This window comes from Gopherus evgoodei, chromosome 1 (genome assembly GCF_007399415.2).
Source record: "Gopherus evgoodei ecotype Sinaloan lineage chromosome 1, rGopEvg1_v1.p, whole genome shotgun sequence".
NCBI classification, from domain to species: domain Eukaryota; kingdom Metazoa; phylum Chordata; order Testudines; family Testudinidae; genus Gopherus; species Gopherus evgoodei.
This window is the reverse complement of record NC_044322.1, coordinates 284,118,855-284,185,239: the sequence shown is the minus strand read 5'-3', so window position 1 is coordinate 284,185,239 and position 66,385 is coordinate 284,118,855. Positions and strand designations below refer to the sequence as shown.

The 66,385-nt window shown below is 40.2% G+C and overlaps 1 protein-coding gene across 1 annotated transcript; it reads right to left on the bottom strand.

Annotated features, from left to right (window-relative positions):
- Positions 1-6,362: 6,362 nt before the first annotated feature.
- Positions 6,363-50,204, bottom strand: DCN (decorin). The gene is made up of 8 exons (XM_030548570.1): positions 50,014-50,204; positions 46,215-46,452; positions 27,829-27,941; positions 18,516-18,729; positions 18,167-18,280; positions 16,807-16,900; positions 10,350-10,488; positions 6,363-7,930 (listed from the first exon to the last, which is right to left on the bottom strand). Exons 2-8 carry the CDS (start codon positions 46,414-46,416, stop codon positions 7,736-7,738), a joined length of 1,071 nt encoding a protein of 356 aa, XP_030404430.1. The 5' UTR covers positions 46,417-46,452; positions 50,014-50,204; the 3' UTR covers positions 6,363-7,735.
- Positions 50,205-66,385: the final 16,181 nt, after the last annotated feature.

Sequence of the window (66,385 nt, the reverse complement as noted above, 5' to 3'; positions counted from 1 at the left end):
ACTGAACACAAAAATACCAATTTTCTTGTATGAATACTTTTAGAAAAGCTTCTAGATTTTTTGCATCACACCTGAGCTAAACCCAGTTTCTGAATTATTTGATTTTTACCACAAAAGTATTGGCTGACTTAAAATAATCTAAACCTGTTGTGCAATTCTATTTGTCCTCGGTGTCAACAAAACATGTCAACTTAAAAGTTGAACAAAATCATCCTCTCAGTGTCGTGCTTCAGAGTTCTACAGTGTGAATTCAAGTGGAAAATATTGCCTTTACCAGTAATATATTCCTTTTACTGAAAAAAGATGAAGTCAATGTGTAGAAAGTAATAAGGGCCCTTCCCATTTAATCCCTTACAACCTACTCCATGGTACATATATCCACTGAAGGAGAATTCACATGACCTTAAGCATACTGAACAGGATACACTTTACATCCTAGTATGAATTCTGTGGGTCATTAAAAATGGTTGGCATGATTTAAAAAGTTCTAAGTGTGAGCAGTGAGGGATTGGAGGGAAAGGACACCCAATGGGCTGACACTTTTGCTTAATTTTGGTGAGGCTACGATGTGATGTTAAATTGCCTTGAGATTTGGGTTCTGTGAAACTCTTTCCGTTAGCAGAAAGATCAATGGCACTTCTATGTTTTGAGATCTCATTACACCATACTGACTTCTCCCTATACATTAGAAAGATGTGCACTGACAAACTGAGTGATTAAATATTTTCAGGAGTGAGCCTTCTGAAAGAAGACAGTTCTCTCAAGTTCCCTACCCAGATAAGCAATATTCAACATGATTCCCTTTGCCCTTTTGATGTAGACCCATGCTTGAGTGGTTTTTAAACCCCATCTTTTTCCTTTATGCTCTGGAATTCAGCTTATCCAGGATAATCTTTTGGTTCCTCAAAGAAAGCTTTACTCTAAAATTAAAAGAAGATAAAAGGAATCATCAACAGAACACTATATAATTAGCTTAATTGGTTCTTCTGAGTGTTGTCCTGTTAAAAGTACCTTCACAATACATTATAGCATTTAGTAGCAAACACATATGGTCCCTATTTTCCGTGCTTATATGGATTTGCTGGAATTTGAACCTTTTTTAAAGGACAGAGCATGGAAAGGCACTAGTCTAATTGGTTTGACTAAAACTTTCCATATGGAAGCAATAATCCAACTTATCCAAAGTTGATTTTTGTCAAAATAGTAGCTAAATCCTTAGTTTTCATCTTTAATTCTCTTAAAAATACATTTAGTTGATTTGAAAATGAATATCTATTTGGACTAAATATGAAATAGAAAGATAAGATTTTAATAATGGGAAATCAATAATGCAGGAAGAGCTGAACAAAATCATTAGTATTTAGCTTGGTTTATTGTCATTTGTGAAAGCACACTCTTTGACAATGTGAAAATTAGTACAAAGGAGAAAAAATCATGCTTTCTGCCATTTTCACCAACTTCTCATGACAAAAAAAAAGTATGCTAGACCAATTTTTTTAACCAAATAAGATCTCACCCATTTCACGACAAAACTGGTAACATTTCCTCTCTGCTTTCTTCTCCTACCTTGGCCCTGTCCTGATCCAAAGTAATAAGTCAATGAAAGAACTCCCATTGACTTCAACAGGCTTTTAATCGTGCCTGAGCGAAGATATAGGCTTTTTTTCCCCCTTCAAAAGCTGCATTTAGTTTTTGACAAGGAAAACAATGGGTGGGTTTGTTTCTGCAACTCTGAATGCACAGTAGTAACTTTGAATACACTGAATAGTCTAATTGAAATCAGTGAAGCTAGGCACATGCAGAAGTGTTTGTAGGTTTGAGCCTAAGTAAGGGTTTTTTTTGTAGTTCTGTTAAAATGTTTAATCTGATCACTTGCAATGGTATTTTGTTTTGCTTTGTGTAGCTCTAAATATGGATTTCAGAAACTGAATGTCCCTTTTTCTTGTCTGCATATACTCCTTGGTTTTGTTATTGTAATACTATATTTTTAATATTTATGATACTGTATAACGTCTATTGTTGTATTATATTAGTAAAATTATTTGTAATGACAATACAATAAACAGGGGCAGGAATTGCCTTTGCTAAACCCTCCAAATCCCTCTTCCAGTTCACTTGCATCACTTCTATCTTCTGTTGAATAAACTTCAGACAGCTCAGGTTCATTCATCCAAGTCCTAGTCTTGGCTAGGGACTGAGAAATTGCTAATAGTGCAGTATCTTGGTTTGCTGAATTCTGAGACATAAATGTAAGGAGCATCCACATTTTACTAGCACCACATTCCTATCATCTGAGTATGTCCCCCAGTGGCCTTATATGTTGAATAAAAGAAATGACAAGGCAGCTTTGAATAACCTCATACAAAAGTCCTCCAGAACCACCCTTTGAAACCTCTCGGACACAGAAGAGTGGGGCTTGTGAGGGGAACCAGTGTAGAGCTACAATAAGCAGTTCTACACTGCACCTACCCCAAGATTGCTCCTCAACCCCTTCCTGTGCATTAACAGGCCTTATAAAGTGCTCAAGCCGTGGCGGGGGGGGGGGGGGGGCGGGAAGGAGGATAAGATCTGTCCCATGGCATGAAACCAACTACTTGTTTTCCTTTTTAAAACAGGTTCTAAAACTGTGGTTGGCATTCTCCAGAGCCAGTGGGGTAGCACACGGTCCTCTGACTCTGTTCCATTTGATCCTGTGGGATGATGGGGATGTCTTCCATTCACGATTACACAACTTAATGGCTCATGCTTCTCAACTAGTTTTGCTTCTCCTTCTGTGTAAAAATGTTTGTTCATAAAGAGGGTGCACTTAATGTACACTGTCCTAATGCCACACTTCCCCTGGTTAAATGCTGTGCTGGCCTTTCAGTTATGTGACTACTTTAATTTCTCTTTGCTTATTATTGGATAGCTAGGAGGGAGCAAGTTAGAGCCAGCTAATGCACTTGTTCATCCTTTAAAATGGGAAGGAGAGACTGAAATCATTTCTCATTGACCATTGTATAAATATGGCTGCTAATGTTCAGTGAAATGACGGAGAGCATAATTCATCCCTGCTTTCAGAGCACAGATTGCAGTGCAAATTTCTGTGTGCAAATCACATTATAAAAGAGAAAAATCCTGAGTGACAAAAAAGAACATAGAGCTCAAGGGTCACATTTTGAATATCTGAACATAGGTGTTGAGAAGGTGTTGGGTGTTTCCTAGCTGTGCTTTCTGATTACAGTGTCAACACAGAGTGAACAGAATAAGTATGTTAATTTGTGCCACTGCTGCCTTTTTTTTCCTTTCGCTCAGCCCTTTTTTTTTTATTTATTTGTTTTAATTTTTTAAATTTTTTTCTGGCTTAACAGTAGGTGAAGTAGAGTAAGAAAAAAAAATTGTGCAACACTCACTGTCAGTAGATGGCACATCTGAATAGTTGTGTGTCGTGAGCCCTTTGGGAATCTTTCATGGCTGTTTTAATGATATTACAGTGGTAAAGAGTTAACATTAATCTGAAATAGAGGGTTAGCTCTTTATCCCTCTGTTACTTTGTGTCTAATAAGCACGTCTGAACTAGGTAAAATTATCTGTGAAAAGAAACAAAGCATAAACGCAGGAAGGCTATGACAGAGAAGGTTCACCGGCAGGTCAGAACATGCAGGGTTTGGGACTAGGATCAGCTGCCAGACTCTGAGATTGGAAGATTCTGGACACAGACTAACAATCAAAGGGGAACTAAACAAAGTCTTCAGAAGCTGGAAATTGGAACAGCATGGTCTGTGTAGTATCTTGATTTGACTTCAGGGAATTTGGAGTTGATCCTTTCCTGAGACTCCGAGACTAGAACTGTCGATATTGTTTATATATCAGTCTGGAAGTTTATATCATCTGCAGATGACCTGGTGCACTTTAAGAGAAAATAGTCAGCTCTGCAACTGATCATAATGGCCATTTTTGGCTTTATGATCTACAAACTGTGTATCTTTAACTGGTTATTTTTCTTTTCAGTTACTCTCCACTTACTATGGTAGACATTCAAAGTGCAACACTCTCTGTGGATATTTGGTGTTGATAAGAAAGAATGTGTGTGTATTTTCTGAAAATCCTAAACCTATGAGGCATAGTTAAAAATTACTGGAAGTAAATTACAGAAGCAATGGAACAGATTTACAGTATTGTCACCAGAGACTGAAATAAGCATTTGGGAAGATGCAAGAACATTAGAAACCGATAGCAATTTTCTTATTTCTAGTCTTTCACTGCCGATTCAGTATGAAGAAAAGGGAGAAGGTTTCCCTCTGCAATATCTTACATAGATTTTTTCATTAACTGTTATGCAGGAATTTATGAATGGAGATGAATTCATATATATTTGCACCATGATTGCAAAAGTTAGCAGGAAACATTGGCCTTGATTTTTCAGAGCACTTCAGCATGTGCTCACAATTAGGTGTGTGCCTATGAGCTTTGCTGAATCACTACCATTGTTAGATTCTGATAATACAAAAGGCTTGCTTTATCTCTAACTTATATTATTACAACTTTTTTATTGCAAGATTCTAGGGAGCTTTTCAATATAGCTATTCCTTTAATGAGAGAGAAAGAGAGAGAGAGATTTTTGTGGCCAGATTTTATATAATAAAACTTTTGAACAAACTAAGCAGCTGGTGTAGATTGGTGTAGTTCTTTTGACTTCAGTGGAGCTACACTGATTTCCACCAGCTGAAGATCTGGCTCTAAACTTTTTCCCCTCAGTATTGCTGTTTCTCCCAGCCTGAAGTGGCAAATGAAAGCAATTGTAAGCATATAGTTCCATTGTTGATTCTCTAAAAATGTCCTCCACTGTGCAGGTCTGCCCAAGGAGAAGATCATAGTGTTTCCTTATAATCCACCTCTCCATGGAATACAGTTGCCAGGAAGGGCAGACATGCTTTGTGACTGCATCATGGAGATACGGATTTTCTTCCCTTACTGGTGGGCTTGAATCCCAGAGGTTGTCTATGGGTTACCTTACCTTTTCACAACCCGGGGGGAGGGTGGGGGTGAGAGGAGATTATATTTTCCTACCTAGTCAGAAGGCATTCTGCTCTTGCCCATCTCTCTCACTCATTTCTGCCTGTTTAATATATGTTTTTTCTTCTTTTAATTTCCTCTAATGTGAGGCAACCTGGTTTAGATTTGTATGGAAAAACAGTGCTTCAATAGTGCTGGGCTTCCCAATGGTTTGGGGTCAGGAGAGAATTTTTCCTCATTGCAGACTGACAACCACAATGTGTTGGGGGTTATTTTCAGCTTGTTCTAGGCACTGTAGGGCCATTGACCAGTGAAGTAGAATGGTTTGGGGATGTTCATGTATTTGATGATACACTAGTCAAGTGTTGTCTCTTTTTGGACCAGCTTTAATTTGGCATGAGCCCACTAGAGTGTGGGTGTATTATCATGGCCGTTATATATTCCAACATAAAGAACAGGTCTGAGAGGCAGTGAGGCCACATTATATTAGCAGTGGTTGGATCATACGAGGGATGTAGTCTTTGGGGACAACATTTGCTTTAACATTGATCATACATTCATCTTGTAAGGACCCAGTTCCTTGTATGCAAAGGGGAAGTACGGACTGAATCCCACAGATGCGGTAGATAACAGAATCTCAGCCAAATGAGACATACAATCACAGCATGAAAGAAAGGTACTGGATTGGACTAGTTCTACTGCCAGGTAGGGAGGGATGGAATGTTTTGGTTATATACAGATCTAAATGTTTAGGTAATACATTAACAAAAGTTGTGGCCATTTATTTAAACAATGTTCATATTAGTTATGTGGAGTCTTTATGGCTGTTGACGATCCTTGTATCCTTTTGCTGAAATGCTATTTTTGTAGTTTTCTGCACCACTTCTCCCAGGTGAATTATGTCAAATATCCCAGAAGCTCCTATAGAAAAAAATACACTTTGGTGGCTGACATCCTGCCAAGTAAAGATTCTGATCTTAAACTCCCAGATACCCAGAACTAAATAAGGAGATCATTTGTCTAAAAGCATGGAGAAGACATGAAATAAGTATGCAATTAACTTCTGTCCCCATCTTTTATGAATATTATGGGTCTTTATCATTTCTGCTAGTTACAGTAGTGACAGCTACAAAAAGAACATTTTGTTTCTCAGGAAAAGAAATTTGTAGAAGACTGCTGTAGAGAAAAGTGGGTTTTGTTTTGTTTTATTTTCTAATTTCTTTGGGGAATAAGAGACAATTTGTGCTTATTTTAGCTGTCACTGAGTATAGAAGTTTTTATTTTTGTGGACCTATGCAGGATTATAATTCTGACAATTTGTCTGTTTTGATTATATAAACTACATAATAAAGACGAGGAATTGGGAGTTTGCCTGTATTACAGCATTCTTTAATATAAAAGCCATACAAGTTTTACAAATTGAAAAGATTGACTTGGAGAATTAAGTGGCCTTGGAAGTTTCTTTTAACATGACAATTGGAATGAGTATAAAAAGAACTTTGTAGACAATGGAAGTAGAAATGTGCAGCCTTTCTTTGCCATGTCTATTACCCTTTCATACCAACTGGAGAACCCAAATACATGGATTGCTTTCAAACTACTCTTAGAAGAAGAAGGGATTTCCAAGAATGATGTTCCGGTTCTGGCCAGTGATTTATTCTCATTCCCACAAGTATGAATTAGCTGATATTCCAAGTCCCATGAATACCTCCATTTCTTCAGATAGGCAGGCTGCATATGTCTACTTGACTTTTAAAAAAAATAGTTAAAAACTGAAAACAGTGAAGAGAGTCGACTAGTGTACAATACAGAATCAGTGAAGAATGTTGAAGTTTTTAGTTTTTCTATCTATAAGTGGATTAATATAGAAGGCTAAACCATAATTACCTCACTCTCACAAGTAGGCCCAGTGAAGACAATAAGACTGCTCATGTGATTAAGGTGTGCTGGATTCGCCCCAAATAATGGTAGTCATCATGATCCAAAAGTAGTGAAGAACAGGAATATATGACAAATGTCTTGTACTGCAAATTATTTATTTTTTTTAGGCCAACAAAACTCTTATTTGCTAACCGTGACTAGAATTGCTCAGGTAGATTTGTAAACACTTAGAAAAGGAAATATGTATACAATATGAGTTTGTTTTATTTTTTTTTGTTTAACCAAAATAATGACATTAGCAACAATTTATATTGCCTTTGCTAAATAGATACATTCAGAATTAGGCTTTAAACATGTTATAGCAGATATTTTTAAACCACCAGGGCTTGATTTAAGTTTAAAGGGGCTAACTGTGCCCAAGAATAAAAAATAGAGTCTCATCTCTTTTTTACTCTACCAATTTCCATGAGTGGCTATAAAAACAAAAAACCAAAAAAACCCAACAACCCTCAATCATTATCATTTGTTTTTAATATCAAAAGATTTGACAAATATTTACCCCGAATCTCATATACAATGGAATGTGAAAGCCTGTAGTGTTCAGCTAACTGAAAGATACCACAAAAAGCTTTATGACAAAATGATGGCTGAAATAAATCTAAATAGAGTACAGCTGGCAATTCTTTTGATGGTGTGTTTTGTCTTATACACTTTTAAAGAATCACTTATTTTACATCAATGGCTGATATCCACTCAGTGAAGTTTCCAGTATTTGGCTTTAATTGTTAACAATTTTTAAACAGGCTTATGACAACAGGTATTTGTAGCTGAAATACAACCGAGCCCCATCTCTATGGTTCTATTTGTAATTTCCAAGCTGTATTGCCGAACGTTCATAGACACATCGGAAAGTAGATGGCTGGATTTCCCAGTATTGTACAGGGTTGCTGAAAAGACTCACACCTGAATAGGAAGCCTTTTTGGTGTTGTATCCAGGAGGGCAAAAGTCGCTGGGGCCAACAGAAGCAATTTTATTGTTATGAAGATAGACTACCTGAAATATATACAATTGTATACGTGAGAAATCAGACTAATCTGCCAAAGTATGGAACTAATCTGGATATCTCAGAACACCAGTAAACATTGTACAGTACATCACAGCATAGTAATCTATCTGCTCCTCTAAATACATTTGCATTTGATACTTTATGCTCATTGTCTTGAGCTACTAAAAATGTAACTGAACTTTGCCATAGCTAATAACCAAGGATCCTAGTTTTCTGTGATTAAAGAAAAAATCTCTGATTAAAAAAAACATAAAAAGACACCTTTTTCCAAACTTGAAATGAAATACTGAACTTTAATTTCCCTAGGTACAATATATATTGAATGCAATGTTTTATTGATAGAGTGGAACCCTGTTTATCTGAACTAATTGGGACCAGGAGCGGGACCAGGGTTTTTGGCGCCCTAGGCAGGGGTCCTTCCACACTCCTGGTCGTTGGTGGCAATTCTGCAGCAGGGGGGGTCTTTCCGCACTCCCGGTCTTCGGGGCACTTCAGCGGCAGGTCCCAGAGCCAGTGAAGGACCCACCGCAGAATTGTCACCGAAGACCCAGAGCGCGGAAGGACCCCCCGCCATCGAATTGCCTCCAAGGGTGGCAAAATGCCGCCCTTCAAAATCCTAGTGCCCTAGGTGACCGCCTAGGGCGCCTAAATGGAAGCACTGGCCCTGATTGGGACTGGGGCCAGATCAGGTCATCAAAAATTTGGATAATCTGGAGAGCTTCAGCCCTGCTACACGGGGCTGACAGCCTGATCCCTGCCGCCCAGGGTTGACAGCCCCTCTTCAGTTAATAAAGAGAGCTGCATAATAGAGGCTCGGATAAATGAGTTTCTACTATATATGTTTTTTTTCAAAAATTGTAAAAACTAAAGATTCTCTGTAAAAATGCAAAGTCTGTGCTTTTTCCACATTTTTCCGTGGCAAATGGATTTGTAGGATCCCTGCTAATAACTTTTCAAGACTGGTCAAATAAAGCTGTGTCACTTCTAGTCGAAGGGCCCAATTAGAAAGGTACTTAAGCACATGTCATACTTCAAGCAAGTATTTGGGACTGCTCATGTGCTTAAAGTTAGGCGTGTGCTTAAGTAGCTAGCTGAATAAGAGACTACAACCCAAAAACTAAAGCAAAACTATGTCACTGTGATATAATCATTATTGATTGTAAAAATTTTTTAATCATAATAATTCCTTTGGCCAACATATTTGTTACACAAGTGGATAGGCACAGATGGGGAGAGGGAGTGTGTGTTTGTTGTTTTTTCAAAGTGAACAGAGACTGTTTTCTATTTGGTCTTTTGCTTCAGTATAGGGAATATCATCAATATTGTGATAATTTTAACTCCTTGCCAAGAGCAACTACAAAGATTTTAAGGCTGACTACAGCATGGGCACTATTTTTCCACCAATGATTGCAATGTATAATTCCATTATTTGTGACAGATTAGGGTTATCAGATAACTGTGAAAAAAATGGGAAAAAGTCCCAAAAACCAGGACTGTCCCTTTTAAAAAGGGACCTCTAGTCACCCTATGACAGATGTTATATGCTTTAGTCAAGCTTGATGATATTTTTCTCTTGTACAAGATATACAGAGCTGGGGTTCAAAATGATAACTCACTTGGATATGGAGGGACAAAATACCTGAGGGTGTTAGTTTGGTATCTGTATTTTTGTTAGCATTATTTTCAGAATTGAGTTATTTATTTATAAAGCAACTATTATATAGGTCATCCCAAAAAAGTGTGCAAAGAGCAGCAAAATGTGCATGATACATTTATCAAATGTATTATCTCCATTGTGCACACATTTATGGGTTTATGGACCTCCGCACTAAGGGGACTATGTACCTCCACGTCCATATACTCAAAATTAGAATTGAAATGTCAACCCTCTAATATGCTATACTTTCTTTTACATATCAACATATATTCAATGGTGTAGTCCAATGGTTCTGAAACTCTTGGAGTCACCAGGGCTGTCTTAGACTTGCTGGGGTCCAGGGCTTCAGCCCTGGGCGGTGGGTCTCAGGTTACAGGCTTCCTGCCTGAGGCTCAAGCTCTTGGAATTTGGTTTTGGCCTGCGGACCTGGGGCACTGAGACTTGGGCTTTGGCCCCCGCACCCAAGGCAGTGGAGCTGTCGGGTTCAGGCTTCAGTCCCCCCTCCTGGGGTTGTGTGGTATTTTTTGTTGTCAGAAGGGGGTTGTGGTGCAATGAAGTTTGAGAACCCCTGGTGTAGTCAATTACTAACAGACAGTGGATATGAGGTTTGCCTCAAGTCACAGTTTGGGGGCACAAATGAAAAAGATAGGATGGCCAGTACTCTGTATTGTTCAAAGATCAATAGTAGTGGACCTGTTTTTCAGTCCCTTTCAATTATTGCACATCTGAGTCCATAAGATATACTTTACCTGGATGTATTTGTGTTCAGCCAGCCCACCAGGCACCTTGACAAGTTCATTGTTATCCAAGTGGAGTTCTTTCAGATGAGGTATATTGGCAAGAGAGCCATTATCAACAGCACTGATACTGTTGAAACTGAGACCCAATCTGCAAGAGGAAATGACACTAGGTAAACATTAGCAAAATAACACATTTTCACAGGTGGTTGCCATTTCAGTTCTTGACAAAGTACGTGTTTTTTCACATTTACCACACAATGGGGCAGGATGGCCCTGTGGATTGCTAATGGGATACAGAATCACAAAGCCACAATACATTTGGATAAGCAGAAAATTCCATGACTTGAGGTACCAGAATTATCATTGCATAATTCAATTTGTTTCCACTTCACCTTGTATTTCTGAATTACTTGCTTACTATTGCTACAGCATGTATTTGTGTATACACTCACATCTACAGTAGGCACCAGGCTATTAAAACTGACTTCTTAAAATTCACCTTACGATCTTCTTGCAATACAGGTGGAATATTGAGGCTCCAGACTATAAATTTCTCTTTCTATTTATGTAACCTATTAATGTGTATCTGAGCATCTCACAAACATGCATCAGTTTATCTTGACAGCATCCCTGGGAGATGAGGATGCATTTGTATCTATTTTACATATGGGGAACTAAAGGATAGAAAGATTTAATGACCTGCCCAGCAAAACACAGGAATTGTGTGAGAGCTAGGGTATGAACCCAGAGCTCCTGAGTTGCAGCCAAGGGCTCTAATCACATAACCATCCTTCCTTTTAATAGTATGTACATTCTGGATTTATTAGCACAATTTGTGTCCAGCCTGGAAAATCTGGTCCTATGTGTATTTGCATATTGTTGACCTTCAGGTCTGAAATCACTAAAATTCATGAGTTTCTTTCTTTAAAGGATCTGGTAATCCAAGTTAAAATAGTCTGTTCTTTACAGGAATGCGATCCTGTAAAATAATCTGTTGTACTATACCTAGTAGGGAGGAGACGGCTTTATCCTTTAACCTAAAGCATTGCTTTTTAATTTTCAGGAAACTATATTTTTTGTGGGACTTCTTAACTATACAACTCCAAAAAACAGCCCAAGAATTGTATAGATGTAAATCAGAACCTCTAGCAACAGTACAACTTACTATAGATGAAGACTACAGAGAAAGGCGGTTTCACGACAATCTGCTATGGCAATGCTGTATAGTTTATACCAGGTACAGAAGTCAGATTCTGGAATTAACATGTAACCACACAACACAACTGAACACATCTGATTAGTCTTCACAGCCAATAAAGAAGTTCCCAGAATTGATGCCAGTCAAGAGTAGAACCCTTTGTGCAGAGTGTCTTTAATAAAATAAACATGCAAAGAAAGAGTAATTCTAACAACTAGTACAACTCACTATATTTAAACTACAAACAAAACTATTATAACTCTACAAAACTATTAAAGATCTACAAAGGTCTATTGAAGCCTCCCACTGACATCAGTGGGCTTTGGATTAAGCCCTAAATAACTGATATGACAGTAACATTACTCCTATAAGAATCAACCTTAATGTAGTTCAAAAGATCCCTTACCTTTACTAGAAATTTGGAATGTGTCAAATCCTAAAGACTTCACTTAAGTTCTTACTTAAACAAAGTTCCCAAAGATTACAGTGCATAAAAACTAAGTAAAGATTTCAGGATTTCATTTCATGTAATTAGCTTGGCCTGAAGAGCAAATAATGTATTGGAATTGTTTAGAAAAGTTTGGCAATGTGTATCACACAGGATGTTTGGGGACGTGTCAAAAATACGGTCATTTTGGCAAAACATTGTACAAAATCTTAATGAACACATATCTAAAACATAATTTGGATACAAATACAAGTTTCTAAGCAGACGTGTCTAAGATAAAGAGCATTCCATGGGAACAGCAGAATTGGCTTTTATTTTTGTATACTGACAGAGATGAAAAAGTGGCATACAATAGTTTTAGAGTGTTAGAACAGAGTATGGTTTTCATCTTCTTTCTTTTTTTTCTGTAGTGATAGAAGAGGAAGAAGTTGGGTGATGGTTTTTAATATAATAGCTTTTTATATTTGTAAATGTTTTACAGATGTTTTAGCTGTATTAGTCTCATCACTGAATAACTTGTGAAAACTAAGAAAGAAACAATATATAAAAATAGAAATGAACATTTATATTGTAATTCAAAAGGATGTATTCAGCTTCTTTAGTCTCTAACCCAGGGGTGGCCAACTTGAGCCTGAGAAGGAGCCAGAATTTGTCAATGTACATTATCAAAGAGCCACAATAATACATTAGCAGCCATCCATCAGCTACACTCCTCCCCGCTCCCAGCCCCTCCGGCCCACCGGCAGCCCCGCTGATCAGCACCTCCCCACACCTCCTGATCAGCTGTTTCGTGGCATGCAGGAGGCTCTGAGGGGAAGGGAGGGAGAGCAAGGACACAGAAGGCTCAGGGGACAGGGATGGAAAGGTGTGGAGTAGGGGCAGGGCCTGTTGAGCAGTGAACTCCCCCCCTGGCACATTGGGAAGTTGGCACCTGTAGCTCCAGCCCTGGAGTCGGTGCCTATACAAGGAGCCGCATATTAACTTCTGAAGAGCTGCATGTGGCTCTGGAGCCACAGGTTGGCCCTCCCTGCTCTAACCCCTCTGCTGGGTCTTTCCTATGTCGCTGTCATATGGTCTACACAAACACCACAAATCTGAAAATTAGCATTTAGGCCCAGATACAACTTCCACTGTATGCAATGGGAGACTTCTCATTGACTTTTAATGGGAGATGCATTAGGTACATGACTGTACTAAAGGCTATGCACTCTCCTGTGGAACTCCATACTATATACAATCTACAGAATCATTTGTCAAGTTGGGGGGGGGGTTTGCTGTAGCTTTGTGTGAACTGTGTTTTAGGACACCTAAAAGTAAACTTTAAAAAAATATTGCTTGTCTGCTAGTAGTCAAAGATTCACCGTAGCGTAAACAGTAGAACTAAGAAGAGTCATCATGCTGAACAGTTGCCATACCAAAATGTCCTAACACAGACATACACTAAACTGGCCTGTGTCTGAAATGTTAATTGCAACTTAAGGAAGCTATTAAACTGTTTAACCATGACACGTTCCAGCAGATGTGAAATCAAATACTAGCCTAACTGGGTGGCTACAATAAAGTACCTACAGTTTTATTTAGGCACTTAAATAAAAGTAGCTCAATTTTTTTTCTGATTTTTTTTTGGCTCTTGTATTTTATTCAACATACCCGTGGGGATGCTTTCCCAATGGCCCTAGCTTTCCCTCCTCTTTCTTCAGCCTTCCTCTCTCTGCCCAATCCCCACTAATCTAATCCATGATTAATCTAAATTTAAAACCAGATTGATTGAGCTTCATGGTTTGATAATCCTGCAGCATGCTGTAATATGAATCTGGCACCACCCTCTTCCCAAGCCAGTAGCTTTAATCTAGAGCCCCAGAAAAAACTGATTGTCTTTCTGAAGACCTCTACCTTCTACAAGAGCTCCGGCTGTCTGATTAAAGAAGTGGTGGTGGACTCTTCTTCACTTCTTTCATTGGCCAAAACCATAACCATACCCATCAGAAGCAAATGGGTGAAATAGAGGTAAAATGGTAGTTCTTCAGAATGAGAAATTTGGAACATGTAGTTCCTCTTCTGGACTAGATTTGGTTGGAAATATTTGGACAGTTCAATGGTGGTGGGGAAGAAAGCAGAATGCCAGGACCCACACTTCAAAGTAAAATATTAGGATTTTTGTTTTGGTGGTTTTGGAAGGGTTTTTTTCCTTAATTTCTATGAAGGTTGTTACACAAACCACTAACTTTAGACTAAATGGTTGCAGTTAAAAGTATTGCTTTCTGGTCCTTAATTTATAAGTAGTTGTATTTTTCTCATACGCTTACAAAAAATTCAGGAGTCTTCCAATAAGTGTATGGCTCTCTGGGTGAAGATGTTTCTGTGATAACACTTGGTGACAAAATGAGACATACAGCAGAGGACTGAACATTTTCATTACTGAAATGTTCTGTTTGGATTTTACAAGCTCCCAAAAGATTTCCAAGAGACTGATTCCAAGAAAGAATAAAGGAACTATCCACATTTAAAATATCCAAGAACCTTCATTTCAACCAGTTATATTTACTTCAGTGCATTTAATTCCAAGCCAAATTAATGTAAATAGAGGGACAAATTCAGCTCCTCTTAGCTTCTAGTACGTTTTCCAACTGTCTCTCCTCTCTGCCTTCATTCGGTCAATCAGATGAATGATAGACATATAAGTTATCTCGATGACAAAAAAGGCCTTGATAAATTAAATATTTGTCTTTGTAAAGCAATATAAAGTATCATAATCTTATAACTACTAAAGCCCCTGTTTGATAAGTAACACATTACTGGGTCCATATTACTCTCTGATGGGATGGTTACTGAGAGGTAACCCATGAATAATTCTACTGGTTTATTAGCATCCTCGACTGAAGTACTAGATATCACCCTACATTTTCCTGCATCTAAAGGAACCCCAAAATACCATTATTCAGAAGAAGAAAACACACCTTCCTGAACAGAGTATGATTCTTTTGCATTGTGCTGTTGATCCAGAGTAGTGTAAGATTTACCTCACAAACCCCGTAGTCTGCATCAGTATGAGAGTCACAGGGCCTGATGCTCATGGCTTTGTATAGTCATTTACACCAGTGAAGTGAGTGAAGAGTTGATGTAAAGTGTTACTAAACCATAAGTGCAGTATTTTACACATACTTTGCATGCAGTCTGTACTGATGTATATGAGTACACAGTGCAGTGAGAATCATATGCACAATGCTTATTCAAAATCTTGCACATGATATTTTCAAACAGTTCACTGAGTCATTGTCCTGACATGCATTTTGCCACATCTACCTACTGTCAGATTCTTCTTACACCTCCCTCTGAAGCATCTGCTGCTGGCCACTGTTAGAGACAGGATACTGGCCTTGATAGACAATGAGTTTGATCCAGAACGGTAATTCCTATGTGTCCCTGTCTATTTCTCTCATCCTACATTGATGTACAGGTGTAAGTGCTTTGCTGAATCATAGCAATAGTCCCTACTGGACAGCTTTGCACAGCATATCATAAACATTGGCGTTCCTAAATTTCTAAAGTTTCCTTTTTTTTAATCCTCAAAATTTGACAGCATTTTCCAAAACAGGTTTTTGCTAGGTCTGTTCAACATTCATTCCAGGGTAACAATATTTTTGCCTGGTAAATTCCTTAGATTTGAAAAAAGTTGTTTGAGTTGCTCAGTGGCAAAGTCCCTGTGTTCTCACTAAGTCTTGTCTACATGGTGGGTAATATACATCATGGCAGTGTGATTTCTAAAGTTCACTAACGTGTTCCATATTAATTCGCCCATGTAGACCTTGCTGGTGCATACTAATGGTTCCCGATTGCGCTCTGACTTGGTACTCTTTCAAACAGCACTAAGTTAAAGTATACTAGGGAACTTTGAGTGCGCACCAACAGGGTCCATATGAGCCAATTAACACACAACACATTATTGTGCTCAGGGCCGGTGCAAGGATGTTTCATGCCCTATGCGAAACGTCCACCTTGCGCCCTCCTCCGTCCCCGAGCCCCCACCCTAAGGTGCCCCTCCCCCGCAGCAGGTCTCCTCCTCTACCCTGAGGCGTCTCCCCTGCAGCAACTCCCCACTCTCCACCCCCCACCCCAGCTCACCCCTGCTCCACCTCCCCCCTGAGCACACTGTCGCTTTTTCACTTCTCCTGCCTCCGAGGCTTACAGCACTTAAGCTGATTGGTGCCACAAGCCTGGGAAGTGGGAGAAGTGAAGCAGCTCATCCCTGCTCTGCCTCCTCCCCAAGCAGAGCGTGGCTGCTTCACTTCTCCTGCCTCCCAGGCTTGCGGCGCCAATCAGCTTAGGCACCGCAAGCCTGGGACATGGGAGAAGTGAAGCAGCCATGGCGTGCTCTTGGAGGAGATGAGGCAGGGGTGAGCTGGGGCGGAGAGATCCTCTGCTTGCCATCCCCCCCTTACTTGCTGCAGGCGGCCCTCCCCGCACTTCCCTGCCCCAGCTCCCTCCACCTAAATGCCAGCGACGACCGGGACGGCCGAAGATCCGGCCGCCGCAGTCGCTGATGAAGAAAATGCCACCCCCTAAATCTTAGCACTGTAGGCAACCACCTCGGTCACCTAAATGGTTGTACTGGCCCTGACTGTGCTTTAGAAATCTCACTCCCTTAATGGGCATTGCCATACCATGAACACAAGCTCTAACTTTTCCTGCTAAATGGTTTGGCACATCTCAGGCTAAAAGATTATCACCTTTCTTAACTTACAGAGTGATTTCTTCCTATTGTGTGTATTGCAGCTATTGTTTTTACATAATACTTGTAAGTTATGTGAAAATGTTATTACTTAGCCAAGTTGGCGAGTCCAAATAGACTTTCAGAATCAATTTTGGTGATCTTGTTGCCGTCAAGATGAAGCTCCGTAAGTGATGGAGGAAGGCCTGAAATAGAAGGTGTCCCAAAAAAGTTTTCAGTATAACTCGAACATAAAAAATGGGCCTGATTCTCGATTCTATTACATGTCTTTTATATTGCTAGAGTGATGTGAAAGGGCATTAGCATAACTGAGATCAGGCCCATTGACTTTGGAGCATGAACACATCAGAGAAGAATCAGGAATCTTGCAACTTGCACTTTGAAAAGTATTTGTTTTAAACATTAAAGAAGAACTTTTACAATGAGGAGAACTTGAAAACAGAGGATTTTCAAATACACTTCACTCAAAGTGAACTGCTAACCCTGTCCTGGGGGCCTGCATTCACCAACTAAAACCTACATCAATCTTCAAAATGGCTTAAAGGGGACTCTGCACAGAGGCGAATTTCAGCCTGCACACATTTACACATGCAGGTGTTAAATCTGGACTCAGATGTCTATGATAGTTAACAACAGTGGCAAAAGAATTAATTTGAAAATGAAAAATACTGTTTTTCTTTTTACTTTTGTATAGAGCATATTGCAATATGAATCTTAGTCTGCAAATCCCATTTATTACAGAAAAACACCCAGGACACAATACTTTGACTATTTTAGGCACTCTGTACACAAGAACAGCCATAACGAAAGTGAGAGGGAGAACAATAAAAAACTTCTGGTATTAACTTTCTGAAATTGTGTGCATTTTTGCAACAGTTTACTGGACAAAACATTAATATAGCTACCATCATTTCCTGCAGTTTGGAACCGTTCTGTATATTTTTAATCCTTTTTGCATAGGTTACATTAGAGATCTTTTATTATAATATACAATGAATTATTCAAAAAATTGCAAATGTTTTCATTTTGTAGATGAATGTTTCTTTGACCCTGAAGATTACACTCACTCACATGGGGGCTGATCCTCATTTCATTTATATTGGTTTTACACCAATCTAATGCCACTGAGTTCAACGGGGTTACTTCTGATTTACACAAGTGCAATTTCAATCAGAATCAGGCCCACAAACAGTTTTCCCATTTTCTCTCTGAACTGGAAGAAAGCCAAAATAAACTGGTTTACCTTTGTAACTGAATCTCATGCAGAGTTCCATTAATGGAATATCAAATTGAACAACTCTTGTACTAGCCCAGTCAAGATTTGGAAGTGCCCAGATTTAACTCAAAAGGCTCTGATTGTCTTCCGGTGGAATTTGACCATGGCCTTGAAGTCTTACTGATCAGTGTATTTCACATGCCTGAATCTTTTAAAATCTCATAGCTGTTCTTACCTCTAGGGATACTAGTAATATTGGTATCTGAAATACGGATATAGGAGAGCTTCTTCATCCCTTGAAAGGCTCCATTTTCAACTCCTGAGCTCTTGAGTGGGTTGGTGCCCAGTTCTGCAAACAAAACATGTTTGTGAACTGTCCGGTAGTTTACATTTATAAGTATTAAACAAAAGAGCAGTTTTTCCTTCAGTGAATCATGGATAATTTGGCCAATTGCTGTAGACTATCAAGACACTTCTTGGCTTACCCAAGTCAAAATTATTTCAAGTACAGTGGGTTAAGAGTAATATCTAGAAAATATATACTGCATCAAGTTACTTTAGCAAAAATCTCTTATGATGCATACCTACGACAATCATACTATTCAGTCCATTAAAGACAGCTTTCCTCAGCTTGGTGATCTCGTTCTCATGGGCACGGAGCTCCTGAAGGCTTTTAGGCATGTTTTCTGGAAGTTCCTTCAGGTTATTCTTGGAAAGGTAAAGTCTCTCCAGTTTCTTCAGTGGAGCAAAGGCTGCAGGGCTGATCTTGCTTATCTTGTTGTTCACAAGGATCAATGCCTGTAAAATAATAAAGCAGGAGATTTTGTTACATCCACTGTGGGCATAAATTTAGGGTGAAGTTGCATTAAGACTGAAGAGTTAAAAAAAACCCACTGATTCACTGTGTTAGCTGTGTTGAAATGCAATGCAGAATTTCAAAAAATGAGACAACACATATTAGTAAAAGATAAATAACTACAAAAATACCTATACAACTACTTATGGCCAAATCTTGGTGCATGTGCATCTCCCATTGGTGTCCATAAGAATCATGTCTACCTCCAAGGACAAAATATAATCCTTTCATTTGACACCAGTGGAGAAGAGGCAACTCACATAAACATAACTGCATCACTTATGGTCAAATCTTGGTGCATGTGCAGCTCCCATTGGTGTCCATAAGAATCATGTCTACCTCCAAGGACAAAATATAATCCTTTCATTTGACACCAGTGGAGAAGAGGCAACTCACATAAACATAACTGCATCACCACCTCAGTCTCTATAGTAATAATAACAATAGGCCAAATTGTGTCATTTAGAGCTCCCTGGGTGTGATGGGGATGGGAATAGGAGAGGGGAGTAATTTGCAATACCTATTTTGGCTTGCAGTATTTTGCTCCTACCACCATGCAGCCAGCCAATTCTCCTCACATTCTACCCAGTCTCTCCAAGGAAGAAAATCTGTGATGACTGCATAAGGAAAGGGCACAATCTAGCCGACTAATATATATGACTTTATAACTATCCTTTGGGTCTTCCAGTCTGTACTTGTTAGTTTTTTGTCTAACTCAAATCACATAGGGTGGCCCTTAAAGTCAATGGGATTACTCACATAAGTAAGGACAGCTCACTTTAGTAACAATTGCAAGATCAGCATTTTGGTTTGTAAATCCAATAGTTCAGGGATCATGTTCTAATTTGTAACCCTTACAGCACTGGTCGCACTGTTATTGTTTAACAAACAGTAATGTAATAAATAGACAAGAAGATCCTATGCCAATCATTAATATGAGGACTGTAATAAATTTAAGATAAGAAGTGTTATATGTTACAGTGAATCCACATGAGGTTCCTTCCATCTTTCCACCCATTTTTTTATGCACTTCACAGAGTGTTATGAAGCTAAGTGAATTTATGGTTGTACAATGCCTTGAGAGTACTGGATAGAAAGTGCTATGTACATGTAAAGTATCATTATTTTTATATTTATTAGCAGAGCACAGTTCTAGGGCATTCTTGTTCACTTACTGCACCATATTATTTGTAGGAATGGAAGAAAAAACAGATGCCTTCACTCCACATGTTTTGATAGCCCACATATTTTGGTCCCATTCCAATATATTTCTCACCAATTCTTAATCCTCCCATAATTAAACTTCTGTCAGTTACCAGTATATCTAATGGGGAAAAGCTGAATGTTTGAATCTTTCATCAATCAGTTAAGCAATAAATAAGTGCCCGAAAGGATATAAGTGTCTGTGGCAGTAACTTCTTTTGAGTAAAAATTGAAAAGTGAGAGGAGAAAAGTGGAATGATAGTTTTGAACAGTGTGTATATGTATGTGTACTGTATATTTTTCCCTAATGCATTCCCCTTTCAATTCACCCTAAATAAATCGAGTAGTCTATTTTACAGATGGCTCCACAACATACACACATAGCTGTTTATATCTGCTTTTAATTTTGTGTACTAGCCAGCAGCAACCAGATTGTTGGGAGGAGGTCACTCATAGTTCAACAGACTAGTTCACTGACAATAATCCTTTCCCAAAATAATTTTAATGGTCATATCGAAGATATGGTCATAATTCTTACTTACTCTCTTGACACTGATAAGTCATAAGAACTGCAAGTAGAACAGGCCAATGTTCTGTCTAATGCAAAGAATTTCCTCTGAAAATAACCAATGTCACAATTTTTGGAGGACGCTGTAAATCCCATCCCCAGCATAATACAGCTAATCACACAATATTAGCACAAAGGGGAACAACACTTCTTGACATCAGCTAGTGGTGAGTGTTATGCCCTGAATCATGATGATTTAATGCCCTTTATCATTTTTAATATAACCACAAACAAAGAGTCCTGTGGCACCTTATAGACTAACAGACATATTGGAGCATAAGCTTTTATGGGTGAATATCCACTTCGTCAGATGCATGCCATCATGCCATGTAACCAGAGTAACCACAAGGGTTATTGCGAGTAATGTATATTTTTGTTGATTTTTACCAGTGGTGATATTTGTATAAGTACCTAAGTGACATAGGTACCTAAGTCCCATTGACATTCAGTAGAAATTAGGCTCCGAAGGCATACTAAGACTACATTTACACTACACACCCACTGGTACGTGTGGCTACATACTGCAGTGAAGAGCAGGCTGAGTACATGCTGTGGTGTGTAGTACATGCCAGTGAAAGACTTCAGCAGCGAGGAGGAAGCGGGGAATGGCTTCAGCAGTTCCCCACTGATGAATCTTTTCCCAGCTGACATCCTACTGCCAGATCATTTCCCTGTGGCGGGGAAAGGCGCCAGCTGCGGAGAGCTGTTAGAATCCTTTCCAGTTGCCTCCCCTCTGGCAGAGCCTTTCCCTATTGGGGGAATCTTTTCCTGAGGAGGGGAAAGGCTCCAGCAGTGAGGAGGCAGCAGGAGACTACACTGCTAAAAATAGTGTAGACTAGGAGGCAGAGCTTGGGCAAGTAGAGAGCCACGTAGGGTATGTATTTGAGTATATACCCAATCCAGTCAGGCATGTCTTTGCTGTACTTATTGAAACTGTGCCTCACAGTCAACATTGCTGTTTAAATCCATGCAAGGGGGGCTATGCGGTGATGTACACCAGTGGTCTTCAAAGTAGGGTGCGCGCTCCCCAGGGTGTGCGCATGAGGATCCTTCAGGGTGCACAGCAGGAGGAGTGCCGCCGGAGCAGCGCCACTTCGGCAGTTCAGGGGCCTTTTTTTTGTTTTTGCTTCAGCAGTTCAGGCGGGAGTCCGAGCAGCTTTTTTTAAAATTATTTTTGCTTGGGGCAGCAAAAATGGTAGAGCTGGCCCTGCGTGCATGCTCAAAAATTTTTTACTGAGAGGGGTGCGTGATCAAAAAAGTTTGGAGACCACTGATGTACACTACCTGAAGGCACGGTGGAGATGTATCCCTAGGTGCTTTTTGAAAAGTTTATCCAAAGTCCTACCTTACATTAGTGAGTAACATGCATTAACTAAAAAATTCAAATATTTCTTTTAATTTGTTTTACATTTGCTGCCCTTTATTGAAATTATATCCTTATCAGCTTCTTTAAAATTCCCTGTTAGTGTGTTGGAGGTAGTTTTGGCCAGAATTAGACAGGCACAGGTTTTACTATAATATTGAGTAACTCTATCCCAGATCTTATCCATCTAGTTGATATTAGCATAATCTATAGAGCCCCTAAGAGCAGAACTGTTAGTAATGGCTCTAGTCAAAATTGCTTCGGCCGAACTGTGTTCTGCTTACGAAAATTATGTGCTGAGTATGGCAATGTTCTATTTGGGAAATTTCTGCAAACTTTCACAAAATCTTCTCAGTTTTCAAATCAGGCTAGTTATAAAAAGGCCCTTTTTACAAAGATTTACTTTGTGGGAAAGAAGATGGGTGTTGTGGAAGGTATATTCCATATGCCAGTAGTTCTTAACCTTTTCTCTACCATGACTCTGCCCCTCATCTCATAGACTCATATACTGTAAGGCCAGAAGAGACCATTAGGATCAGATAGACTGATCTCCTTCACATTGCAGGCCACAGAACCTCACTCACCTACTCCTGTAATAGACTCATAACGCCTGGCTGTTTTACTGGAGTCCTCAAATCATGATTTAAAGACTAGCTAGTACTCCCCATTTAACAATAAGGGAAGGGAAAAGTTGGGTGGTCACCTCCCCCTGACAGCCGGGTCAGCACCCCAGTTGAAGACCCCTGCCTTTGGCATTTAACATACATTATATTTTACTATGTAGTGCAGCACAGAATCTGCAACAGAAGCTTTGGCATGCCTCAGAGCAACAATGTCTGAGATTAAGATACCTGTATAGCACCTGGCAATGCCATAATCACATGTTCTTCTCCATGTCACAATAACTCTATTATATATGGTACTCAGAGAAAAAGAAGTAATTAGCCTTGGAGTGGTAATGTTGACTTTTCTCTGAATGTGGCTCATATGGTTTACTTGTAACAAAAGTTCAGAAAAACAACCTAGTGAGAGTTTAGGGGTCAGTGAAAACATGAACTGAAGGAGAAAAGCCGAGGGAAAACATCTGTAGGCAGCGCTAATGGGGAGGGAGATGATGTCCAAACACACACCACATGGGCCAACTAGCCTGAAAAAGAATCAACCTCACGATGGGGGATTATATTCATTTAGCTCAAAAACAATCACAAATGCACTCTGCTGTTTTGTGGAGAATCAAAAATGCTAGAAGGGAGATGGGTACACTTCAGGTGTCGTGACAAGGTGCTGAAAATTTCTGACCCTGTCTACTCTAGCCTAGCATGGAGCCACTTGGAAGGAAAAAGAAAGGTAACAGATTAGTGCAATGCTCGAACAGGTTTGAGGTATTGATGGTTATGTGAGATCTCTGTGAGACCCACTTTCTATTACTGGTCTGAAAGAAAGATAAATATTAAACATACACACACAAGTTAGAGAAAAAGTTGGTGCATACCATTACTTTCCCATAATGCGCAGTTTGAACAGTGGCTTGGCATGGACATTGGGATACCTAAGCACAGACCATCAATAGTGCAGAAACGAGTCAGGAGGAGAGGAAAAAATAAAGAGGAACAACTAAACCTTGGTATCGTAGACACTTCCAAGATAGAATTATCTTTCCTCAAAGGCTACTTAACTCTGGCTGACAATTTATAACAGTTCTTTATATAAGTCATAGAAAGTGTGCTTCCATCACCATCTTCCTTGTAGAAGTCTCTTTTCCCTTTTAGTGGGCCATGGTATGTGCAGGAGATAGTTGTCTTTCACTGCAGGCACAGATTACTAACTAGGAAAGGAGGTAACATTACTTCAGGAGCAGATAACAAACAGGCACCTTTTTGAGTGCATTATTATCTTAGGGCCAAATTCTTATCCTGCCTTCACTTTATGTATGGGGATTTTCAGGTGCAAATAAGATAATAAGGTCTGTGTTATTTGCAAATTTTACATGAAAACAAAATGGAAGGCTGGATGGTGACAATCCAGCTTTACTTATAATATGTAAAGTTCCTCATTGTTTCTTCTTTCTAATGCTCAGCTACAAACAGATTGATTTCTTGTCCAACAGCAGACTTCAATAGGAAGCAATGCTATTATCAATGGTGATATGGATGTTGTGAGTTGTAATGTCTGATACTGGATCAAAAAAAACACAATATTTTCAACATCTGTATGATGTTTCTCTAAATGTAGTTGCAGCTAAATGAATCATTCATAATGACCCTTTCCACTGAAACAAGAAAAAGAAAGCAAACCTAAAATGAGTCAAAACCGAGTATGTGCTTTCAATTGAACTGACATGTAAACCTCTAGCAACTCCCATGACCTCATTAGAGTTTTGCTGGATTCTCACTTCAACCATTGAGAACAAGCAATCCCATAAAGTTTTTGTATTTTAAACTTCCATTTTCTTTGTTTTATGGGTGATAGTGTAAATTACATTTCTGCTCACTTTAGGGTCCCTGGACACTGCCACAGTGGGGTAACAACAACGAGGAGTCCAGTGGCACCTGAAAGATTAAGATTTACTTGGGCATAAGCTTCAGATGCATCTGCAGAAGTGGGTTTTTTACCCATGAAAGCGTATGCCCAAATAAATCTGGTAGTCTTTAAGGTGCCACCGGACTCCTCGTTATTTCTGTGGATACAGACTAACATGGTTACCATTCCGGAACATGGCACCATGCAAAGTGATGTAAAGGAGCTTAAGTGTAAATGAGAATCAGTCCCTCCAACTTTTATAGCAAAGTTAATTTTTTCTGACTAAGCACAGAAGTAGAACAAAGAGAATAACTCAGCTGTCCTATCTATTAGCAATGTTATGGAAAGATGAATTTATTATTATTATTTTATTTTATTATTATTTATTGGCATTACCATTGTGCTAGGTGGGTACAAAAACAGAACAAAAAGAGCATTATTCTCATTTTTAAATATATCTTAGGTCAGCCCATTGAGCTAAAATCACCATCTGAATGGGATAGATACAGGATGAAATGTTGGCCCCATAGAAATCAATAGGAGTTTTGCCACTGATGTCAACAGGGCTAGGATTTTTATTTTAAGAGTTTGCAGCTCCAGAGCAAGAAGGCAGTGGTTAAGAATTCAAAATATGGACCAGCAAACTGCACACATATGACGCAACAACAATGTAGAAACTAGCACCTCAGAGACTTTCGTTGTTATTCATTAAAATTAGGAGTGAATTGTAAAAAGTTCTTCAAATTATAATCAGCCATAATAAATGATAATATAATATTATTCAGGGCTGTTTTTGCCAGCCGATGATGGTATCCTTAACTGATGTTAAATCTCTAACACATTCTTAGGGGACTTAAAAGTAAAAGTAGTTTTTTTTAATTGATGAAAGATCTTTAATTTCATAAGCAATTTATTAGATTATTGAATTATGGTAGTGCCTAGCTGCAATGTTGTCAACTCCAAGCATACTAAACTCATGATTTAGGCACCAAAAAAATCATGAGATATGGCTTCAACATCATGAGGTTTTTAAAAAATTAATAATATTGGAGTTGTATTTATCTAACTTCTGTGTTTTAAGTCTTTGGGTCACACTCGGGTCACATTTTCAGACTTTTCTTCACAACCTTTTTTTGAATGAATGCTGAGATTCTCACCTAATCCCATCTCTCCAGGAGCTGAGGCTTTAAGAAAAACAACAAATATTCCTAGACTTGTGATAAAATTGCAAGAGTTGGCACCTCTGGAGCAGCCAACTGAGAACAGTGCCCCATTGTTTTAGGAACTGTACAATCAGAAAAGGAGACAGCCCAGCCGCAAACAACTTGCAATCTAAATAGAGGTGGTTGCCTCATGCAGTAGTCTGCATGGGATTGTGGCTTTGCTTAGGCCTTGGAAGAATGTAGTTTGTGACTGTAGTGTATATGGGTCCTTACTATATAGTAAATGAAGTGTACCAACACCATTTGAATGCCACATTATAAAGTGTAAGACAAGAGCCAGTCAAATATCAGTATTTCCCAGGCATCACAGTTAGAGAAATAACTGTGCTATATAACTTATTGATGATCCACAAGCTGTACAGTGGTATGTCATCACCATAATCTCTGAGATACACTTCACCAGGTAGATAAGTTTGTTTTTTAATAAGACCTTTAGAAATATTTAATTGTAGCAGGTGAAAATCTATAACTAGAAAATCTAAATGGCCCAGCAAAGGTGAGGAGCAATGCCTGCTGGGCGTAATGATGCTGACTACTCAAGAGGGAACAGTATATAACTAGCATGGTTTTTTTTTTCCAGCAAGGATAACAAAGTTCTCTCCCTTTTATATTAATAAGCTAATTGTGAACATAAAAATAACTCAATTTAAGGTAATTTTTAGTATTAGTTTTATGCATTTCTTTTCTTTTGGTGCCCAAATGTGTTTTGGGGGCTCTCAGAATTAAAGGGAAGACATAACCTTTCCTTGAAGAGTTTACAAATTAAATTAGACATGCAGGAACAAGGGGGAAACAAGAAATAAAGATGGTTTTACAAAAAAACATGGGACATCAATAAGATGATAGAAACAACGAGGAGTCCCTGCGTCACCTTAGAGACTAATAAATTTATTTGGGCATAAGTGTTCGTGGGCTAGAACCCACTTCATCAGATGCATGGAATGAAAAATTCAGTAGGCAGGTATAAATAGACAGCACATGAAAAGATGGGAGTTGCCTTACCGAGTGAGGGGTCAGTGCTAATGAGGCCAATTCAAGCAGGGTGGATGTAGCCCATTCCCAACAGTTGACAAGAAGATGTGAGTATCAACAGAGGGAAAATTACTTTTTGTAGTGATCCAGAACTGCAGAGCTGGAATTAATTTGAAACCATCAAATTAAGCCTGAATAAAGACTGGGAATGGCTGGGTCACTACAAAAAGTAATTTTATCTCGGTTGATATTCCTCATTGTTTTTGCTGATACAGATTAACATGACTACCCCTCTGAAATAAGATGGCAGAATTATTCACCGGGGATTAATGCACAGCATAATATTTAACAAAGATGGTCGGTGAAATCCTGACCCTATTGATGTCATTGGGGCCAAGATTTTATCGAGTGATTTTTTTCTCTTTATTAAATGGATATCTTCATTAGTTTATTTATGTAGGCATCATGGCAGAAGTGTAATAAAGAAGCAGTAAGAAAGAACTTTAATGACAAGACAGAGGGGGTCTTGTAGAGCACTTCACTAAGGCCCTGATCCAGCAAAGCACATAAGCACATGTTTTGTGAGGAATATAAGCAGTCCCATAGATGGTGATGTGGACAAATGGAGATGGCATAGATGGGGAAGTGGACAAATAAGGCATCATGGCTGGCATTCTTAGCAAAGCAGAAGAGATGAAGAACAACAGGTGGAGAAAGAGTTACAAAGGTTCTTGAAGCTGATGACAAGAAACTCGAGCTTCATAGAATATCAGGGTTGGAAGGGAACTCAGGAGGTCATCTAGTCCAACCCCCTGCTCAAAGCAGGGCCAATCCCCAGATGGATTTTTGCCCCAGATTATCTCCTCAGGTATTGAATTTACAACCTTGGATTTAACAGGCCAATGCTCAAACAACTGAGCTACCCCTCCTGTAGTGGGAAGGAGGAGTCAGTCCAGTTATTCAAAGACGGGCAATGACATGATCAGGCACAGAATATGATCTCAGCAGCAGCATTTCCTAACTTATTGAATGGGAAGCAAAGTGGGTATTGCTGCTTGATTACACAGTATAAGTGTGAAGTATATAAGATACAGCATTAACATGTCTCAAGTTTCTTTCTCTAAATTACAGCTCTAAAATGTATCATCTCCTCCTCCCATTTTCACCAACCATCAATTCATTATTCACTTACATGGAGATCCTTTAAGTTCTTGAAATCCCCATCCTTTATTTCAGTGATTTTGTTGTTCTGTAAATCGAGCAGAGTTGTGTCTGAGGGAAGATCCCTTGGCACTTTATCCAGGCCTGTGGAGGGAGAAGAGGAGAAGCAATCAGCTCTAAAAGCATTAACCAGCTTTGAAGAAGGGCCAAGATTTTTCTTGGCAACATTTAATTTTTCAGTAAACCAACCCTCTCTAGGATTCATTTTCATAGGCAGCTTTAAGCAGATTTTTTCCTAGAGTTTTTCTGTCCCCATCCAGTCAAAAGGGGCCATGCTTTTAATTTTGTCATGTAATGTCAAAATACATTTATTCGCATTCCCACTCCACCTTTTTAAAAGAATTTTTCAAAGCTATAATTCTATACAGTGTAAGGGACTCAAATTTCACAAACTCTTTCTAATCCAATGAATTGCCCTGGCTTTAGTAAACTGCTTGAAGAATCAGGTTAGCTGGATCAGGCCCTAGATTTCTGTTTGTTATTTTCACTGTATACATGGCTTCTGTGAACAGAAACCATTCCTAACACTGAGATTACGCTAGATTTTTAGAGGTAAAACTATGCTTAATTGCAGTTACTTCAAGCAAATGAAATCTCCAATAAATGTTAGATGGGCCCAATCCTGCTCCCTTTCAAGTAAAAGGCAAACACTACCCTAGATTTTAATGGGTGAAAAAATAAGAACTTAATTTCAGAAGCTGCTAGTTTGCATTTTTACCTCTATCACTCCTATATACAAACAAAATATCGAGGCTATTGAAGCTGAGAATGACTAAACAAACTTGCAGTAAAGTTGACAATATCTCAACTCCACCTTAAAAAAACAAAACAAAAAAGGAAAATTTTCTTTAAATTGAAGCTACATCCAAATTTTGTGGAGAACATATCTCTTGGTTTCAGTATGCCAAAATGTCAGAATGCAGGAATGCCAAAAGAACATCAGACAATTTAAATTAAAGACTCTCTTTGGGACCATTTTCTGAATAGATGATTTGTAGCTCCAATGAAGTAATGGAAATAAAATTACTTAGTGTTAAATATTATAAGATTTACCCAATTTTCCTTTTATACTATGACTTAGTCTGATGAAAACCTCACAACAGATATAAAAGTTACCTATTTTCTTTCCTAACTATTATCTGGTTTTAACAAAATGCAAAATATTGTACAAGAGAGGGCAGAGATAATTTATAAATACTAATAATGTCTATGTATGCACAACTAACAAGTAGAACTGTGGACTTGTTTAGAACAAACATTCTATTAGTAATACTGTAAACTAATATAAAATATATGTGAAATCTCCTCAATAAGGATTTGAACTTCTTAAATGGCTGTTTTTAGTTTGACCCAGTCCTGAGCTGTCTCTGAAAGGTCACTCTGTTGATATGTCTCTGATATGGTGATAAATTCTGGTTATTATGTTGTTTGAAAGCTGATTTTCATGTTTTTTCTTTTAACATAAAAAGAATACTGTGCAACATTAAGCCCTGATCCTGTAAACACATCAGAACACGCTTAAAGTTAGTCATATGCATAAATGTTTGCAGGTTTGGAGCCTGTGTTTCTATTCTGAAATCCAGTTTCACGTGAAAAGTCTTGGTTTTTTTATGTATGGAGGAATGCCTCTTTTGAGAGAGAGAGAGAGATTACTTTGATGTGGCAAACTATCAGAAGAGGCATCCCTTTGGTAATATATTTAATTGAGCTTTATAACAATCACTGTTATTTTAAAATGTTTCTGTTTGCTAATTGCATGCATTTCCAGCACCACCTGCCAAACTTTGGATAATGAGTGGCCATGCCTGAAACCAAGGAGAGAGAGATAATTTATGTAACCATTGTGGAGACTTTATTCCGATACAGGGTAAATCTACACTTGTGTTGATGTGTAGAGTACACACATTGCACGCCCAGCTAGCATGGGCATAAATAGCAGTATAGATGGTGGTGCAGGGCATATGTGGGTAGAGTAGACTAGAGTGCCCTGCACACCTGAATCCTACAATGTACAACCTCATAGAATCATAGCACTGTAAGGGACTTGCACTCATATCTAGACCAGCTCTGACAGGGGGTTGTCTAACCTGCTTTTAAAAATCTCCACTGATGGAGATTCCTCAATTTCCCTGGTCAATTTATTCCAGTGCTTAATAACTTTGACAGTTACAAAGTTTTTCCTAATGTCCAACCTCAACCATCCTTGCTGTAATTTTAAGCATAATTCTTCTTTCTCAGAGGTTAAGGCAAATATTTTTTCTCCCTCTTTGTAACAATCTTATATACTTGAAAACTGCTATCATGTCCCCTCTCAGTCTTCTCTTCTCCAGACTAAACAAGCCCATTTTTTTCAATCTTCCCTCCAGGTCATGTTTTAGACCGGGGTGAGCAAACTTTTTGGCCTGAGGGCCACATTGGGGTTGCCAAACTATATGGAGGGTTGGATAAGGAAGGCTATGCCTCCCCAGACAGCCTCGCCCCCTGCCCCCATCTGCCCCCTCCCACTTCCTGCCCCCCTAAGAAACCCCAAACCATCCAACCCCCCGCTGCTCCTTGTCCCCTGACCACCCCCTTCCGGAACCCCCTCCCCAACCCTCCCAGAACCCCACCCCCTATCTAACCCCCCCGCTCCCTGTCCCCTGATTGCCCCGATCCCTATCCACACCCTCGTCCCCTGATGGGCCCCCCGGGGCTCCCATGCCCTATCCAACCCCTCTGTTCCCCATCACCTGACCCCCCCAACCCTAAACCATCCCACCCCCGCTGCTCCTTGTCCCCTGACCACCCCCTCCCAGAACTCCCATCCCAACCCCCCCGGGACTCCACCCCCTATCCAACCACGCCCTGCTCTCTGCTCCTGACTGCCCCGACCTCTATCCACACCCCCACTCCTAACTACCCCTGAGCATCCACCCCCTATCCAACCCTGCTACCTGACTACCCCCGGGACCACTTCCCCTTATCCAACCTCCAGCCTTACCACACTGCTCAGAGCAGCAGGAACCCACTGCCTGGCCAGAGCCAGCCATGCCGCCCATGCTGAGGCTGTGGGGGAGGGGCCAGGCACAGCCTACCTATCTGGGAGCACAGGGGCTGGGTAGGATGATCCAACAGGCCAGATGTGGCCTGAGGACCATAGTTTGCCTACCACTGTTTTAGACCTTTAATCATGTATGTTGCTTTTCTCTGGACTTTCCCCAATTTGTCCACGTCTTTCCTGAAATGTGGCACCCAGAACTGGACACAGTACTCCAGTTGAGGACTTATCAGCGTGGAGTAAAGCAGAAGAATTACTTCTTATGTCTTGCTTACAACACTCCTGTTTGTTTGCTGTTTTTGCAACAGTGTCAAACTGTTGACTCGTATTTTGCTTGTGATCCACTATGACCCCCAGATCCCTTTCTGCAGTACTCCTTCTTGGGAAGTCATTTCCCATTTTTTATGTGTGCAACTGATTGTTTCTTCCTAAGTGGAGTACTTTGAATTTGTCCTATTGAATTTCATCCTGTTTTCTTCAGACCTTTTCTCCAGTTTGTCCAGATCATTTTGCATTTTAATCCTATCCTCCAAAGCACTTGCAACCCCTCCAAGTTTGCTATTGTCTGCAATCATTATAAGTGTACTCTCTATGCCATTATCTAAATCATTGATGAAGATAGTGAATAGAACCAGAACAAGAACAGATCCCCGTGGGACCTCACTCAATATGCCCTTCCAGCTTGATTGTGAACCACTGATAACTACTTTCTGGGAACTAATATGCACCCACCTTATAGTAGCTCCTTCTAGGTTGTATTTCCCTAGTTTGTTTATGAGAAGGTTATTAGGGTGACCAGACAGCAAGTGTGAAAAATCGGAAAGGGATGGGGGATAATATCTAATGTATATTTAGAATGTGTTCTTGTTACCCTTTGTGTCTCTAGCTAGTTTAATCTCATTTTGCGCCTTGGCCTTTCTTATTTTGTCCCTTCATACTTGTATTCTTTATTTATAGACATCCTTTGTAATTTGACTTAGTTTCCACTTTTTGTAGGACTCTTTTTTGAGTTTCAGATAATTGAAAAGCTCATGTGTTCTATGTTCCTCTTTTAACTCTTGAATTAAGGCTGAGCAGAATTTCCACATCAGCACTGGTGTGGGTTTGATGTATTCACAAATCTCAGTCCCAATGTGCATGGACCATGAGCTATGGATATTCAAATAGAGTGACCACCATTGTAAAGACAATAGGTACCACAAATGGTGGTATCTGAGGTAGCACAGTTATTTCATTCAACTTAAAACAAGAAGTTTTCCCTATTTTTAGCCTAGGAAAATAAACTGTGGTTATGCCATTCTTATGTAATTGTGGATAAATATGCACTGTTAATGGTGACCATTGTAACCAACAAGAAGTGGGAATCCCTGATCCTGTGGATGTTCCAGTTAAAAGTAACTTTTTGTGTAACTTTTACTTCTTAACGAACAGGGTAGGGGTGTTTCACTTTCAGCCCCTATGAACCAAAATGTCACTTACTCTCACAAATCCAGCATGCCCCAGACCACGGGGGGCGGGGGTCACAAAGCTGTATATCATCCTTGTACTATCATGAATGTTCCACACAGGACTAATTACAAACTTCAGGCAAGATTTTCAAAAATAGATGCCTGACCTATATGAATATGGGTTCCCAAACCCATATTTAGGGACATGAGTGGCCTGATTCTCAAAACTGTTGAGCACCTAGCAAGTCCCACTAACCTCCATGGCAGCTATTGGGTGCTCAGCAACTGTGGAAATCAGGCTAGTTATTTAGGTATCTAATATGGATTTAGGGGCCTAATTTTGGGCACCTATTTTTGTTTAGCCTGGGCTTCTTTTAAGCATACTATTTATAGAGATCCTGTGTTATATATCAAGACATTGTTTGATCATTGCCAACCTGAAACATAAAACATCTGATCCAAAGTTTTCAGATTTGGGGGTTTTACCTTTAGGCCCTTAAATCCATCTGAAAGTTGCCTAATATTAGGCAACCAAGTTTAAATATTTGACTCTGATATTTATCAACACTAAGCATAAAAAACATGTAATCAATGGATTTTTAATTACATTAATATCCAAAAGCTTTTGTACAACAGAACCATCCTGCTTGAGATGAGTTATGAGTGCTAAGTCCTGAGAACAAGATGACTGGCTATGATAGGGTGTAACTGGCTCTTTGAGGGCCCTTTCCACGCACCACCCCAGGAAAAGAGCAGTGAAGTTGAGCCCTCCAGGCTTGTCTAGAGAGACTGCACAGAAGCAGCCAATCATAGCCCAATAGACTCAGATAAAAGGAGTTGTAGGGGCTGTGCATGTCTGGCTGGGAGCAGAGAAGCAAGGAAGGGTGCCTGGCCCTGAAGTGTGTGATGGGCTGATTTACTGGCCCTGGGAATGAGAGAACCTAAGACCTGTAACCTTAAATTAGTGGGTGAAAGGGATGGGGCTCTGTGCGAAAAGGCCCAGGAAATAGCAGCAATGGTATGTGGCTGTTGTAGTAGAGGCAGTACTATGTGGCTGCTGTATCTAGGGTCTGTGGGTTGGGACTTGGAGTAGTGGATGGGCCTGGGTTCCCCCACTGGAAGTAGTGAAGTAGCCTAAGTGGCTCCTTTAGAAGTCTGATCAGAGAGCTGGATTTAAAGGCGCTGAGGAGGGGTTGAAGAGAGAAGGCACGTTCAGAAAGGAGGGGCTGAGTCTAGCTTGAGCTAGGGTTTGAAAGATTTTTGTTCTGGACTTCAATAACCTACAAGGGGTTCATCCGTTTGACTGTGTGATGTAGCCAGAGGGCCGAGCCACTGAAGATGTGCCTAGCAAGGTCAGCAACCTACAGAGGATGCCAGAAGCAAGTGAAAGAAGATTGCAGCATCACACCCCAGCAACAAGAGGCACTGAGGAGGGGAGCACTCCCTGTCACACTGGCAAGAATCAAATTGGCCTCATATACTCTTCCATCTGTGTTCAGGGCATGGAACTGCCCAATACAGCATAAGCTTCTCCACGTTTCACTGCTAAAAACATTACCCTTAACATAGAGCTGGATCCCACTCCCATTAAAGTCAATGGCAAAAGTCCTATTGATTTTGAGGGTGCAGGATGAGGGTTTCAGTGCATTAACCATGTTATCTGGTTCAGATACAAATTTGCCTTCAGACAGAGGCATGGTAGTGACAATTCTGATGACTATGAACATATGCTAAAATAGCACTTTTCAGTTGAAACAATTTTGTCATAAGGGGGTTTACTATAAAGCAAAGAGCTTATCAGGTTTTTACACAAATATGAAAATGGTTAAATCATTTTGTATTCCTACTAATATTGGTACCTTATAGTTGCCAATAAAGGACTTCTATATATTTTTAAATAAAATTGTGTGTGATTTAAGCAGTTAATGTAGGGAAGTATGGCACACTAGAAACCATACAACTGTAATATTATCCAATGCCAGGGAACGTGCCCAGTAGGTATGCTTGTATTACCACTGAATGGGTTATTTGCTAGAGACTAGACCTCAAGGTGTATTTACAGACTGAATACTTCAAGTTTCAAATATCGGTGATCTACATCTTCAAGCTTCATGTATGAATGAGAAATGGGAAATCTTTTTGGATTAATTAAAATGAATCATAAGTGACACGTGTGATGCAAACCTTGGTACAATCATCAAACATCTGTTTGTAATTTTGGCACTAGCAATATAAACATGAATTTGTAAATGTTTCCTATGCTTTTCTTTCAAACAGAGAAATTTACAGTAACATCAAAAGTCTGTTTCATATATGTTATAGCATGGGGGAGATATCTCAGTGGTTTGAGCACTGGTCTGCTAAACCCAGGATTGCAAGTTCAATCCTTGAGGTGGCCACTTAGGGATCTGGGCAAAAATCAGTACTTGGTCCTGTTAGCAAAGGCAGGGTTTTTTGGATTCAGTCCTTTCCAGTTCTATGAGATAGGTATCTCTCCACATATTATTGTCCTGGCATCATCATGAATTAAAGATTGTCATGTGATGAAATCTCCAAGAATATATCCAATCAAAATTGGCAACCCTAAGCAGTAAAAATCATTAAGTTCTATTACAACTGTAACTGAGCAATATGGTACATGATGTGTTTTATATTGTATATATGCACTATAGCAAACAGAGATGAACCTGAACCAAATCCCTGAATAAACTCTCTACCGCAAACTCTAGCAGAGGCCAAAATCCAAATACAGAGATGAATGTTGTGGCGCAGGTGTCAGTGTCACAATACTGTCACAACAGTCATCATTTAAGGTTCTTTTAAATGTTGCTCTAGATTGTAGACAGCTGAGGTATTTGGGCTGAGCCACTTGTGATTCCTAGCTGTGGTCATCAGAGGCTGCTCTCCAGATTGAGTAGGTCTCTGCAGCAGCTGCTTGTATTTCCTGTGCAGGCAACTCTGTGCTTTGAGAACATGCAGAGCCAGGAAAAGCCCTGGCAACAACAGGGAGAGAATATGGAAGACTGCACCACTGAGCTAACCAGCACCTCACCTCCTCTTAATGATGCAGTAAATGGAGTCTGGAGGACCTAAGCGTTTGAGATGGGGAATGGAGCAAGGAGAAGGGGAATGGAATGCCTAACTTGGGGGAAATAGTTGGACTTGGGGATTGCTTTTTTGGGGGTGGAAGTCTGCTTCATGATTTTTGAATTCTCAAATTATGCATTTCAAAGTGTACTGAAAATATGTTCTGTACTGTATGGCAATTTATTATTTGCTTCCTGTGATACATGAAATTATTGCATCCAACGGAGTGGGTATTCACCCACGAAAGCTGATGATCCAATACGTCTGTTAGTCTATAAGGTGCCACAGGACTCTTTGCTGCTTGTACAGATCCAGACTAACACAGCTACCCCTCTAATATATGAAATGAGAAATCATTCTGAGGAATATCCAAAACTGCCCTCCCATACTTTTCCTCTTTAAAAATGTCACTTTCTGCTACTAAGTCACTTGTGCTATTGGGTAATATCTGCAGAGGTGCTGAAGTGACTTCAGAGTCTAATTGTGCGTGGAAGGGTTATTTATTTTATTTTAAAGATTATCCATTGGCTTTGTTTTGTTTTACATGCAAAAAACTGACGTGCCCTTGAGAATATTAGAGTATTACCAGCAACTTCTTTGTAAAGGTGACCTGCAAATCTTTTTCAAGTGTGTTCATTTTTCAGCTTGTGAGACTTTTGGTCCATGAAGATCCACTTTGGCTTTATTTTTGCCCAAACCATTGTTTTCTGATTTGTTTTTTAAGATAAGAATAGAGGCTCTGAGCCTCCCCATGGAAAAAACATGTGCAACAGACTAAATGTCACCTTCTGCTAAAGCAGTTGTAAATAGCATTCTCTTCTTTTTTGTCATACTGCATTTACTTCTACATTGCTACTTCCCAGCACAGACAATGACAAAGGTGAAACTGCATATGGCACAGTCAAATATAAAGTTCTCAGATACTGCAGTGATAAAAATTGATACAGGTGCTTGCACAGGCTCTGAATGAAGGGATCTCTCCTGGAGTGCTCTTTCTCACCTTCATGCACCTGTATGAGGGCATGACACATTCTGACCTTTTTCTCTGATAGTTAACTAACCAACATGGTATGCATTTCAGAATGTATATTTAATTGTAATTAGAGTAGTCACACTTCCAGTATTGCCAGCTGCAGTATTCAAAAGACATGAGTCAGGATCATGAAATTTGCTTAAAATTAAAAATCATAAGACTGCCAAAAAAAATGAGGTATTTTTCTTGTCTTTTGATCCTGTAGGGTCTCACTTAGGTCATGTTTTTCAAGTTTTCTCCAGAGCCAAGAAAGCTAGAAATTTACTTTACATGAGAATCTTAGATTTCATTAAATCATGTGTTTCCAGAAGCTAGGGATTTAAGTGAAAAGTCAAATATTGTAAGACATATTAAATGTGCAAAAGCTGATGATACTTACATAAAAAAATGGAGATATCCTATCTCCTAGAACTGGAAGGGACCTTGAAAGGTCATCAAGTCCAGCCCCCTGCCTTCACTAGCAGGACCAAGTACTGATTTTGCCCCAGATCCCTAAGTGGGCCCCCTCAAGGATTAAATTCACAACCCTGGGTTTAGCAGGCCCAATGTTCAAACCACTGAGCTATCCCTTCCCCTCCCCTCTTCATTGTAGTTGGTGGTAGCTAGTGATCTAAATCATCCACTCAGGAAAAAATATCCCAGGATACCTGTAACTAAGTAGGACAGTGTGCCTTTGAGTTTGACAACTCAAGTTTATACAGTTGATGTCATTTCTGAGAATATTCATTTGTCAAAGGTAAAAATACCTTTCTCACAAGTGTTTACATTTAGTAAAGCATGAGCACTCCAGTGTTTGGGATGTGAGCACTGCCAAACTGAAATTAAAATTTGAATGAATAGCTGGGACAATATTTCCCAATCTTTTCTTAGCTCTTGTTTTAAGCCTCTGGAAACAGATTGCTGTAAACTGTTTTGCAACTTTTACTACAGGCTCTGCCAGAGCTAGCAGGCATGAATTAACATTTTTAAGTTCTTCTCTGCTTCTCTGCTATGATCATGCTCCTCTGCACAGGACCAGTTTTATGATGGGGTAGGGGGGTGTTGTAGAATGTCATTGGTAAGGTTTTTAGGGGCTCCCAAACTTAACTTGGCCATTGTTCATAAAATAGGACGGATCCCTTGGGTATCACTAGCCCATTCTAATGCAAGAAAAATGGAAGCAAACTGCTGTGCTGGAATATTGGCATATTTACCAACACTTTCCTAAATGTCAAAAGACAGTTTTCCAAATAAAGTGAGGGTGTAAGTGGCCACTAGGAACCTCTCATTTTCTGCTGAAGGGTTTTGTGCATGTTGTTGTGCTTTTTTTTTTTAAAGCTATTTTTAATGATAGATCTCCAGATTAGCTGTTGTTGTTTTCTCTGATATATAATATATATATCAGAGAAAATGTGCAAAATATCCATTGATGAGTCATTTCCCTAAGATATGGTGTTCTCTGCTGCTGGAGGATCATCCTTACATTGGCATGATCCTCTTGGGACTCTGTAGCTACAGAGGTAGCTACAGAGGTTCTGGGAAATGTAACTCAGTAACCAGAAAATTGTTTCTTGGTTATTCCTATTTTCCATTTCCTTATCCTCTCTCCCTTCTTATCTCTGTCCTGTTTCATACATCTCCAGACCTTTCTTTCTTTCTGTCTGTTGGGTTTCTTTTTTTATTCTCCTCTCTGTCATCATCTTCCTTTGAAAAGCAGCATCTCCTCACCTTTCCTTTCCTAGTCACACCATTTTATATTACCCACCCCTTTCTCTCTCTTATGTGCTGTGATCAGTTTCTGTTTGCTGCCTTTCTGTTGGCTTTGTCTCTTTTGCTGGCAACATTCTCATCTTTCTTTCTTTTATTGTCCCTCTGTGGTGCTACATCTTACCGCTTCACAAACATTAACTGATTATGAATAATCATCACAACCCCCCTAGGAGATGAGTAAATCTGATTATCCCCATTTTAGGGTGGGGGGGAACTAAGGCAGAAAAAGCTAGATGACTTGATTGAGCTAATAAAGTTGGCATCATAGCTAACAAAGCTCAGTCCTCTGCTTAGTCCACTATCATGCTGCCTGTTATACCCCTCCTTTTAGCCAGAGCTAATCCTCAAAGGACCTAGTTTATCTACAGGCAGCTGGGAGGAACTTGGGGTGGCACAAATCCATGTAACACTCCTCCATGGCACCTCTGTGAACTCTCCAGAAGTTGTTCCAGAAATTGAGGGACTGAAAGTTATTAATTTCCAAGGCCTTGAAGTTCAGTCCCAGAATAGTGGGGACCATGAATAAAATTTAACTCTTAGGAGAAAAATACTTTGCTAAGCTTTCTGCTCCAGTGTTTAATGTCTATATTATCGGCTATCATTACAATGACAACAGTCAAACACATTTAATGTGAAAAGTGAGGTTATTCTTGACTCCCACAACTCAGGGAGTTGCAAAAGTTGGCTCTCAGATTGTCTAGTGGTAAGTGCTATAATACATACCAGGACTGGCTTCAAGGTTTTTGCTGCCCCAAGCAGCACACACACAAAAAAGCCGCAATCTCAATCAGCTCTACCGCCACGTTTCAGTCTTTGGCAGCAATTTAGCGGTTGGTCCTTCGCTCTAAGAGGGAGTGAGGGACCTGCTGTCTAATTGCCACCGAAGAGCTGGACATGCTGCCCCTCTCCGTTGTCTGCCCCAAGCATCTGCTTGCTAGGCTGGTGCCTGAAGCCGGCCCTGACACACACACACACACACACACACACACACACACACACACACACACACACACACACACACACACACACACACACACAGAGAGATTATATGGAAGCAGCCTATAGCTATATAGCATGTAAATGCCAATGGTTCTCTTTCTGTTAAGAGCTTTCAGTTTTCACACTCCGTGTCTTTTGGTTAATTTCCCATTTTACTTATAGGCCATGAGGCTCTGCTTCTTATTGGAATGAAACTGACAGCATCCACTCATTTGAGTTCATTAGCAAATCAAAGCAACCCAAACTGATCCAATTTAACAGTAAACAGTCAGCTACACAGTTTTCTCCCAGGTGCCTTCTCCATTCAGTGCATGCATGTAGGATTCTGCCTCAGTCTCTAAAAGACTCAGGATTGGGCCTCTGTGATGTAGTCTCCATGATTTGTCTTGAAATGAGACAATGATTTCCTTGTACTCCAGATTCTGTGTTTTAATTTCTCTCCTCCCTGTCTAGCCAATCAAGGCAGAACAACTCCGTCTAATCTGGTCTCATGTTCTGTTACATACAGTGCACTGAATGGACAAACCTTTAAATATGATGCAATTGGAGAGAGCTGCAATTTTGTCATTTCTTGACACTGTTTGCAAGGCCAAGTTCATCAAGCACAGAAAATGCTAAATTAAAAAAAAATGGAGTGTACAGTAAAGTATTTATTGGTAAAACTGCCTAATCAGATATTGTACTATTGGAGAACTTTGTTACAGAAAAAGGCAAAACCAGATGTAATGAAACACAGACAGCTGTTCTCTAGTACCTGCTTACCCTCTTTTGAGCCACTTCCCTGGGAACACTTGGTGGGCATGAACATATCAGACCTCTGAATAAAGTAACTGACATATAGAGCAACAGCGGGTCTAGAGAACTTTATTGCAGCCCAACCCACTTCTGACAACAAACATTACTACCTGACTCCAGAGTACATTAGCAAACGGAACATTAACAAATCAAGTATGTATGATATATGAGACCTACTTTGTAACTACATTGACATTGCTGATAATAATGTTTACTGCAACGTGGACATAATTTACTTTTGCCCAGTACTAGCAATTTTTCTTGACAATTTTCAAGGAAGTTTTAGAATTTCATGGATTCTAGACTTTAGAAACTTTTTGAATGTTCTGAGTTTTATGTTCTGTTTATTCAACACCAAGACATGCATAAAAACTGTTAGATCATAGAGATCTACAATAAGTACCACCACAAATAATATAATCCATGGTATATTTACTGCAAGATATGTGCTGATAAGTTGGTGGTGCCACAGTCATGCTGTACAAATATCATGAAATGATCACATTTTTCCAGTGAATTCTCATCATCCACTGAATCTCTCTGCAATTGTTCAACAGATCTCTGCAAGCCCATATTCATAGATCCATAGAGTTTAAAGTTGCAGGTGGAGAGGAAGGAAACTGGACCATTAGTTCATCTAGTCTGAACTCCAATATGTTACAGGCCATTAAATTTCATCCATTTATTCCTGTATTGAGCCCCAATAACTTTTGTTTGACAAAAACATATCTTCCAAAAGGGCTTCTAGTCTTGATAGGAAGACCTCAGGAGATGAGGAATCCACCACTACCATTAGTGGTCTGTTCCAAAGACCTATTTAGATAGCAATTAAATCACTACTTGGGAGTGCTGTATATCTTATTGTGAGTCTCTCCATATTTGTTATTTTTCTTAAAACCCTGGCTTCTGGAATCAGTGGATTGCACGAGAATTTCAGCTTTTATTTTAAAATAGGAATAAGTTTCTAGCTCTTATTGTTGCCAGAAGAAATCTTGAAAACAGGAAGGAAGCATATGCTAAAGATTCAAAAGCTAGAAAACAAATAAAATGGCTATAATTTTTTTAAAAATCTCATTATCTGAATATGTATGCATATACTTTTGTGTGCATGCCATTTAAAAGCCCAGTGAAAAATTCAGGTTATGTATTTGTCTTGAAATAGTCCTTTACTGATATGAAGGTCAAAATTCAAGCACAGAGGTAGAGATTTTCAATCTAAATATACATGGCAGAAAATGAACCTATTTATTTTCTCCTAAACTAGTCAAACTAAATCTGGACTTTGGAAACGACTTTTTTCAAGTTAGAAATATTCTGTAAATGTGGCAGTTGTTTGATTTGAGGCACCTAAAGAGTATTTGAATATTTCTCCCATTACAGCAGATTCCGGCTCAACACCGAGGAAGGTGATATCATTCCTCATGACAGACTGCATAGTGAAAACAGACGCCTGAGTCAAGATCCATGCCAATGCAGCTGGAAGCCTTTGTAGCAGAGTAAATATTCCCACATTGAGACATGAGTATAGAATGGACTTTTAGGTGTTGCTGGAAGACTTGAAACAAGCAGACAAATTAATTTGTGTCAGAGTTCCATGGTATAGAATGGAAGGTCAAAGAGTTAATACATTTCTATGAGAGAAACTGGATCAAGTTGTGTGTGTGTGTGTGTGTGTGTGTGTGTGTGTGTGTGTGTGTGTGTGTGTGTGTGTGTGTGTTTAAATACAACACTAATTATACTTTTGTGAGCTTTTCATCCAGTGATCTCAGAGAATCTTTGACACACTGAGGAATTAAGCCTTACAACATAAACCTTTTTGAGGCAGGTATTATCTCCACTTTACAAATGGGGAAACTGAGGCCCAGGAAGGTTAAGTGATGCATACAAGGAAACACTACAACCTGAGCTGGAAGTAGAATGCAGATCTGAGTTGCAGGCGTTCCTGTGTTTAACCACTGACTATGCATTCATTCCTTGTACATCTTATTCATTTCAGGGCCAGATTTTCTCCATTGGTGTGCCTGAGAGAGGGCTCAAGGAGCAACTTTGTGCCCTGTGCAGCAGCTGGGAACAAGTGTATTTCCTGTACTTCTCAGGATGCAAGAACTGCTCTGTCCATGTATCACCTGGGCACAAGACATGGGCAGAGATGATGCAGGGCCATGGCCCTGTCCTCCTATGAAAGGGCTAGTGGACCATACTGTACCTGCTGAGAGGGCAATATAAGCATGTGCACCACTTTGCCTACTAGAGAGCACTAGGAGGAACTCCTCTTGCAGCAGCTTCTGGGGAGTGAGACTCTAAATGGCCCCCTTGCCAGATCTTGTATTAGTCAGTGGCCAGATGGGGAGAAGAATAGATGAAGGCATGTCTTCCCTATACCTATAGCGACATACACACACACACACTGATACCTAAAGAGCAGGCCCTGGTCAAGAGCAGGCCCTATTGTAATCCTCTCTCACTGATTAAATGCTAATTGCAAAGGTGACTCCATTCTCTGGGAAAAGGCTGACTAGGTTTTATAGAATGCAACACATTGAGACAAAGATGATTATAACATGCAACGCTATGGTTGCTTTTTGACAAGAGAAGGCAGGTTCTGGAGGTATAGAGCCTGTATAATGAGATACCAAAATGGTCTTGTCTGCTCAAAGCCCTGGGGCATGTTGTATTTGGGTAATTGATAATTGGGCTGCACTCTTGATGTGCCATTTGTCACAAATGGATGTCCATTTCTCATCTCCATTTTTGAGTTTGGAAAGTTAGCTACTTCCTTACAGCTTACAGTTCATCTTTTGTCTCTGAGGCAGAACAAATCAGTTCCTGGGGATCTCTTTAGGAGGGCATGACTGGGTTTTTTTAAAAAAAAAAAATACAACAATACAGCTGACATGACTGTTATTGGAACACCATGCCTGTTTTTGTTGTATTTATTTATTTAATTTGGATGTTTTTCTTTTAAATGTGCCCAGCTGTAGACACAAAGTGTACTGGGAAAAAGGACAGAGTTGGTCTCTGGATGCCATATGGTATAAATCAAGCTCAGATAGTTCCCCTATAAATGCTCCTTAGGTGTAAAACAATATTCTAATCCAGATGGTGGGATTGTTTAACCCCTGTTGTGGCAGAGGTTTGCAAGTTGTAAGGCTTATCCCAGCAGGTGCAGATTCATCCTCTGCAGGAGTATTTACTTTGCTAATCCTCAGAAGTTCTGTCAGTGAGGAGGGAGGGGGAAGAGTTAAATTCTGCCCAAGGTTCCACAGGAGCCTTCCAATGGAGGCTGTCCAGCAAATCAGTTCGACTAGTTCATCCCCAAGCACTTACTGCTGCTCTCCCCACAGCAAATTTTGGACCTCCTGGTGGAGCAAGAATTGTGAGTGCTTTGTCCCTCTGTGACTCCCATACTGGGCAGACATTCCTCAGCAGGGCTGCTTATGCACTGGTCTGCACCAGCTCTGGATGAATCAAGTCTGGAGCTCTCCAATGGCTCTCCTTTCATGACAAATATTTAGTTGTATATGTGATCCAGACATTCTCTTTCCCTGTGGGCACGGGTGGAACTGGTTAATTCTTAATATATTCTTCCAAAGATCCTATTACTGTTTGTGGCCATTCTGCATAAACTCCCTTTGGAGAAGATGATTAAATGTGATGATAATGTAATTTATTTGACTAGGTAAAAAGCCTAGAGTTATATAAGCTCTTTGACAGTGATTAGGGTGGAGGTGGATTTTTCATTGCTGGGTTTTATTGTTTCAGTGTGGATTTTTCAATGTGTTATTTCTCTGACCTCAATTCCATTCAATGTTTGCATGAACCCAATTCATCTGGCAGCTGCTGATTGGCTTGGTTGACTGAGAACAGATTAGAAGCCAGATAAATGAGCAGTTGAGGGCAGATTCCCAGTATGGGCGACTCCAGTTGTATGCTAACTAAGGCTTCCCAGATACTGTGGCACCTTACTCTTTCCCGCAGCATAGGGAGCAGGAGAGGATATGGCCAGTGCACATGAAGCTCAGTGATTCCCCTACCCTAAATGGCTGTTATAAGATGAGGCTGAGAGCCTGCTGTAAAATACACTTGGGACAGAGATGGAGGAAATCTAATAATAGGATTGGAGAGCTGCATACAGCTCCTTTGCAGCTACCCATCAGCTGTGCCAGCACTTACTGGACACTGGTATGTTTCCAGCCCTGGATGTGGATGTGCTTCTGTTATTTGAGATGTGTATCCTTAAATGTCTAAACTCTAAAATGGGACAGATTTTGTCTCCATATTCTGCACACAGAAGGATCCCTCTGTGAGCATATCTCCTCCCTCTCAGCTAAGTTGCTGTGTATTTTGGGTCAGCCACCTCAAAAGCACAGTCTCACCCTTCCCAGGATCTACACTGTGGGCTGCAAGCTGGGATGGGATGCACATCTTCTGCCATCAGTCCTGCTGAGATTATCTGGGAAAAGAAATGTGTCCAGAGACTATATTGCCTTTCCCACTGAGACGCCTTAATAGCATGGAATCTGCTAGGATTGAGTGGGAGAAAAACAGGATGCAGGAGCAGCTGTGTTTCAGGGGAGTCCTGGTGCCACTGGTCTGTTGAAGCTGCATCACCAGGGAATAAGCTGAGGGGACAGTAAGAAATCAGAACAAGTGCGGACATGGTCCTATGAGTGAATGACTCCAATCTCCTGCAGATCCCTGGGCTCCTTGTAAGATGGAGCAGGAAGAGGTGGAGGGAGATCACAGCTCCCAAAATTCCCTAAATTCAAACTTCATATTAACCAGTTTTACAACAGTAGAGAAACCTTAGGTCTTCATGGCACGTGAAACATCCAAATTAGCAAGTGCTTCTTATACTATTGTCTTGGTGCTAGGACTTTTCTGCTGGGATCAGTACTCTGAGAGGTGCACATGCTGATGATTGTTAGTCTATGCTCACATCTACAACTTAGGCTGGAGAATTTTTCTCTTTACTGTTTTTTTGCCAAACTGTCACTGTTTCATAATTATGTGACATGGTCAATAATTCACAAACCTCTCCAGGGAAGGGACTGTCTTTTCTTTGACCTTTGTGCAATGCCCAACACAATGAGGCCCCAATCCTGAGTGGTGACTTTGTGCACCGCCATACTACAAATGATTGATAATTATAAAGAACAAAGCTGCACTATAGAAAAGCAATAAAAACATATCAATACATTGAAATAGCTGAGTTGTTGGTTGTTTTGAAAGTGTTTCTTATTACTTTATTGAGTTTGATGAAATCATTATCAACTCAATAGACTAATCAATTGTCTTGGAGAAAACAACTTTTCATTTCCTTTGAGGACCAAATTGTGATACTGTTACTCACATTGAATAATAAGCTATGTGTAGTCCCATTGAAGTTACTCCATAAATAGTGCCATTAAAGGTGCCACTTATTGTAAGTAAGGTATCACAATCTGGACCTGAATAATTTTGAATGTTTTATAAATGGCTCTAAATTTTTTTTCATATTTTGAAATGTTTGAACTTTTTTGTCCAAGTAACTACCTCCAGTCTAATTAAGGGTCTGGTTTCAGACATATTGAGTAAAACCTTTACTACACAAATGTTCCCATTGAAATCATTGAATTATCATAGAATCATTAAGTATAAGGCCAGAACACACAATCAGATCATCTAGTCTGACCTCCTGTATGTCACAAGCCACCAACATCACCCAGCCATCCACACAATAAAGCCAACAGACAAAAGTATTCTAATATACCTACACCTATTGCATATAAACATAAATAGGATGGTTTCTCTGTGTGAGTAAGGATAGCAAAATCTGGCCTATAAAATTTAGAGCCTTTTAAGATGTTCCCATCTCTACCATCTAACCCCATTGGATTCATGTGAGATACATAAATTATAGAGCCTTGAAAAGTGATTTTGCTTGCAGAGGTTGTGGTTTTGCAAGAAAATATATATACAACACAAACCTTTCACTGGTAATCACCACAAATCCCCAGCTTGCCTAGACTTTATAGATCTCTTCATACAGTTCATTCTAGTTAACAAAAACCTTAGCAAGGCTTTTTTGTATAAAGCAAATCTTCAACAACAACCAAATTATAGTGTGGCAGGACTCACTAGTTATGCCATCCATCTAAAGTAACTGCAAACAGTTAGCTATAAAACAAGCATAGACAGATTCTCTGTGAAGCTACTTCACAGCTTACCTAAATCTGAACACTGAACAACCCGAAGATGGCACTGACAGCGGAATGGACATACTGCTCCGGGTAGGTATATGTCAGGACTGACTGTCGGAAGATCAGCAGATCCTTCATCTTCTAGCATAAACTCAAATAAGCCTTTTTGGTGGAATGGTTTGGCCCAGCATACTGGCAGAAGCAGGAGGAAGAAGACAGCCACCTTCATGGTTTACTTCATCTACTCAGAACAGAACCAGTGAACCTAGGAGTCAAATCAAAGGTTTAAAGAATGGTAGCATTCTGTCATTTCTGCAAAGCTCCTTTCCTAAGGAGAAACACAGCATGTCTACCAATTACATAAATGTGTGACTGTTCATTACAGATAGGCCTCTTATATTACATGGGTTGGAGAACGTTAAATACTTGTCAAAAACACTTTTTACAGAGGAGGTTTAGGGTAACTGTAACTACATCTGTTTGTATTTATTAGGAACAGGAAGCATTGTCAACATTATTAAACAAAACAGTCAACACAATAAGCCACGTTTTCCATTTGTCAGTACTTAGCCACCATAGCAGTTTGCGTGTATGCTTTCACTACCAGTTGTTAGCTATGAGTTTGTTCCTTTGGGGATGAACCTGAGATTCTCAAATCCACCATAATGCATATTTCATGTCTCGTAATTTTTTTTTAAGAGCCAGCCTGTTGTACGTGTTTTAAATTATAGCCCACCGAGGCTGATTGGGAAATGAAACAAGATCTAGAGATTGGGCAAAAAACTTTTAGCTGCTTAAATTGTACTTATTTCCCAGTTTAAAGAATATTCTGAAGCTTCATTTCATGTTGGTTTCTTCTTGGCCTCCTCTCCAATTATTTGGCTTAGGGTATGTTATTTTATAACTATATAGTGTAAAAAAAATCTTTTGCTTTTCACTGTGTAAGCATTTGAACCCATGCTTATTTTTTGTCAGTACATTTTCTAATGAGACTTAGAGGCCTGATTCTGCAAACGTTTTTTTCCATAGGAGCAACTTTGTTCATGTGAGTAGTCCCATTGGAGTCAATGAGGAAGGCTACATAAGTATGTGTTTTAGGACTGGGCCCTAAGTTAATTTCTGCAAGTTCTAGACTATATGGCATGCATTGTTCAGCATTGAGGGAAATATATTAAGAGTAATTTTCATATTTTATGGTAGGTGATTACAAATTAGTTAACCCCAGAATAGTTTCTCTTTTCATCATATGCAATATACAGAGAAAGTTATCTTGAAAAATCCCTCATGGGACCTAGGGATCTAAGAACTCAACTGTTACTAGTAATAGCCTTCTAATGAGGAAGAAGGGAATTTTTGTTGACACATTAGGAGCCTTTTCTTACATTAGTAAATGTAGTCCCAGGTACAGTTATAACTATATACAAAAATAAGTGTTCATTTAATTGTTTAAATCAGCAACTCAGCAATACAAAAATTCATTTCTGAAATCAATTAACTAGAAACCAGGCCCTGTACATTGAGGCCTCTCTTCAGAATATTAGAACTTCAAAATTACGGTACTATTAGAAAGCTGATGATAGTCTAAGGCTAGATGGATTTGAATGTATCTAGCTCTATGCCTCTGTTACATAATTTGCATAGAGTAACTCCCAGAATGCAACAACACAAAACATTTTACCCTTTTTCTTAAGCAGATGACAAGTCTGCCATACAAAATATGCTAATATGTTAAAAATATAATTAAGGCCTCTCTAATTTAGCCATTCTATGACCAGATTGTGATACTATCAAATATGAGTGAGGACATTTTACTCTGTAAATAATCCCTTTGTCTTCAGTGGGACTTAGGGTTCACCTGGAGAAAGGTATTATTCAGTGTGATTATGTATATTGCAATACGTCTTTTAATTAGAAGCATTTTCCTTTCCTATAGATTCTGTAGCATGCCATCACTAGTAATCCAATTTATCGCCATAGCGGGTATTCCAGTAATAAGGAGTACTATGTGTGGTGAGCCTGCACAATTATAAGTATGAGAGAAGTAAGAAAAATATAACAAAATGGCATTAATCCATGACCATTTTCTGAGTACTACTTCATCTAATTCAGCACATTTATAATTTTGCAGTGGAGGGTAGTAAAATAACAATACAGTTTCCAAAAATATTCTATACCTTGGCATAAGGAATTAAAGTCCTAATTTATTGCCATTTATCATAGAATGTTGTATTGTAAAAAAGAGAAATATTAGCAGAGCAAAAACAAATTTTCTGCATTTCCATTAACTTTGATATGCCATGCGAATCAGATACACAAGAGAAATGCCATGATACTGGCATTCTATGGCTGTTTTAAAGAGGTTCTCCTGGGTATAAAGTAAACTGTTTTTGACTCATTAATATTTTGATCCTGTTCCCATTGATCCCAGAGATAAAACATCCATTAGTTTCAAAGAAAGCAGAGTCAGGATCCTCTACTGGAAATAAATTGTGAGACAAACAACACAGAGGCATGTTTCATATTTTACTCATGCACACTAATACGTACTGATGACCTATATATCAGCTAAATACTGTCATAGGGCCTTATCCTGTAATCACTACACAGCCAAGACTCCTAATGAGTTCAATGGGAGTCTTGCGTGAGTGAGAACTGCAGGGTTAGGTCATGATGGATGTTATGGGGCTTAGATAATAAATATTGCATTAAGGATTCAGTGGGGGAAAATCGTATTAATGAAAAATAATCGGAAGATAGGAACATATATATAAAAACAAAACAACCACCATTTAAAAATCATATAAAATAAAATTGTCCTGTTAATAAATGTTCACACTTTGTTAGAAAGGAAGATTGAAAGATAGATTGAATTGAATTCATAATGGTTTGTGATGTGGTATTTGGGGTTAGAGCACAAACTGTTTACATTTGCATTAATTATATGTACACAATGAGGAAGACTTTTCCACAAAAGCTACATCATTTCACGTCACCAGAAACCACTGTATTAGTAGCTGTCTTGTTACCCTGCATTAAAACTAATGGAAAAATGACCACTTTCTGTCAGAAGAGTTCCTTATAATATCACAAAATTTTACTTGAATGAAATGTACAATCAAAAAAAAATCCCTGGACCACGTGTCTTACATATTCTGTATACTAAACAATAGGTGTGAAAACACAGTAGTTGGGATTTTAAAGAGAGCCTGAATGTCCACTAACAGGAGTTCCAGCTCTGTAGGAATTTTGTTTTTGAACTCATTCTTTCAGAGCAACCTTCTCTAAAAGGTGTAGTCCCTTGTTTATATATGTTAACATATCACTTTCTATTTTTATAAGGACATTCATCAAGTCTGTATAACTGTACATCACATTGTTTTGAAGCTGAAAATATTCTGACTAAAATTTAAAATGCATGGAAAGAGACTGCAAAATTTCACTCTGTCTTTTTAACCAGAAATGTAACTACTCATACCCTTGCCCCCACACACACTATATCATATACTCTAAATATATGACTACACACACGGAATATACTGCTGCCAAAGTTCACAGTAAGAAAAAAGGAATATAGCATTACTTCTACACATCAAAACAAAAGACAGCAACAATCAAATGAACAGTAGGAAATGTAATCCGTCCTTGAGAACATATTCTGCTTCTCATGTTCTAAACAACACAAGTTCAGGGTACAACATTAACATTGCTAAACATTTAGGAGGATTTTTCTTGCTTCTCCCAGTAAAATGCAACCATTTTTGCCCTAGACTTGACTGAAGTTTTATAAGTCTGAAGCATAGTTCAGGACAATGATTGAAAACCATACCTTTTTAATCCAGGGATTTGCAGGAGGAGCTCTCAAAGCTGAGATGTAATTAAACTAAATATTCAGCCCCGGCAAAGGACTTGCAGGTGTGGAAAGGAGGAGGGGGTAGGTTACCGCTCAGTGACTGTCACTTGGTGGAAAAACCCTCCTGCTTCTATTCCACAGCACAGTTAAAAAATAAGGTTTCCCTCAATGAACACAATCCAGGCTGACACCCACATTAGATCATATGGTAATGATATGTCTCCTGTATTGTAGCCAAAATCTTTATCAACCCCCTTTTTTTTCTCATTTGCTTTATTTCTTTTTCATCTGTTTAGGATCCCAAACTGCTTGTACAGTACAACACAGAAACTCAATTGTAATTCATCTTACTTATTTTCTTAACTTCCCTAAAACATATATTTACCAGAGTTTTGGGTTTTTTTCTTCTGTTTTAACCATGCTTATCTGAATCATTGACTTTACTGGAAAAAATAGTTTGGCTATTTTTCTTGTTTATAGTCTGTATAACTCAAGGAAAAATTAATCTTGGAGTTAGTCAAAATGTAGATTAGCAACAGAGAAAAAATTTGAATAGCCTTAAGTTAAACTAGTTATACAAATGTTAACCTGCCTCTGCAAATGTTAAAACCATTGCATGAACCAAGTAGTTTAGCTAAAGAATATAATTCCATACATTTTTAAAAAATTGCAGTGTACTCCTGATTGTATATGAAAAGCCCTTTGCTTATTGTTTTAATTAGTGGAATGATTTTAACATTTGTGGTCAGAAATGTTTCATATAAACAGATTTAAAAGTACATTTTCACCAGAAAGGAAATTAGCTTAAACTCATTTTTGGTACTACAGTGGAGCTTTAATAGAACGCAAATGTGACTAATGATGTGTCTAGCTCTCTATTTAGATTTATAAATTGATTTAGTAATCTGCAGCTTTATTTGATGTAAATATCATCAGTTGCTGAAATCCAGTTCTGCGCTGTTTTTAAAACTCCATATACTAAAGAGAGCCCAAATATAATAACTGATATTTATTTAATAACCTAAAAGCAACATAAGCATGTGTAAATTTACTATACTGTTGGCTGTCCTGTCTAAATACTGCAGGTTTATGTCTGTGTTTTGACTTGTACCCTCTCTGTTTTCCCTTAGGCTGTGACCAGGTGCAAATCTAAAATCAAAGTCTGTGAAATGTGAAAAGATGTTGAAAAGAAGTTTGAATTTGTAAAATCACAATAAACACTTGAAGATCGGTCTCTTGGCCTGATTGAAAAAGAAGATGTTAAAATCTTCTCATTGCATTCTCTTGGTAGAAAAAAACACAGGGGAACAATTCACCTTTATAGATTTTTTTTGCTGCAGTCAGTAGCAGTAATCAGATATTTTGATGTTAAAATATTCTACTTTTACATATTTCACTCGCAAAGCATGGATCATTTATCCCCTTTCTGAATCTGAGTCAGTGAAGGAATTTTAGGGAGTCAAATTCTTTCTTTGTATTAACCACAGGGCACAATAACTGGTAATGATTTAGTTGTAACATTTTGATAAGCATGATTAGTTTTGCTCTCAACTTTTTATGTTTATAAAGTAGCCCTATCCTGTTCAGAGGTGTCACTGTTAGATTCACCAAAATCTTGGCTGCATTTTAATAATTTCAACTAGTCAAATCTCTGTCCACCTGCATCAGCTGGTTACAACATTTCAAAGCAGAATTTTGACGGACAGCAGGTCAACAGTGGGGCAACTGAACTTGTCATCTTGAAATTTTGCCCCAGGGTGAACTTAAATCCTCCCCCACTAAAACTATTGTGCTGATAACTATAAGAGGGGTGAACAGTACTAAATTAGTTATAGCTTTTTCTCCTTGTTATTGGAAAGTGGGGGATGTGAAGGAGCAGTGTCCCATCCTTTCTTTTCCTCTCCAGGCTTTGGGGGAACTGAGATCACTGCAACATGCTGCCTCCTCCTGTGTGGCTGGAGAAATGGAGATTAGAGTTGAAGTAGCAGGACCAGTTGTTATCTGGCTGGAGAGTTTGTAGGGTTCCAAGCCTCCTTAGATGGAGTAATACTGGCACAGTTAGAGAAACAATTATGCAAGGTGGGAGTACCCTATCAGCCTCCTTTCTTCTGCAGAAAGATCTGACCCAGCTGGTTCCCTCCAGGAAGCACAAAGAGGAAAAGATGGGAGAGTTTACCACTTCCAGTTTTTCCTTCCATCCAGGAATAAATGGAAATCCTGATGCTGGCATCCTCTTTCCTAGTCAATCATTCAATTTTCTCTGGACTCTATGCCAGTTTCCTCTCCCCTCCTAGAACTCCATAGTGGGGAGGATAGTTGGGAACGCAACAGTCACTCCATTATACAGCTCCACACTAAGAGTACATCTACTCGGCATGCTCCTTATGGCTTCGTATAGATTACATACACCTCCCACAGCAGGGATATAAACTGCAGTGTAGATGGTGTGACATGGCATATGCAAGTAGAGAAAGACACATGTGAACCATTAGGGTAGGAACCTACACGGCTCTCTATCTCCAAGCAGAGTGATATTTTTAGCTGGATAGTGTCCCGGTTCCTCCCTGCTGCCAGAGCCTTTCACCATGATAGGGAAAGACTGCAGTAGTAAGGAAAGGTTCTGGCGGGGGAGAGGCAGTAGGAGAAGTGTCCAGGAGCTCCCTACTTCTGGAGCCTTTACCTGCTGCCTTCCTCCAACTGGAACCTTTCACTTGTGTGTGGACACAGCCTGATTTTCACAGCAATATGTAGATACTCATGCCCTGCACACACCTCACTAATGTGTTGTGTAGACGTACCCTGATGTGCAACCACACACTTTTCCTTGGCTTGCTGTGGGCCTACTTGGGGACATGGACTCCTTTCTGATATCTGTTTTTCCATATCACTGTTCTCTTCCCCGTGTCATGTCCTATCACACAAATCGATACAATGTCAAGTCACTGCCTTACATCAATACACATGGTGACCTACAGCCACCAGAATTTGTGAGCTCCCCCAATCTGTTAATCACTGTTTAGCATTTTTGTCATGATTGGAATAAATGTTTTTTATAAGAGTCAGTGCTCCAAACAAAGACCTAGATGGCTAAGTTTGTTCTGCTGTGAGGCTAGACTTTCAGATATTAAGTACTGACTTCCAAAAGGTTCTAGCCAAATATTCCTTAGTGTTATTTTTCTTATAACAAAATTATTTCACATCATCTAAAAAGACAAAGAAATGGTTATGAGTAATAGAGAAGGGTTCAGAATGAATAGGCAATAGAAAGGAAATATTTTTAATATATCTATTGCAGGAACAACAGGGCATTATGTCTTTTGGTGCTTATTTCATATTCTCTCCCATTATCAGGTAGTTCCAGCGGGATGCCCCATGGTTTTCAAGGTACGTAGTCAAACCTCTGAACAGATCTTCACTTCCCTTCTGCCTCTCGGTTTAGCTATGTGCCTATTCCTCTTGTCTGTTCTACAACTTTTTATAAACATTTCTTACAAACAGTGTGAAAAGCACTTAACTCTTAACTACGGTCAATGAAGCATCTATGGAATAAATGTGGTTCTGTATTTGTCCAGGCATGGCATGACAAGGTAGTTGAAGACAGAGAATTGCAATTGTTAGATATTCTGGATGTAAAGGGTTCCTTCTTCATCTGTTCTGTCATCTCAGAGTTGTATTTCTGAAGTCTGTGATAGTTGTACAAGTCACATATGGCTGAGGTCTCCCATTTTGTCATTAGCCAACACTAGGGTTATGTATTGTCTGCAGCCATGGAGAGCACTTTGAATAAAGTTGAATGAAATTAATGCCTTGTTCCTCCCAAACTATGACCGAGACTTCCTCCTCCTCTGAGGAACAGGGACTCTGCCTTCTCTGTGGTATTTCCCTGTAACTCCAGGCATGTCCCCATACCCTGCAACATGTGCTCCCGTACGCTGACGATGTGCTTCTCGTGGTCCAGGACCCGGGCGACTTGGTGCGGGTGGAGGCTTGCCAGGCCATCTACTCGGCAGCCTCCTCTGCCCAGATCAATTGGGTCAAGAGCTCTGGCCTGGTGGTCGGGCACAGGTGGCAAGTGAGCTCCCTCCCACCTGCGCTTCAGGCCATCCGGTGGAGCACAGGTCCACTGCTCTATCTCAGCATTTACCTTTCTGCCACACATCCGTCTCCGCTGGATAACTGGCACAGTTTAGAGGGCAGGGTGACGGAGTGGCTCTGGAAATGGATAGGACTACTTCAGTGCCTCTCCCTTCGAGGGAGGGCACTGGTGCTCCATCAAATAGTTCTGTCCATGCTCTGGTACCAGCTCAAAACCTTGGTCCCGGCCCTGGGTTTCCTGGCCAACCTCCGGATGGCGATTCTGGAGTTCTTTTGGCCAGGAATGCACTCGGTCTCTGCAGGGGTCCTTCACCTGCCCCTGGAGGAGGGGGGGGCAGGGCCTGAAGTGCCTACACACTCAGGTCTGTGTCTTCTGCCTCCGGGCCCTGCAGAGGCTCCTGTATGGTGCATGTAGTCCGGCGTGGAGCGTATTGGTGTACGCCTTCCTCCACCACTTCCGAGGGCTCCGATATGACCAGCAACTCTTTTACCTCCATCCGAGAGGTCTTCTGCGAGACCTCTCTGGGCTACCGGTCTTCTACCAAGACCTCCTCCAGACCTGGAAGGTCTTTTCAATGACCAGGTCCGTGGCGGCCACCGTGGGGGCTGATCTCCTCGCAGAGCCCCTGCTACACAACCCCAGCTTCGTGTGAGGTGGCGAAGTCCCTCGCGGTGCACCAGAGGCTGGTCTTGGCGGGAGTCACCAGGGTCGGAGACCTCTTGGACTACGACCGGGTAGACTGGCTGGATCCCCTGATGCTCACTCAGCGTATGGGGCTCTCTAGACCTCGTACTTCCTGGTGCGTACTTCAGGAGATGAAGGCCGCTTTACTGGCTGCTGCTTGGGACCGGTCCAGCAAGAGGGCACGCCCCGCCCACCCTCCACCCCAGGTCCCATGGACCTCTTTATTGGGCCCCTGCCCCATGGACCCAATCGGCCCCCTCGCCATTTCACTGCGAGCCGGCTGCATGATCTGCAGCTGGTTCTGTTCCAGATCGAGCCAAGGAAACATCTGTACATGCTCATGTTCCACACTCTTCACTACCCCACCCTCGCATCCCGCCCCGATACAAAGTGACGGGATCTCCTGCCACCTCTCGAGGGTGAGAAGCCCCGGTGGGCCAGCTTATACTCTGCCCTGGTCCCAAGGCCAGCCGGGAATGTCAGTTGGCGGCTCCTGCACGGGGCCCTGAGCACGGGTGTCTGCTTGGGGCGGTTTACCCCTGTTCTCAACACCTGCCCCTTTTGCGGCGTGAAGGAGACCCTGGATCACATTTATTTAGAGTGCACCAGATTGCAGCCCCTGTTCTGGCTCCTCTTGGATCTCTTCTTGCGTTTTTGGTTGCACTTTTCCCCTCCCTGTTCATCTATGCACTCCCCATCTGTGGCCCCACAAAGTTGCGGGATCTCCTTGTCAACCTCCTCTTGGCTCTGGCCAAACTAGCCATCTACAAAACCAGGGAGAGGAGGTTGTCCAAAGGGATTTCCTGCGACTGTGGGGTCTATTTCCACTCCTCCGTCCGTTCACGCATCCGGGCAGAGTTCCTCTGGGCGGCGTCCGTTGGCTCCGTTGGCACCTTCGAGGAGCAGTAGGTGCTGTCCGGGGTTCTCTGCTCGGTATCCCCATCAGGTTCCCTTTGTTTAGCCCTATGACCTCACCCCCGATCAAAAAAACAAACAAAAAAAATGTGCTCCCTAAGTCTGGGATCTGTGTGGATGGAGCATGTGGAGACTGGATGGGCCAGAGGGGTAGAAAAATCATCTCTGGCCTTCTCAGGGAGGAGCCTCTTTTGGAATTGATCCTGACAGAAGATGGAGCTCTTTCTCATGAGAGGGCATGATCTGGTCCTGGAGTATTTGGCACATACATCCCTCTCCAATGTGGTCTGAGCCAGATTGTTTTTCAGCCATCATTGATTGAGGAGAAGCTGTTACAGTTTCACCACTCATTGTTATTGCTAATTCCCTGATTTTAGTATTGGGCCCATAGGAGAGAACTTAAGTATGCACTCCTTATACCTCTACCAGAATATAACTTAACTCCCAACTGCACATTTTAAGAGCACTCTTACCTATCCAGATTCTCCAAAAACATGGGTGGATAAGTATAACTACCCTTGACTAACAAGCAATCCACAAATAGCAAGGTTTCTCTTTATTACTAGATATGGTGGCAGGAGACAGAGGGTGCAGAAGTATGTGTGAGACAAGCAAAAGAGCACTTTACTCTCCAGTTAGCTAGGAATCCATATGTGAAAGCAAACAGCTGCTTGTATATGGGATCAGGTAGTACCCTGTTTCCCATGAGCTGGGCTACTGACAAAGGGAATGTGGTTGCTCTGAGTTGACTCACATGTGAATGTCAACACCTCAGAAAACCCCTATTAGCAGGGGTCAGGGATAGTAGATTCTGTCCCAAAAAAACACTGTGGGGTGGGGAGAAGCAGGCAGACTGTGACTAGAAGCCTGAGAAACAGCTGTGGTGAATGGGAACCAGGAAAAAAAGGTTGGGAGGGAGGTCTGAGAAGCCTGAATTGGAGAGAGAATGAGAGGTCAGAGTCAGGCAGAAGGAGCAGAATCTCAGGAGAATCTCTGTTTTCATGAGATTTTGGCCATTTATTTCAGGGTCTGGTTTTGGAGGCAAACAGGTCTTGCTGAGTGAGGGAGGGAAGGAAGTTCAGATTAAAAGTAAAGCTTTTATTTTTAATTTTGGTGACATTAAGATCCTGAACCAAACATCCCTGATCATCCGAACTCTGCTTTGTAAATACCTTCTGTCAGACTGTTACACCATTTCATACTATTGTTGAAGCAATGTGCCTTGCATGTCCTCTATTAGTCAGGGTTTATGAACCAGTGTCCAAAAATGAGCCACATATCCTGTGCAGCTATGCATTGCTTAAGAACCTTGTACCAGATTATGAAAACTGTGAACTGCTGTACCAATAGGTCAAGTCCTTGACCTTAGTTTTAGTCATAGGAAACTTCTTGGTTCATCAGAAGCTAATTATGTTTGAGTTAAGTCCCTGTCCTTTTGAATCAAAGAGCCCAGCTAGTGTGCCCCTACAATAGGGTTCTTGTGTGGGTAGATATTAGGATGATAATGTGTGCATGTTGCAATCTAGTGGGGAAATTAATGATTTCCAGGAGTCCACCTATACCGAGTCCTTTGAACTGCAGGTTCTTTGGTAGTGTAAGCAATGCCATCACTGAACCTACTGCTTTCATTCTGGTTATTTGACTTCTTTAAGGTACCAGAGCTGATTGAAAAAAAAAATTCTGAATCATACACTGATGACACAAATGCAATTTTTGTTGGAACAAAATTATGCATTGAGGCTCAAATGAAAACCAGGGGCTTCTGAGCCTAGGATTTTGTAACTTGCATCTCTCAAACGTGAGGAGTAATTGCATCTGAGGTGAGGATCACATCCATGGAAAGTTAAGTTCTGGCTGGGGGCTCCACAGGAACCCTGCCAATTGCATCATAGCCTGTGTATCAGTAAACTCATACCGACCTCCAAAAGTTGGAGGACTGAAAGCTTCAGGGCTTTGGGAATGGAATAGACATACAACGGTTTGCTTCTAATTTGTGCAATGACATGCATCACAGGGTGGTGGAGAATGGAGATCAAAAGTTTTTTATATCGGATAGCTGTTGTGTATCCTACCTGAAAATGAGTTGAGTAGTCTCAGCCCAGTTTCCAGTGGCCATGTGTCTGCATTGCAAAAAAAACCCCTTCTGAATAGGGAAAAACAGACACTCTGATCAGCGAGGCCAAGAATTAAATAAGCACAGGGACTAATCTAACGTGTTATCTTGAGATGTTAGTCCTGCAGGTCTAGACAGAGGCACACTAATGGGTCAGCAACTTGCTGTGCTGCTGCTCATGTTGTATCAGCTTTCTGAGTAAATAGAAAGCTGCAGTCTCCTGGGCTCTCAGTTCTGTACCTTCCAAAAGCTTAATGTTCACAAAATGTAATCTAAAAAAGAAAAAATCTAAGTAACTTGAAATGTCATGTTAAACTAAGTTACATCTTATAGTAAGCTGGTTCCTTCATTACAATTGCCAGCTGGCAGCACTCAAAGTTTACAACCACAGGGATCTTTAGGTTTCCACAACATTTCCGGTTGTCTCGACTAGCACCCACTACACTGCTTGTCTCTCCTCACATACAAAACCTAAGTCCTGATTTTTAAAATGTAAGATGGTAGATCTCTGTATGTACAACAATATTTAACCAGGCAAGGTCATTTCTTTTGGAGAAAAGGGAATAAAATTCACATTTTTTTTCCAAAGTAGGCCAAACAATTCCAAGACAACTATTCAATCTATCCTCAAACTGCAGTAAATATTGTACAAACTATTTTTAACAAAGCAGTAATATGATCCTATTTTTCCTTTGAAAAATATTTGCAAATTTTAAAAAAAAAATATTTAGACCTGAAATCCAAGAATGTGGATTTTCATTTTTAACAGCCCCTGGCCATTAATTACAAATCTAAGTTTATATTGTAGTTCCATTTTTTTTTAATTAAATATGCTCAGATATACTTTCACAAAACAATCCATACAAATCATCCCAGACTAACTGAACTTTCCTCTAAGTTTTAAATTATATATATAAAACATCTCATTGTCTCCAACAAACTTGATGGAAACATTTCATACATTTTGATAGGCCTACCAGTTGTATTCTCCTCTTAAAATGAAACATATACATTGAGAGTTTCTATTTAAACAAGAAACAATATAAAGAAGCTACTTGCTCTGGGTAAGGGGTTGAGAACTAGTCAAAGAAAACTCTCTAATCATCTCTCTCTATGACAATGGTCAGTTCATGAATACGAAGCCTGATTCAAAGCCCATTGAGATCAACGGGACTCTATCCATTGACTCAATGGGCTTTGGATCAGGCCCAGAAAGTATACAACATATAGGTCCTGATCTCAGAATGGTCTGTAACATGAATTTAAGTATATGTGTATAAGCAACCCTGATGACTTTGATGTGATTACACACTTATTTAAAGCTAAGCATGGCCACAACTGTTTTTCTGGATTAAGGCCTCCTAGGATAGATCTACACTGCAATAAAACACCTGCGGCTGGCAGGTGTCTGCTGACTTAGGTTCATGGGGCTCGGGGCTATAAAATTATAGTGTAGATGTCTAGGCTCAGGCTGGAGCCCAAGGTCTGGCTCCCTGTGTGGCAGGAGGATTCCAGAGCCCAGGCTCTAACCTGAGCCTGGATGTCAACACTGCCATTTTATAGCCTCACAGCATGAGCCCTGTGAACCCAAGTCAGCTGACACAGGCCTGCTGCTTGTGTTTTATTTCATACCCATAGAAGAGAGCTGGATTTTTTTCCTTATACACTTAAACCTTTACAGTGCTCTGGCAGATAAATGTAATTTACATGCTCTTTAAGGCACATTTACATTGCCAGAGTGTGAAAATGATCCTTCATATAACTGAGAGTCAGGCCCTATGGTACCTGCTGTAGTGCAGTGTATAGTAGGACACAGGTTTCCATTTCTTGGTAAAAGGACAATTTAACATCTCTAGGATCCAGAGTAAGTTTAATGTCTGCACAGTGGACTATCTGCAAACGAAACAGCATCTATCCTGTAGGTACAGTCAATGCAGACATTACAGGGAAACTCTGAACTAAATAGCATCTAACTTCCAGGCTACAATATAAACAAAAATACAAGCCAAAACCTAGAAAACTTTTTCTGTGATTGTAAACATATCTACAGAACTCCAAAGTTCTACATATTTTAAGCTCTTCTCCCTCCCTCCTCCAATTTTTTTAAAGCAGCTGTTCACATCTGTGACCCTGATCAATCTCTTCTCCCCCTGATTTTTTTCTCATTTTAAATTGTTTTAACAATTGCTGAAACCACTATGCAGGCCATGAACAGACACCAGGCACTGTGCAAATTGCCCTACTGAAAGCAGAACTTGGGAGAAGCATCTCCCACTGGAGCTGATTCAAACAGGATGGAGGAGAGACAGACAGCAGGAACAGGGTGAAGAACATTTAACACGATGACAAATGGCCATGGCCATGTGTCCAAGTCTCAAGATCCAATTGCCAGTGGTTTTCTTTGTTTTTCAATTAAAAAAGAAAAGAAAAGAAAAGTCACAGATTAGTGTTTTTGCTTCCAAACACGTGAAAGGTGTCCATCTCACAGACAAAGCTAGAAATGTTGTTACACTAGCTCTGAGGCAGTCTGCACTCATCATTCCGGACAAATGGAAAGAGAGACAGGATGCAAGGGATGTGGTTTAATTAGGTCACAACTTTTATTAACTTAACTCAGCTGAAAATGGTCCAGTAGTAACTCATACAGTGCAAATCATCAGTCCATCCTTAATCATTTCCACCTGGTGCAGGGCTGCCATCACCCCATCCCCCAGCCGTCCACTATAGGTCCCCAGATAATTGCTGGGAACCTAGTGCTCTCCCCTGGTATTGGGAGTTAAGGGGCTTGTGGCAGGCTGGTCACAGAGACCCCCTTGGGACTGTCACCTGATGTGCTGAAATTATCTCTGAGCCTGTTTTCCCTGCCAGTTTGGGACTCCAGAGCCCTGTCTTGTTGAGCCAGACATGCTAGTGCGGCAACACAGACCCAGGGTCTGGGCCACGCCCTCAAAACTGCAGACTTTAACTAAAAACAGCTCAGGAGGTTACCTGTCTCCTGCACTCAGACACCCAGCTCCCAATGGGATCCAAACCCCAAATATATCTGTTTTACTCTGTATAAAGCTTGTAGAGGGTAAATTCGTGAATTGTTCACCCTCTATATCACTAATAGAGAGATATGCACAGCTGTTTGCTCCCCAGGTATTAATCACTTACTCTGGGTTTATTAATAAACAAAAGTGATTTTATTAAGTATAAAAGGTAGGATTTAAGTGGTTTCAAGTAATAACAGCAAGAACAAACAAAACACACAAGTCTAAGCCTAATACATTAAGAAACTGATTACAGGTAATATCCCACCCTCAAAGACATTCCAATAAGCTTCTTTCACAGACTAGATTCCTTCCTAGTCTGGGTCCAATCCTTTCCCCTGGTGTAGTCTTGGCAGTTCTCCACTTTATGTAGCATCATTCTCTGAATTAAAAGTTGTACTGACTCCTATAGGAATTTAAGCTGCTTCAAGAATGCAGGAGTAAAAACACAAGGAACTGAGGGTGGCAAACCAGGAAAGAATAGCAAGACATAACAATATTCTTGAAATTTAGCTTTGCTTTCAGGATTGAATCGGAGAATTAAAAACTCAATCTGTCTGCTTTAGGGTTCCATTGTTGTGTGATCTTAGTTACTATGAGAGAAAATTAGATCACTGGTATAATTAGAAAATAATTTATAATTAGTCACTGGACTATAAAAATCTTCCCTGGAGTTAGATTCTGGGAATTACTATAATCAAACTTACCATTGGTCCTCCAGTCTAGTTACCTATCTTGAAAAATGGTCAGTGCCAGATACTCCATGTCAAATTGAACCCCTTCCATAATGCAACTCGTTATTCATTATTCTACCATTGGGAGAACTTTACTTCCTCACTATAGGCAACCAGCACTTTATGTCCTGAAGCACAAGAACTGATACCTTTATATGTTTTTTTGTTCTAGATAGTGTAGTGGCTGCTGTTATTCAGTCAAATAAAAAAACCTGACCTTTGAACCTTACTAATCTTCCATGATAGTTCCTACTGTTAGTTAGATTCTGAACAAAACAATACTTTATTTGTAGTGTCTTTTGTTATCACTGGACACTGTCTTGCTTGGGTTACTCATTGACTTTCTCTGTATAATTCATTGTTTTATCTTCTCAAGGTTTTTAGAGTAATTTCTACGAAACCAAGAAGTTTGGATTCTTATTAAATTCTACAGAACTTTTCCATGAGAATGCAGTGTGTGGGAGAACCTCAGCCCTATTAGTCACATCTGGGCTATTAACTAGTCATCAATTTACAAAAGATATGTTGTTGTTCCAGTGAGCACTGGTTGACAGACATTCAGTATAATAATCTCTTTATGCACTCAGGATAAGCACAACATACTAGCTAGTGCTAACATAGTCTGATGCACATGTGTTTTATAAGTGGGTGATCTCAGAGAAGATGTGGATACAGATCAAGATATAGACACAAAGTTTTGCAAAGCCAACCTTGAACCTGACATGATTTTTGATGTGATGAGTTTGGTAATGCTTGTGGCATATAAACTGAATGTCATGTCCATTAACTAGAACAATTGTCTCTCATCTTCTCACAATGGGATGCCATTGCTAAATCATGACATGGTGCTAGCTGATGAGCTTAGTGATGAATGGAAGTTACAATAATATCATCAGAGCAAGAAAACGGTAACAGTGGGGGAATCTGCTCAACATCTTAGATGCCTATACACAAATGCATGGACTATGAGGAATAAACAGCAAGAACTGAAAGTATTAATACATAAACTAAATTAATTGGCATCAAAGAGACTTGGTGGGATAAATCTAATAATTGCAATATTAGGGTATAGCTTGTTTAGGAAGAAAAGCCAAGGGGATAAAAGGGAGAAGGTGTTGCATTTTACGCCAAGAATAAATGCACTTGTTATGAGATCAAGAAAGAGGTGAGAGGCAGACCAGATGAAAATCTTTGGGTATAGACAAAAGGAGGAAAAATTAGGCATGATGTTATGGTGGGGGGGTCTATTATAGACCACCAAATCAAGAGGACAAGGTGGATGGGGCATTTCTAGAATGAATAAGAGAAATATCCAAAACACAAGACCTGATAGTAATGAGGAACTTTACCCAAACATCTATTGGAAGAGTAATGCAGCAAACCACAAAATGCCCAGTAAGTTCTTGGAATGTGTTGGGGACAACTTTCTTATTCAGAAAGTGGAGGAAGTAACCAGGAGACAGTCATTTTAGACTAAGTTGGAGGAATTATTTTCAAATTTGAAGGCTGGGGCCATTTGGGTGAAAGTGATCATAAGATGATAGATTTAATGACTCTAAGGAAAGGAAGGCGTAAGAGCAGCAGAATGAAGACATAGGACTTCAAATAAGCACACTTTGACTAACTCAGGCAACATATAGGTAAGGTCCAACGTGGAGAAAATGTAAGGGGAAAGCAGGCAGTTTCTCAGGTATTAAAGACACAATAACAAACTATCCCGACACAAAGGAAAGATAGAAAGAATGATAATAGACCAATATGACTTCATCAGGATCTCTTTAACTATCTGAAAACCTAAAAGGAATCTTACAAAAAGTGGAAACATGGACTAATTGTGAATAATGAGTACAAAAGAATAGCTTAAGCATGTAGGAACAAAGTCAGAAAGGCTAAGGCCCAAAATGAGTTACACCTAGCAAGGGGCATAAAAAGAAATAAGAAGAGATTTTATAAAGACATTAGACGCAAGAAAAAGAAGAACGAAAGTGTATGTCTTACACTTAGCAGGGAAGAGAGCTAATAACAATGACATCAAAAAAGCAAGGGTTTTTAGTATCTATTTTGTTTCCGTCTTCACTAAAAAAGTTAATCATGACTAGTTGTTTAATACAATTAATATTAACAAGGGGGAAGAAATACAAGCCAAAATAGAGAAAAAACAGGTTAAAGAACATTTAACCGTGGTCTACACTACAAGTTTAGGTTGAATTTACCAGCATTAGATCGATTTAACCCTGCACCTGTCCACACGACGAAGCCAATTTGTTGACTTAAAGGGCTCTTAAAATCCATTTCTGTACTCTTCCCCGACGAGGAAATTAGTGCTGAAATCAACATTGCCAGGTCGAATTTGGGGTAGTGTGGATGCAATTCAATGGTATTAGCCTCTGAGAGCTATCCCTGAATGCTCCATTGTGACAGCTCTGGACAGCACTCTCAATTCAGATGCACTGGCCAGGTAGACAGGAAAAGCCCCGCAAACTTTAGAATTTCATTTCCTGTTTGACCAGTGTGGTGAGCTGATCAGCACAGGAGACCATGCATTTCTAGAATTGCAAAAGAGGTCCATCATGGACCAAACGGGAGGTACTGGATCTGATCTCTGTTTGGTGAGACAAATCTATACTATCAGAACTTCCTTTCAAAAGACAAAATACCAAAATAGTTGAAAAAATCTCTAAGGGCATGATGGACAGAGGCTACAACAGGGACCTGTAGCAGTGCCGCATGAAAATTAAGGATCTCAGGCAAGCCTACCAAAAAACCAAAGAGGCAAACTGCTGCTCCAGGTCAGAGCCCCAAACATGCTGCTTCTATAATGAGCTGCATGCAATTCTGGAGTGGGGGGGCTACTACTACCCTACCCCTGTCTATGGACACCTGCAAAGGGGGAGTCTCATGCAACAGGGATGAGGCTTTTGGGGATGATGAAGATGAGGAAGTGGAGGAGGAGGAGGATAGTGCACAGCATGCAAGCATAGAAACCATTCTCCCTGACAGCCAGGAACTGTTTATCACCATGGAGCCAATACCCTCCCATCCTCCCAAGGCTGGCTCATGGACCATGAAGCTGGAAAAGGCACCTCTGGTGAGTGTACCTTTGTAAATATAATGCATGATTTAAAAGCAAGTGTGTTTAATGATTAATTTGCCCTGAAGACTTTGGATGCTCTAGGCCAGTACAGCCCCTCCTTTTAAATGGACAACTCAATGGCTGCTTGGTATGGGAAAGGAGGGCGCTGCTGTTTGAAACCATTCCCACATTTTATGAAGGTTGAAGAAGCTGAAAGATTGTGGCTTACCCTGGCTGCCTGCAAGCCGAATTCTGTTGCCCGGCCCTGCATGTGTAATCTCTCACACCAAACCGGCAGGCCCTCAATATAAGAGGCAACATGCAACCTTGTACCGAAAGCACATATGCTATGTAATGTTAACAGCTTGGTTCACCATGGAAGAGTCTACCCATTGTTTCCTAAAATGTGTCTTTTTAAATACTACTCTCCCTTTTTTTCCTTCCACAGCTGCAAATGTTTCAACCTCTCCATCCCAGAGGCTAGCGCAGATAAGAAGGCAAAAAAAATGTACTTGTGATGAAATGTTCTCTGAGCTCATGCAGTCCTTCCACATTGAAAGAGCTCATCAGGTTGCATGAAGGCAAACAATGTCAGAGTCCAAGAAAGCAGAAAATGAGCGTGAGGACAGGAGGAACGAACGAGATGAGAGGTGGCGGGAGCAAGATGAGAGATAGCAGCAGTGCGATGAGTGAAGGCAGGATGCAATGCTGAGGCTACTAGGGGATCAAACTGATATGCTCCAGCATCTTCTGGAGCTTCAGGAAAGGCAGCAGGAGAACAGACCACCACTGCTGCCCCTGTGTAACCGCCCACCTCCTCTTCAAGTTCCATAGCCACCTCCCCCAGATGTCCAAGAATGCAGGCAAGGCCCTCCGGGCACCCAACCACTCCACCCCAGAGGACTGCCCAAGCAACTGAAGGCTCGCATTCAATAAGTTTTGAAGTGTGGCCTTGTCCTTCCCTCCTTCCCTCATCCCTCCTGAGCTACCTTGGCAGTTATCCCCCTATTTGTGTGATAAATTAATAAAGAATGCATGATTTTGAAACAATAAGGACTTTATTGCCTCTGCAAGCAGTGATCGAAAGGGGGAGGGTGGTTGGCTTACAGGGAAGTAAAGTGAAACAAGGGGGTGGGTTTCCATCAAGGAGAAACAAACAAAACTTTCACAGCATAGCCTGGCCAGTCATGAAACTTGCTTTCAAAGCTTCTCTGATGTGCAGTGCACCCTGCTGTGCTGTTCTATTCGCCCTGATGTCTGGCTGTGCGTAATCAGCAGCCAGGCAATTTGCCTCAACCTCCCACCCCTCCATAAAGATCTCCCCCTTAATCTCACAGATATTGTGGAGCACACAGAAAGCAGCAATGATAATTGGAATGTTGGGTTCACTGAGTTCTAACTGAGTCAGTAAACTGCACCAACGAGCTTTTAAACATCCATTCTGCACTTGCTCAGCCTATAGTTGAACAGCTTCTTACTACTGTCCAGGATGCCTGTTTATGGCTTCATGAGCCATGGCATTAAGGGGTAGGCTGAGTCCCCAAGGATAACTGTAGGCATTTCAACATCCCCAATGGTTATTTTCTGGTCTGGGAAGTAAGTCCCTTCTTGCAGCTGTTCAAACGGACCAGAGTTCCTGAAGAAGTGAGCGTCATGTACCTTTACCGGCCATTCCATGTTGATGTCGGTGAAATGTCCCTT

Excerpts from the sequence above, each read along its gene's own strand:
- DCN (XM_030548570.1), bottom strand. The coding sequence starts at position 46,416 with ATGAAGGTGGCTGTCTTCTTCCTCCTGCTTCTGCCAGTATGCTGGGCC. Across the intron at positions 27,942-46,214 it reads TGTTCAGTGTTCAGATTTAG|GCCTGGATAAAGTGCCAAGG; the intron begins GTAAGCTGTGAA and ends CTCCCTCCACAG. Across the intron at positions 7,931-10,349 it reads CTGAACACAAATACATCCAG|GTAGTCTATCTTCATAACAA; the intron begins GTAAAGTATATC and ends TATATATTTCAG.